This window comes from Malus domestica, chromosome 17, assembly GCF_042453785.1.
Source record: "Malus domestica chromosome 17, GDT2T_hap1".
NCBI classification, from domain to species: Eukaryota; Viridiplantae; Streptophyta; class Magnoliopsida; order Rosales; family Rosaceae; genus Malus; species Malus domestica.
The window spans coordinates 31,931,030-31,982,167 of NC_091677.1; the positions used below are offsets into that span (position 1 = coordinate 31,931,030).

Sequence of the window (51,138 nt, forward strand, 5' to 3'; positions counted from 1 at the left end):
GCCACCGGGTTTTCTTGGGTTTGAAAGCCTCACACAAGAAGTGAGAATCATTTTCTTAGGAAAAATTAGTTTTAATAATGTCAACCCGAACCTATTGGGTGGTCCTTTAATTAACTTCATCAATTTTCTGTTAAGTTTACAATGTAGAATGAATATATTTATCCAAAAATGAACAAAAAAAATAATAACATAATAAAAAAAATGAAACAATCAGAATTTTTTTTTAAATCTCTACCATTACAAATTAACTGAATTGTTTTTTTTTTAATTTCATATAAAAAATCTGATTATTTTTTTTTAAAACAAGAGTTTGGCTCCTTAAGGTTAATGAGGAGTTTCTCAAAACACTTCGGGTCTATTAATAGAATTGTGCTTATAATCATAACTATTTATATTTGCAAAAATCAATTAAAATTAAGATTGTTTAGTTAATGCTTATCGTTTGGTATGCAGACATAAGAGGACGGAACAGAATGAGACGGGAGGGGACATGACGCGACGGAATAGAGAAGGAGTAAAGATGCCCTCGGATGGAAACAAAGAGAAAGAAGAAGGAACTAGAGATGTTATAATTTTGTGTTCCACGGATATGGAATGAGTCGTTCTAGGGGGTAAGGCAGAATGAAAATTCATCCAAAATTCGTCCCGTGGAACAACGCGTTCCACCCGTTTTAGGTGCACCCAACGTGAGACGGAACATCTCGTCCCACTCAATTCCATCCCTTCCCACGTACCAAACGGTACTGAAGTTCTGATTATAAATATAAAGTTCTGTGAAAAAGTCATAAGGTACTCTAAAAAGGAATTCATCATCAATTCTTGAGATGCGAAGTCTTTCCTCTTTCAAAAATTCATTTTCTTATTCTTTGATGAAATTCCTATTTTGTTTCAACTTAAACAAAAAAACTTGGCAGAGTTAATAAAATAGACTATTAGTACAACGAATCACATAATTTGAGAACGAAAAAATTATTAGAGTTCAAAAACGAAAACTGAACTCGCAGTATAATCATGCATCTTCGCTACATTTTGGCTTATTTTTTGTTTTTTTGTTTTTTACTTTTCCATCGTTACCAAACGTAACTAAGAAATTTTATATTTTCCTTCCCCCAGTAAAAAGCCCCTCCGGACACGTTTGGACTCTGTGGTCTGTTTGGCACTTTCCATCGCAGATACAACTCAGACTCGCACCCACTTTGACTAAAAGAAACTCTTTCTCCAATCTTCACTAACCTCACTGCCATCCATTTCACAAACCCTAGATTATTTCCCTCCGCCCAAAAATCTCCATTTATCTCTCTATTACCTGATTCAGCGACGGAGTTCGAATGGCCGATCCTCTGGAGAGGCTGGGATCGGAGGCCGTAGGGTGCGAATCGAACATCAAGGACGAACTCTCCATGGAGATCGATTCTCCTTTCAAAGAAAACACCGCCACCGCCGACGACTGGAGAAAGGCGCTCAGCAAGGTCGTCCCCGCCGTCGTCGTTCTGCGGACAACCGCCTGTCGTGCTTTTGACACTGAGGCCGCTGGTGCTAGCTATGCCACCGGCTTCATCGTCGATAAGCGCCGCGGGATCATCCTCACCAATCGACATGTTGTCAAGCCTGGTACTTTTTGTTTCTTGAACTTTCTTCTTGTTATTTGGATACTGAGGAAATGTGAGAGAAAGAAAAGGGAAAATTTCGCTTTCAAAGTTTAAGCCTTTCGAGTTATAAAGTAAAGTTTTACTCTTTTAAGCTTCTAACCAACCAATGCATTGCTTGGTAATGATTGTCTAGTCGGTAATGATTGTCTAGTTGGTAACATTTAGTGCTCTTTTTTTTTTCAACTGAATTTGATTTAAGGATCTTGAACCTTCTTTGATATTTTCCCAATCTGTTTCTTTGGTACTGTAGGACCTGTAGTTGCAGAAGCTATGTTCGTGAACCGTGAAGAAATTCCAGTATATCCTATATACAGGGATCCAGTGAGTAAATTCTTTCTTACGTTTGATTTATGATCTGCTGTAATTGCACGGTGGTTTGTAAAATCTATATTATTTTTTGCTCCATTAAACAATCTCGTACATTTCCAGTGTGATATAGTTCCTTACGCTTTGTTTTCTTACTTAACATAGTAAATGAAAAGTTGTGACTGCAGAGCAAGCAGTTTATTTTCATTATTAAGTTTTGTTGAACTTTCCTTTAAGTTCTTCAAATTGTAAGACATGGTTGCGATTTTGGGAACGTGTAAATGAGATTATCTGTTTATATGTCCTCTTACATGTTTAACTAGATTATGCGAATGCGATTATGATTGACATGTGAAGTATTTAAATTTTTTTTGGTATTTAGGAAGTGATTTTGAAAATGAAAGAACCTTCAAAATGTTATTTATAAAGCAGTTTACAAGTAGTCTGCTAGCAACAACAAAATAGCAAGAAAAGAATAAATAAAACTATTTGACTGTCCAAATGAATCTATAATTGAATTGCATGTCATACACCCTACAATTCAAGTGCATTTGAAAATTTTAGTATGATATTAAAATATTTACATGTTTTCTTGTAAAATAAGAAACTCCTAATTATTACCTCACCCCTAGCTATAATTAAACATGGGATTTATGTAACAGGACAATTATAGATACCTTTGTAATCAATCTGTGCTTTTGACATCTTGTGTATATCTGAAACACTGATATATGTATATGTTTTTTCAGGTCCATGATTTTGGCTTCTTTTGTTATGATCCTAGTGCAGTACAATTTCTTAGTTATGAGGAGATTCCTCTGGCCCCTGAGGTTGCTTGTGTTGGACTAGAAATCAGGGTTGTTGGTAATGATAGTGGTGAGAAGGTATTCATTTGTCAAGTTTGTGCTTTTACTTAATAGGCTCGTAATTGTATGCCTTACATTTTAGTAATTTGTTATTTACTGGATTCACTTTAATTTTTAGGTCTCAATTTTGGCTGGTACTATTGCTCGTTTGGATAGAGATGCTCCACATTACAAAAAGTATGTATCAGCTTGATTTAACATTTGCCTTATTCCTTTGTTCTTATTTTCCCTGAAAACTAGTGAAATACATACGTTGTCCTATGGATTTATATCATGGTTACGAAAGCCTACAAGCTGTCTTTATCATGTGTGTGAGAGACGCCAACCGCATGATGCTCTCACACTGCCTTTTACTGATTTCCTTTTGTTGTGTAAAAGAACAAAATAAATAAATAAAAGTCAAAAGGAAGAGCTCTTCAAGGGGCCTAACATTCTTAAGGCTGGTTTGATATTGCTGTGCTTTGAAAAAAAGCTACTTCTGCTGTGCTGTGAGAATAAACAACTATGAAATAAAGCAGCTGAGTGTTTGGTAAACTTTTTTGTAAAAGTGCTTTTGAAAAAAAAAAAAAAACAGTGAGAGTAGTACTAGGATGGGTGACCTCCTGGGAAGTCCTCGTGTTGCATCCCCCCACCTGAAAAAGCGTATGATAGGGTCCCAAGAGACATTCTTTGGAGGATTTTAGAGAAGAAAGGAGTACGAGTAGCATATATCCAAGCTATACAGGATATGTATGAAGGAGCAAAGACTGCCGTAAGAACTCATGAAGGACAAACCGAAAGCTTTCCCATAACTGTAGGATTACATCAAGGCTCATCCTTAAGTCCTTACCTTTTTGCGTTGGTAATGGAAGAGTTAACATGACATATTCAAGATGATATTCCTTGGTGTATGCTTTTCGCAGACGATATAGTGTTGATAGATGAAACTCAAGAAGGGGTAAATGCAAAGCTTAACCTTTGGAGAGAAGTGTTGGAATCTAAAGGTCTTCGCCTAAGCCGATCAAAGACAGAATATATGGAGTGCAAGTTCAGTGCAAATGGAGGTCAAAACGAGTTAGGGGTGAGGATCGGAGATCAAGAAATAACAGAGCGACCGTTTTCGTTACCTAGGATCTATCTTGCAAAAGAACGGAGAATTAGATGGAGATCTCAACCATAGAATACAAGCTGGATGGATGAAGTGGAAGAGTGCATCCGGCGTGTTGTGTGACCGCCGTATGCCACTGAAGCTCAAGGGAAAATTTTATAGGATGGCAATAAGGCCGGCGATGCTGTATGGCACAGAATGTTGGGCGGTGAAGCATCAACACGTACACAAAATGGGTGTAGCGGAGATGAGGATGCTTCGTTGGATGTGTGGGCACACGAGAAAGGATAAGATTAGGAATGAGGATATCCGGGGTAAAGTAGGAGTAGCCAAAATTGAAGGAAAGATGAGAGAAAATCGGTTACGGTGGTTTGGACATGTGCAAAGAAGGCCTACTGACGCTCCGATTAGAAGATGCGACCATGGGACAGAGGTTCAGGGCCGAAGGGGTAAAGGAAGACCTAGGAAAACTTTGGAAGAGACCCTAAGAAAAGACTTGAGAGTACTTGGATCTAACGGAGGACATGACACAGGACAGAACACAATGGCGTTCTAAGATTCATATAGCCGATCCCACTCAGTGACTTGGATTTTCCAAGTCTCCAACCGAGAAGTTTTCCTCACTCGGGAAATTAAGGGAACACTACCTCAACCTACATGCTCCACTCACAAAGCTTCAACATACAAGCTTCAACAAAAGAAAATTCAAAGAACTTAGCGAAGAAGGCTTTGGTGTATTTAACACAATACATTGAAATGAAGGAAAGCTGATTTATTGATATCCCCGATCAGTTACAAATATGTACATATACTTGAGTCAAAATAAACAAACAAGAGGGAGCCTTCACAAAGGTTGCTTAGAAGAAGTCTCAGCAGTCGGTAGAGCCCCAGAAAGAGAAGGCACCGGAGGGGGATCATTCGGAGCCTCAGTACTGGACAGAACTCTAGAAGGAGGAGGCATCAGAGGTTGATCATTTGGAGCTTCATTACGCGGTTCAGCCCCAGAAGACGAAGGCAATATATGCCTTTGGAACAAACCCACAAATCTCTGATGATCAAGTAAAACCTGACCATCAGATTCCTTCATCTGGTCAAGCTTCCTCTTCATGTTTGTAGCATAGTCATGTGCGAGGCGGTGCAACTGTTTATTCTCATGCTTGAGCCCTCTAATCTCCTGTTTGAGACTCATCACTTCAGCCGCCAATGATTCAACTTGGCGGGTTCGAGCAAATAGGCGTTGGGCCATATTAGACACAGAACCTGCACACTGAACACTCAGAGCCAGAGAATCCTTAACAGCCAACTCATCAGACCGTTTGGAAAGTAGTCTGTTATCTTTGGGAGTGAGAAGGTTCCTGGCCACTACCGCAGCGGTCATATCATTCTTCATCACGGAATCCCCAACGGTAAGAGGACCAGTAGGGGAGACGAAGGATGGGCGCCATATGTTGTCTGGAGAAGGCGGAGCTACCTCTTCAACAAGGTTCAAGTCAAAACGACGGTCAGAGGGGCCAAACATTTTCAAAGGTGTTGAAGAGAGAAGAGGTCGGACAAATCAAGATCTTAGAAGTGCAAGAATGGAGCTTCTACTGGTGGATATTCAAGTGTGCTTTGGAACTTAATGTCAGCCCCTATAAAAATCTGCACTCGACGAAGCTTCAGAAATCGAAGAGGCGCCTGCTCAGAAATCGAAGAGGCGTTTGCTTTCTCAAAAGCTGGGCTGCTCAGAGACCACGAGGGTCGATCTCAGAAATCGAAGAGGCGTTGGCTTTCTCAAAAGCTGGGCTGCTCAAAGACCACGAAGGCCGATCTCAGAAATCGAAGAGGCTTGCTTTCTCAAAAGCTGGGCTGCTCAGAGACCACGAGGGCCGATCTCAGAAATCGAAGAGGCACCTACTTTTCCAGCCTCGTCAGCACCTGTCACACGCACACTCAGCTTTGCGGAAATTATGGGCAGTCTGTCGAAGATTTCTGGCGAAGTAGAAAGCACATGAATCGTACTGTTCAATCACCCACTTCCCACACGCAATAGTAGCTCATGGGTACCACAGATAACTTTGCCAAAGTTCTCTGACAAAGTTGAGACACGTGAAGCTTGCAGCTCCCATTACATCGCTCTGACCAAGAAGGGTAAAAGAATAGCAAAGAAACAACACTACCAAAGTTTAGACACATAAATTTTGAAGGTCTAGCTACCATATTATTACCCACAAGGGTAAAGGAACAGTACCACTGCTGGATAACTGGAAAGTCCCGGTGTGTCAACCTCTGTGCTTCGTGGCAAGGTAGACTAGCAAACATGCCCAACCTTTACTCACATTCGAGAAAACACTCCCAACAAGATTGCTTGCTCCAAAATCGAAGAGGCACCGCCCTCCGAATCTCGAGAGCCAGACTCTCAACATGATTATTTTCTCAAAAATCGAAGAGAGGGTAAAGGAACAGTACCACTGCTGGATAATTGGAAAGTCTCGGTGTGTCAACCTCTGTGCTTCGTGGCAAGGTAGACTAGCAAACATGCCCAACCTTTACTCACATTCGAGAAAACACTCCTAACAAGATTGCTTGCTCCAAAATCGAAGAGGCACCGCCCTCCGAATCTCGAGAGCCAGACTCTCAACATGATTACTTTCTCAAAAATCGAAGAGAGGGTAAAGGAACAGTACCACTGCTGGATAATTGGAAAGTCCCTGTGTGTCAACCTCTGTGCTTCGTGGCAAGGTAGACTAGCAAACATGCCCAACCTTTACTCACATTCGAGAAAACACTCCCAACAAGATTGCTTGCCCCAAAATCGAAGAGGCACCGTCCTCCGAATCTCGAGAGCCAGACTCCCAACATGATTACTTTCTCAAAAATCGAAGAGACACCGCTCTCCGAATCTCGAGAGCCAGACCCCCAGCATGATTGCTTTCTCAAAAATCGAAGAGGCATCGTTCTCCGAATCTAGAGAGCCAGATCCTCGACAGGATTGCTTGTTCAAAAACCGAAGAGGCACCACTTTCCCAACTTCAAGAGCTGGATCTCCTTGGATAAAGCTTGTCTGTAATCTTCACACGCAACATCAGCTTTCCAGATACCACAGACCACTTTTTCAAAGTGCTCTGACAGAGTTAAAACATGTGAAGCTGACAGCTCCCACTACCGTGCTATGACTAAGCAGGGTAAAGGAATAGCATTATTACTTGATGTTAGGGAGACTCCTATATATGTCGACCTCCATCCCCAACGGACAGGCAGACCTGCAAAAATGCTCAACCCTTCCTCTTATCTGAGAGGGCACTCCCAACGAAGCCTTTCGAAATTTTCAGCTTTCTTTCCCCCCGATAATACCTCTGTAAACAAGCTATACTAGAGCAAGAATATCTCATATCATCAGGGTTAAAAGCAAGAGTATCCCATATCATGCTTTTTCCCTGTCTTTTCCTTTGGCCTTGTTCTTACCTGCAAGACAAGGAGAAAGAGAGCAATCAGTTAGCACTTGGAATCAAGCTTCCAGCCAGGAACTGACTGCCTGGAATTACTTACCTGGCATTGCTCTCGAGTACTCATCTTCAACATCTTAGGCTTCCAGGGAAGATACCACATTTGCCTGAGGAACAGCTAGGGCAAGTGAGAAGGATACAAGGAAGCATGTGGAGACAAGCGTAACAGCACACGTGCCGATACATCCACTACTCTGTCAAAAGTAAAAGTATCCCATATCAGCAGGGTCGAACGTACTCTAGATTTGATGGACTTGTTTTGACCCTCAAATTCTTCAGTCGGCCTTATACTCTGGAGGAAACCAGAAAACCCTCCAGCCCAGTTCAAGAATAAGCCTGTGGAAAGTTACTTCTTCAAAAGCAAAAGTATCCCATATCATCTCTTCTCATTTTTCTTCTCTTTATCCTTCATGCTGCCTGCAAGATAGGGAGAATGTGAACAATCAGCCGGAGCTCTGATTGCTTACCTTGTCTGTCACCTTTTTCAGCAGATACCCTAGCTCGGCGACTTGAGGGACTCCTACTACATGGTTTGTATCGCGCTTGACCAAGCCTGAAACTACAAGTAAGCTTCAAGTGAAATTGATACATTACCTTGTGCATCTCCACCAGTTACAGATACCACCCCTGGATGGAGGAAGAGTACTTCCAGAGAAGATGCCACATCTACCTATGAGACAGATAAGGCAAGTCAAGACGATACCACACTCCGGTACTTAAGTTTCGTGGTTACGAGATCATTCTCCCACAATATTTCCTAATGTCATTTGTACTAAATCATTCACTTGTACTCACTAAAGGAGAGCTTGAACCTATGTACTTGTGTAAACCCTTCACAATTAATGAGAACTCCTCTATTCCGTGGACGTAGCCAATCTGGGTGAACCACGTACATCTTGTGTTTGCTTTCCTATCTCTATCCATTTATATACTTATCCACACTAATGACCGGAGCAATCTAGCGAAGATCACAAAAAGTGACCGTTTTCGCTACCTAGGATCTATCTTGCAAGAGAACGGAGAATTAGATGGAGATCTCAACAGAAGAATAAAAACTTGGATCTAACGGAGGACATGACACAAAACCGAGTGCAATGGCGTTCTAGGATTCATATAGCCGGCCCCACTTAGTGGGAAAAGGCTTTGTTGTTGTTGTTGTTGTATTATAGTGTTTAGTAAACTTTTTGTAAAACAGATGTGAAAAAAAGTCGGTTTTTCGTAGCTGGGTTTTGCAGCTTTGTGTTTTTGGCCTTTTTTTCACCCAAAACTGTGAAAAAAAGCTGAAGCTGAATGTTTACCAAACACAAAAAAGCTCCCAGCTTTTTTTGATACCCACTTTTTTCAGAATCACCTTAGTACCAAACCAGGCCTTAGTCAGCTACCTTTTTAAACAGAGCATCTATTTAACAATAGAACTAGGCGTTTTCTAGTATGTCATAAATGCACACACCATAGTGTGGACTGTGGATTGCCTGAGTCACAAAATAATGCGAAAGTAAATCATTGTGCTTAACGTATAAGAACAACTACGAAAACTTTATAAAAATATAGAAGAAGACCAACTAAAACAATCTTTGTTCTACTTCGTTAGTTTTACAGTGAACTCGTTAAAAAAAAAAGCAGTCAATAGAAACAATAAAAACCTTTTATGATACCCCCCAACCACCTCTCCAAATACTCAGTCCAATAAATTTTCAAGTGCTGATTCCTTACAAATTATAAGTACTTCTTGATATAAATCTTGATTTCACCTTATCTGCAACCTTGAATAAAATACATCTACAAGGTTACAATTGAGAAAATTGGAACTATCCCAAACTACATGGAGAAAATCATAATTGTCTCTTCTATTAATAAACTCCTCTTACAGAGGTGTGCTCGATATAAGACAACAGAGCCTAAGCTACTTTTGTTATGCTACTGACCTATGGTAGGCAGAACACTTAATGGTTTGAGCATTTGTTCTTCGGAGACTTTACAGCCAATTTTCTTTTTTTTTTTGGTTAATAATGATTGTGTTTTTGCGCAGGGATGGTTATAATGACTTCAATACATTCTACATGCAAGTAAGTAGCATATTTTCATTATTTTTGCTACCTAATAGTTTCATGCAAGCTTCCTCCACTGGAGTAGGTTTTGGGTTTAGAATTTTGTGACTATTTTCATTATTGTGCCTTAAGAGTACTTCTGTTGTAAAAAATGCTTCTGTGAGGGACATATGTTAAGCGCCTTCTGTGCTGTAAACATTGAACTGTTGGATATATTTCAATGCTTGATATACTGAAGTGTTTGTATTATATCCAACCTTAAAGTGGTTGGCACTTATAGACGCTTAAATGTGTCACTTATATGAGCATTTCTGTTTCTTTTGTAGGGTAGTTTTTGGGCTATACTTGGGCCGTATTGTACTGCTTAATTGGTTATTGGGTGAGGATGAAGGTATAAAATACAGAAAAGGGAAGGAGATTCCTTTAATGAAAATGTAATTAGAACAAATAATTTGATCAACAAGAGAAGCAGACTGACGTATAGAAGACAAAATTTCTTGCTTTAAAATACATTGATGTTTTATATATGGCTGGAGGCTGGTTCTGACTGCTGAGAGTTGTCCACATGGCATAAATATTTTTCTCTCCCACTTTTGGTACCTGAACTTTGACCCATTTATCAATTCAGTGCGTGAAGATTAATTTGTCCCATTTAGTGGTTATCTAACTTTTTGGTTTCTAACAAGTACCAGGTCAAACTTTAAATAGGAATGGTTAACATATCTCAGTGGTAATTTGTACTGTCCTCCTTATTATAATCAAGGGCACATTTGATGAAAAATAAGTACCAATGACCAAATTTCATTGTACGGAAGTTTGATTTGATACTTGTTGGATGCAAAAACTTAACTTTAGGATTATAACTTTTGTTCAAGACTCAGCCTTGAATTGAGGCCTATAGGTTATAGATTCTATTATAAAATAAAAGGAAATAGGGAACAAAATCTGAGTGGTGAGCATTTTGTCTTTATAATTGCCCTTTGCCCTCCTCACTCTTGTTGGCCGTGTTTGCACTAAGAAAATACATTCAATTTGTAAACAAGACTTTCATGAAAATAAGCCCCGAAGTATCTAAAGATGAGGGTTTAAATTTGTAAACAAGACTTTCATGAAAATACTCGTTCTTAGAAAAAATCATAGGTGCAAAGTTTGTTTACCTATTGTAATGGTCTTAATGATTTACACTGTGTTACTGATATATCTATATACATTCCATTCATGGCATACATGTACCTTTAGAATCTGGGAGAGTTGAGATGCGAATATGGCGTTGCTTTGGCATTGGATTTACGAATCAGTATTTAACTATTTTGCATATGGGATAATATATGTTTGCAGTCCCTTACGACATGACTGTCTTTGTTAATTATGTTATTGAATGACTTGGCATTGTTGGTTGATACTTGATAGCAGTGCTTCTTTTGCTGATATAGTAGCTTTAGCCTAAATTTTCACAGTTATATTTATTAGTTGTTTTTGTTATAGGCTGCATCTGGTACTAAAGGTGGTTCCAGTGGATCTCCTGTGATTGATTGGCTAGGCAGGGCGGTGGCCTTGAATGCTGGTAGCAAGTCATCAAGTGCTTCAGCTTTTTTCTTACCATTAGAACGAGTAAGTGCATTTTATGTATCTTCTGTATCTTTATTAATTATGAATGGGGATTTAATATTTAATATTCCACAATTATGATTTATGACATAGACTTATTCAAACGGCAGGTTGTGAGGGCATTGAACTATCTCCAGAAAGGCAGAGATTCATTTGTCAATAAATGGGAGGCAGTCTCTATACCTCGTGGTACGCTTCAGGTTTGTGTTTGAATTATCCTTAAAGGGAATCACTTCAATTAAACCATTTCCCAATTCTTTTAACTTCATGTTCAGAAGGGTACTGCTATTTTGGTGGGCAGTTGACCCAGTTTCCCCCAGTGTTATTTTACCGTTGAGGTTGAAATTGGTTGCAATTGCAATGGATCATGGTGTTTTTTACAACTTAAAATTTACGCATATATGTTTATTTGAAATATTGAATACATTTTTGGGTTGAGGGTAGGAGAAATAAAACCATAATATAAAAGAAATTCTTAATTTTTGGACCTGATTGATTTTATTCTTGGAAACAATACGAAGATTTCATGGTGTTCAGAGTTGTACGATGTTTGAGTAATTATTATTGTGACACAGCGTGTATAATTTATAATGCAGGTGACATTTGTCCATAAAGGGTTTGATGAGACACGCCGGCTTGGTCTTCAAAGTGAAACAGAGCAGGTCCTTTTTGTTTTGTTTTATTTTTCGTTTCTGTCTTATTTCCCCATACTTCATTATTTGCATGAAAAGTAGGGTGCCTCAAGTAACCTGTGCTTTTGATTTGTTCAGTTAGTTCGTCGTGCATCTCCCGAGGGTGAAACTGGGATGCTGGTTGTTGACTCTGTGGTGAGTATTCTTGCATACTTTGAAATTGTGTAAGTTTTTCTTTTTCTTGGTCATCTAATTCTTACTTCTAGGATTCTTATGAGGCTGGACTTGTTTCAGGTTCCAGGTGGTCCGGCGTACAAGTGTTTGGAGCCAGGTGATGTTCTTGTTTGCATGAATGGGAAAGTAAGTTATACTTTTCGTCTCATTTAATTTTGTTTTTATTGAAAAGACTTTGATGACATGCAAATTCATTGCTTTATTTGATATTGTTGTTTTATAAATATGACCACTATTTTGTTTGCAAATGTCTGGATCAAATTATAAGGTTTACTTCTCTCACTGGCCACCATCTATAAGGTCATCAACCGGATCAAATTATAAGCTTTATCCAATCTTATTGTTGAGTTTTGTGATGCCATTAACTTGATATTAACTATGTATTATGATTAACTTGATATTAAGTATGTATTATGCAGGGTAGCTACAGTAACTCATTATGAATGGTTTTCTACTTTCGCAAACGCATCTTCTAGATGGGATAAATAATCAATGATCATTTTTTATGGTACATATTGTTTATTTTAGATGACATATGTTAGAATTCAACTCTTTATCTATTATCTCTTATATATATAAAGGGAGAAAAAAAAAGCTGTGAAGCTTTCATAATCTCAAAATTGCCCTTCTTCCATTAGGATTTCAAAGAAAAAACAATTTCACAAAAAATAAAAAAACCACCCACATAAACTATAATAACTAAATTAAGTAAATTTGAAGGAAAAAAAAAAAACAGAAAGACAAAACAATAAAAAGGTCGTACCCAGTGCACAAGGCTCCTGCTTTACGCAAGGTCTGGGAGAGGTGAATGTCGGCTAGCCTTACCCCCATTTATGGAGAGGCTGCTCCCAAGTCTCGAACCCGAGACCTACCGCTCATGGGCGAAGGCACTTGCCATCGCACCAAGTGCGACCTCTTCAGAAAGACAAAACAATAAATAATATATTATCAGACAAAAATAAATAGTACACTTGTGGCAATAGGTAGTTTGTCTATAAATGCTATTCCAAAGTAATTACTTTTAGGCTTCATTTGATCGTGGGAAAGGAAACCTCAAATGTTTTTCATGCAAGCAAGACAGTAGCTACTCAATTGAATCTAACGTAGTGGATTGCTGTGCAGGTAATTACCCAATTCCTAAAATTGGAGACTTTACTTGATGACAGTGTCAATCAAAAGATTGAATTACAGATTGAAAGGGGTGGCACACAGTTAACTGTTAACTTGACGGTGAGAGTTTTTCTTGTTTGGTATTTATGTTTTGCTACGGAAAAGTCTCGTATGTATGTCTGGAAAATTTAGTGCAGTGGCAATCAACTGGTTCACAGGCACTGCAAGCTTTACTCTTATCTTTTTACTTTTATTTTTAACATTAGTTTTTATCCAATGTTGGCGCCCTTCTGGAAGATTAAGAAAAGTTCATGCAATATTATGAATCAAGAATGTTTGAACTTGTTGCTTGTAATTTATGTCTTTTCTTGACTGTATAATGCTCTACTTGTTTTTACATGGGATTATGAATTTGTTTTTGAATAATATTTTAAGAAAAGGAGAAAGAAAATGAGAGATGATCATCAAACCAGAAATTAAAGGAACTGCCACCACACACTTTCAAACAATGTTTTCACTGATTTTTCCTATTCTTTGTTTAGTTCTTGGAAGCACAAATTGTTTTCCTTATAAATGAGAAGATGAGACTTCATTTCTTAGGAGAAACCAAATGTTGCAGAAGATATGTGCACACACTAACATGTCATCTTTGTCTCTCTTTTTATGCATTGGCCAATTGAAGGCAGCTGGTAGAGATAATTTAAGTGCTTAGGTGGATCTGGCTTTACCTTATTTAATATTCTATTTAACGTCCGTGGTATGTTTAGAAGATGCATCAGTGAATGTAAATGTTTCAGTGCACATGATTTTAAGCTGCAGTGTTTTTCTATTTCACTTCGTGTTTCTGAGAATGCTTCAGTGTATATATGTGTCTGTGTACCTAAGGTTCCTCGTAATATGAATGGTATGTGTGTGCACTTGTGTTTTGTTTTGTTTTTTTTTTTTCAACAATTCCTGTCCATGATATTTGAACAGTTAGGACACCATTGGCAAATGGTATCTGTATGTGTGGGTAATTTAACTAGGAGTTGGGACTTATGGAACCTCAGTATCTTTAATGGACTGAAAACAGGGTAGAGAAAAGGATAGGGGAGGAAAAACAATAACAGTGAATTTATTGAAATGGTTGAACCATACATTTGAGGTTTAAGTAATCACCTGTTAGGGATGCTCTGATTGCCCTTTAGACATGGCTAGGTTAGAGGTGTTTTCTCTGATAATATTTTATGTCCCAAGTCAACTTTCACTGTGTTAGCCTTTGTCTGAAAATATTTATATAGTTACTTTGCTTGCATTAATATCAGCTTGGTAAATTGAATCTTTTGTTTTTCGTTCTGAAATTGTCCCTACCCATTCCTCATTATGCATCGTGATGAAAGAGAGACTACTGCCTTTATCACGATGAATAATTAAGATATTTCTTCACTGGGCTAGGTATGAACTTATTGAGGTCTTTACCCCATAATTTATTCAACTGTGTTATATACCTGGATGCAGTTTGGTGGTATTCCTTTAGTTATCCATGTTGTATACCTGGTTTCAGTTTGGTGGTATTCCTTTAGTTTGTAGCATTGTTTCATTAAGGTGCCATCGGTAAATTTGTTATCCTATTTATTTCAGGTGCAAGATTTACACTCAATAACCCCTAATTACTTCTTGGAAGTAAGTGGTGGAGTGATACAACCTCTCTCGTACCAACAGGTTGGTTGATTTTGCCGTTCGTACTTAGTATTCGAGAGTGATCTTACAAGTTGTTGCTGGGCTATTGTCCTCATATAGAAGTCTGCATTTGCTTGAACTGCATTTTTTATCCTAATTTTGGCATGCTTTTAACCAAGTCAAGTGCATTTCTTTTGCATATTGCATGTGTAGCTTGTCGTATACTTCTCTCTCTCTCTCTCTCTCTCTCTCTCTCTTTCTCTCTCTCTCTCTCTCTCTATATATATTCTATTTTGAGAGCTTTATGCACCCCTTTTTGGAATTATGTTGACCCCGCCTATTGAAATAATGTTTCCTTCTTGTCCATTTATCATGGCTTTGGCTTATTATCTTGATTTGTCTGATTTGCATTCTGTTTGAACCTTTCACTTTATGTTATGACATTGCTTTTCATACAGGCTAGAAATTTTCGTTTCCCTTGTGGCCTTGTATATGTAACAGAACCAGGGTACGTTCTCTTGATCTTGTGCAATATGTTTTGCTTCCTGTTATTACTCAAATAAAAGAACTATGGCCTACGGGATGATGGTGTCAGCTTTTTCTTTCTTTTCAATTTTTTTTTTGAGAAAAAAAGATAACAATTTATTAAAACAATAACATGAATTGCAAAATATGGAGAAGAAATCCACCATCTAGCAAAACTAGTTATAAGACCTTTCAAGTAGATCTATATGTTGTTGTTGTTGTTTTTTTTTTTTTTTTTTTTTTGAGAAAAAAAGATGACAATTTATTAAAACAATAACATGAATTACAAAATATGGATAAGAAATCCACCATTGCTCTTAGTTTTGATTTTAAGAGTGTTTTAATTCAGATATTTATTGAAGGGTGAATTTGAAAAGTATTATAGGTCATGGGTCTCTCTCTTTATAGGTCTCGTTTCGTTTTTGAACTACACCTATTGACAAAATTGATCTGCGTTTTTTTTGAGTAACAATTATTTAATTTGTTACAGATATATGCTCCTTAGAGCTGGAGTTCCTCGCCATGCTATCATTAAGAAGTTTGCTGGTGAGGAAATATCACAACTTGAGGATCTAATCTCAGTTCTATGCAAGCTATCTCGAGGTGCTCGAGTGCCATTAGAGTATATAAGCTACATGGATCGTCATCGAAGGAAGGTAATACTTTGATTTAGTTATACTGTATTCCACCAATTATTGGCATGAAAATAGTTGTATATGCTGGTTTGGTCAATTCATCTTTAAGATTGCACAAAGGAATAAGAAATAAACTTCTGATTTTGGAACCAAAGGGTCCCACCAGTTGGCTTTTCTAATGAAACCCAGCAAATGGTTGTAATGAACTGCCCCATTAGATACATTAGAGAAATTAGCTAAGTGAACTGTTTTTAACTTTTCTTAGTTGGTTCTCATCTGTTGATTGTTGTGGTGGCTGCAGTCAGTCCTGGTCACGGTTGATCGCCATGAATGGTATGCGCCTCCACAGATATACACTCGTGATGATTGTACTGGTCTTTGGACTGCTAAGCCTGTGTTTCAACATGATGGTAATCTACAATCATCTGGTGTCAATGAACTCGGAGGTACAGGAAGCCAAGCAGTTCCACTAAGTAGCGAAGTCACTTCCATGGTAGACATGCAGCATAATAGCCACGATCAATTGACCGATGGTGTCACCAGTATGGAAACCAGTTATGAGCATGTATCTGAAGGAGCACATTGTAGGGATGAACTGGATGTTGAAACAAAGAAAAGGCGAGTGAAGGAGGGTTTTCCTTCTGATGGAAATGTTGTTGCTGACTGTTCTTTTCCTGAAGCAAATGACAGTAAGCTGGATGATCCAAATACTATGGAGAATGCTGTTCTGAGAGACTTTGAAGGTGCAAATGTAGCAACTGCTAATGCTTCATTAGCTGAACGTGTTATAGAGCCGACTCTTGTTATGCTTGAGGTAACTATCTCAAAGACGTATTAAGTTCTGTATGTGTTTCTCGACAGTCTCTTTCCTAACACTAAAATCTTTGTTAGAAAGGAAACTGTCATTATTCTTTGAATTGGCAGTATGTTCTCTCTCTCTCTCTCTCTCACATGCACACACGTGCCCACATGCACACACGTGCCCACATGCACACACGTGCCCACATGCTTTCACACTCACACGAAATCTCACATGGTCACAATTTTTTTAAAGGAAAAACCCAACACTAGGTGGTTTGCAGCCTATGACTACAAATTCTTCTTGTGCCATTTTATTGTGATACTGTCAGGATAGGTATGCTGTTTTTGTTTGCTACCAGCTGGTTTTGTGGATTTCTTTTTTTATTTCTAGTGGATAGCTTGTTTACTGTGCTTGTACTTGGGGATTTTTGTTGTCTCAGTTAGTAGTGTCACTCTGTCAGTATATTTACAGTCATGGATGTTTTGTTAAGTATTTTATATTGATGGTTTAAATTTTATATCACCAAAAAATTCTTGCTACAGATTTGTATGACATTTTTGTGAATCTTAAGAAGATGCTCTCATATGATTACAGGTTCATGTGCCACCTTCATGTATGCTTGATGGTGTACATTCACAACATTTTTTCGGGACTGGTGTCATCATCTATCATTCTGATAACATGGGATTGGTTGCTGTTGACAAGAACACAGTTGCAATAGCTGCATCTGATGTGATGCTTTCATTTGCTGCTTTTCCAATTGAAATTCCTGGCGAGGTAGTTCTATAGAATGTAAACAGATGTAAATAATGATGACTTTGAAATTACCTAAACTGCCTATTTTAAATTTCAGGTGGTTTTTCTCCACCCTGTTCACAATTATGCTCTCATTTCATATGATCCCTTGGCCCTGGGAGCTGTTGGTTCCTCTGCTGTTCGTGCTGCTGAACTACTGCCTGGTAGGGCTGGCTTTTCACCTTATTTCTCTAATTTTACCTTTCAGTTTATGTGCATAGTGTGTATGTGTGTATTAGTACTATACAATGATATTATTGCTGTATTTTATTAAAATGATTTATTACTTGTTTATTTCTAATCCATTTTCCAGGATTAGGTTTGTAAATTTGATATTGCATGTACTTAAACAAAAGGTACTGATTAAGGATATTAGTGAAATGTTTTTTTTTTTAAAATTTTGGACACTTATAATTATATAAGTCAAACTTGAACTCAATTCTTTTAAAGCATTTGTTAAAGCACTTTGATTTGACTTTTTGTTTGTGTGTCTCAGCTTGTTTATTTGTTGTCAAGGTACTATCCTATTGTTAAGATATGATAGAAATAGTTGGCTTAAGTACTAACAGAATCAGTTTTTGAAAACAGTGGTCGAGCAACAAAAAACTTAGCATGTTATTATAAAGGGATGATAATGGTTGATGGAGTCTCAGTCAGTTGAAACCTTGGTAGTTTGAGTAATTTCTAGATATCTAGAATTTTGACTACATATAATGAAATATCTTTAATATTTGAAACTTTGATAGTTTGAGTAATTTCTTTTGTCGTAGAATTTTTGTGGTATGAAGAGGGGTGCAGTTTTGGGAAGATGTGCCATGATGGCAATTTTTTGGACATTATAGGTAGAGCGCAACAGGAGGGTTTTTTTTAGATGTCAGTGGAGGAGCTGGATCATTTATGCTGGATTAGGGTTTATTTTTGGGCTTCTTTGTAGGATCTACTGCTTCAAAGTTAGAGAATTGTTTTGTTTTTGTTTTTTTTTTCCTGTTATTTTCTCAGGTTGGAAAGTAGTAGTTTGGTCATTTTTAGGCTTCTCTGGTTTTGTTGTATTATACTTAATTTACAGCTAGCTCCTGTAAAATTTTCTATTCAGTTGCGGACTCCTCCACTATTGTGGTACTTTTGTTTCTTAATTACATTTCTTTTTCCTATGAAAAGAAAACAATTTTGTGGTTTGTCTCTTTTGCATCTCTTGTTGGGATCTACTCCATTGTCTTTGAACAAATTTACTGATAAAATTATTCTCTGAGACAGAGCCTGCATTGCGTAGGGGGGATTCTGTGTATCTTGTGGGGTTAAGTAGAAGCCTACAAGCAACATCTAGAAAGTCAATTGTAACTAACCCATGTGCTGCATTAAATATTGGATCTGCTGATTGTCCACGGTACAGGGCAACCAATATGGAGGTCATTGAGCTTGATACTGGTAACTGAAATTCTTATTGCTTAAACTAGAACTTGATTTTGCTGTGCTGATTTTGATTCACTTTTTGTTTTTAATGCTGCGCTCTGTTCAGATTTTGGCAGTACATTTTCTGGTGTACTAACCGATGAGTATGGAAGGGTTCAAGCCATCTGGGGTAGCTTTTCAACTCAGGTTTCCATCTTTTCCCTCAGCAAAAGGAAAAGAAAAAGCAAAATAAAAAAATTCAGGTATTTACTTTAACATTGGTTAATTTTATTTTCATTGGTGATTTGTATTTGCAGCTAAAATTTGGTGGCAGTAGCTCCGAAGATCATCAGTTTGTTAGAGGTCTCCCTATTTATTCAATCAGTCAAGTCCTAGAAAAAATTATTTCTGGTGCTCAAGGCCCTCCTCTTCTCATAAATCGTGTCAAAAGGCCAATGCCTCTTGTGAGAATTTTAGAGGTTGAACTATATCCTACATTGCTTTCAAAAGCCCGAAGCTTTGGACTGAGTGATGATTGGGTCCAAGTACGTCTTCTTCCTGATAGTAAATATTTCTTCCAACTATGTCTTGTATCTTTCTTTCATGTCAACCTTGAAAGAATTGGATGTTTTTGGTATGACGTTGCGTATAGATAATTAGTAATCCCTCATGGTCTATATAATTATAAAGAAACACTAAGGTTGAAGTTGGAGGAAAAACCCCAACTATAAATTTATAATGTTTGTATGACACAATTAGTGATGCGAAATCTGTTTGAAATTTTGTATCACAATAAAATCAAAGTAAGAAGCCTCTGTTTTAACCCTTATTTCTTAAGAGAGCATCATATAAATAATAAAATTCTGGAGATCACACTACCACTTAACAAAATCTTCTCTTGATGATGTCCCTACTTCTGCCAACATGAAGCCTAACTGGATAGTTGCGGCCAACCAAGCTGTTAGGCCTTTTATTGCAACCCAGGTTAGGGGAGTTTGAACTGAACTGAAACCCGACATTGATTTAATCATTGTCCTGTCTCTTGTCATCTTGGCCTAGTTGATTGTGAGAAAAACTGGATTGGTTTTATTAAGCTTTCCCACTGTTATTTGGTGTAATTGGATGGAGAGGAGAGTTCAGATCCTTTTCGGGTTGGAATGTTCAATGTTAAAAATCCACCCTTACCTCTTGTTCCTCTTTTAGGAGTTATGTTTTATGTTTCTGGGCTGTGCCTCAATGACACTTAATTTAGGGTGGTGCTATCTGCACATCCCCTTTTTACCTCCCGCACACCCCTGTTAGTTTTTGTCATTTAATCTTCTTCAATTCCTTTGATCTGACAGCCGGAAATTGAGAGGAGTGTGGGAAGGTAGAAAGAGATGTGCATAGTACCACCCTTAATTTATTTTGAATAAACTAGAGAAACTGCAAGGGCTAAATATAACTGTCCCTTATTCTCCACATGGGGTAGCAGTGTACCGGTTTTGACTATTATTCTGAACCTCTTTTTGACCTTTTGATATCCTTTACTCTCTTGGTTTTACTGTTAAACTCAGAAGCCTTGTTTCTGATCCTTGATCTCGATTGTGCATTTTTTTGGTTATTGATTTTGGAGTTGGATCCCCAAACTGATATATATGTGTGTGTGTGGAAAATTACCATGACATTGTGATTATTGTTCTTGTTTTAGGCTCTTGTTAAGAAAGATCCGATTAGACGACAAGTTTTACGTGTCAAAGGATGTTTAGCTGGATCTAAAGCCGAAAATCTGTTAGAACAAGGAGACATGGTTTTGGCGATCAATAAGGAGCCAGTTACATGTTTCTCCGATGTCGAAAATGTCTGCCAAGCACTAGATAAAAGTGAAAACAACAATGGCCAGCTTGACATGACCATTTTTCGCCAGGTAAAGAGAATTTGTGTTTGTTAGATTCCATTTCCAGTCATTGCAAAATCTTTAATCTTTGAGTTAGGAAAGTGATGGTATTTGTCTTGGTATGGCTGTTTCCTTGGATTATTACTGTAAGGACTTTTTAATTTTGTTTTAATGCTGGATTTAGGGGCAAGGTCTTTTAAATTACGCTCCTCTAAAGTCTCGTCTCTATTGTTTTCCAGGGGCGCGAAATCAATCTTCTTGTGGGAACGGATGTTAGGGATGGAAGTGGTTCTACTCGTGTAATAAATTGGTGTGGATGTATCGTTCAGGATCCTCATCCAGCAGTGCGTGCTCTTGGGTTTCTTCCAGATGAAGGTCATGGTGTATATGTCGCGAGGTACGAATTCCTCTTTGTGAAATTTGAATGCTTGATTTGGGTGAAAGGTGACTACATAGTTCACTCTATTTTGACAGCAAAAATATTTTTCTGAGTACAGTAGGGTTTTTAAGTTAGTATGTATCTATGAACCCCAGCAATTCTACAGGGGTCAAACTGGTGTACAATGCCTGGTGGACAGACACTCCTTTGATACTAATTTTACAGTTTCCACATGTCAAAAGAAAGTTCATTCGTCATCAAGCACTCACATGTGTCAGCATTTGTGTTGACTAGCGTCACGCATATTGCAAACTGGTGTGTGTGTGTGATTCACATTGCACATATTTTCATTCGGAGGAATGAATCTTATTGTAATGCAATAGATGCAGTGGGAGTGTGGGATTAGGAGAGTACATGCGATAAGAGACTCTTGTTGGCGGGTGGAATATATCATTTTTGAAAATTAGCCCATACTGGCATTTTGCTTAATATATGTACACAAATAAATAACTTAGTTGCTGTTTTTGTTTTCATAGTTGTGGAAAACAGTGCATAGTTTCCACTTTGTCTCTTAATAATTACTTGCACCTTTTGTTTTATAAACTTTTCAGTGATATGACCTTCCATGTCCATACTGTTCGATTCTCTTAATATGCTGACGACTTGCCAAATTTATCAGGTGGTGTCATGGTAGTCCAGTGCATAGATATGGTCTATATGCTCTTCAGTGGATTGTTGAAGTCAACGGAAAAAAGACTCCTGATTTAGATTCTTTCGTGAATGTAACAAAGGTACGTACACTTGACTTCATATTTTATACGTGTTCGTGCGATGCATTGCTGAGATTTGCGCGATATATAGCTCGTGATAGCTTTTTTGTTTCCCCTTTGGTGTTTTTCGTATTATATAAATTGAGCTGCTTATGATATCTTTGCTTTCGTATATTTTCTAATTTTTGTAATCTCGCTTTAAAATGTGATCAGGAATTGGAACACGGACAGTTTGTTCGTGTGAGGACAGTCCATCTAAATGGGAAGCCAAGAGTTCTAACATTGAAACAGGACTTGCACTACTGGCCCACATGGGAGTTGAGATTTGATCCTGATTCTGCCATCTGGCGTCGAAAGACGATAAAGGCGCTGGATTATACCAGTATATAAACGAGCGCGTTCATCTCGCAAGGCCTCCGAAGCAGGCGGTAAACGCTTTAGAAACACCGAAGCCCCTCGAGACAAGTTGGGGCTTCGACCCATCATACATGGGAGTAATATTCAGGTTGGCAGCTATCTGCATTGTGCATTGAATCATATTATCAGGGGTTCATTATATTATATATTATATTCTGGAACCATATTATCTGTAGATGCAATGGGAATTGTTATAGAAAAGTTTGAGGTATGGTCGTTTGGATTAAGTTGTATCCCTTCAATTAACAAAATGTGGAATTGTTAGATGAAGAAAATAAAAAAAAATAAACACAAAAAAGTTGATATTTTAATTTGTTGTAGGAAATGTGTTATGGTTATTTAGTTAATTTATGAATGTATTTTCAGCTTCTTTTATGATAGTAATGTCCTCTGGTGACCAACCACATATAAGACAACTATGATGTTTCAAATTAAAGTAGTAGCTTGTATTATTTCAACTTTGGAGTTCTTTTTCGACATGTATATGTTTTTTTGTTTGTTTGTTAAATGATAGATTTTGTTAGATTAAATGTTTGATTAGCTATTGAGGGGTTTGAACTCACACGTTGTCATGCAAGGGTTCACCTTTCAACCGCTGTGGTAAAAGGTCACTTAATCGACATGGATATGTATTGAGCATTTATGTTTTGGTGTCTAAACTCATTATTTTTAATTAAAAAAAATCAAATTTTCTTTAAACTCAAGTTTACAACCGAAATTAGTATCACAAATTCAATTAAATATGTAAATTTATCTTTAAACTGAATTAAAAATAAGAAACCAAAAACCAGCAACGTTGCTGACCACCACCTATACAACATATGCATATACTCCCAAATGCAAAAATGACAAATGGGTTTTCTTTCCTTCTTTCAGTTTGTTGTGTTAAATTCACGAAGGTGAAGAAATTGTAAAACTAAAACTAATAAAGATCATATCAGCAAGTATCTGACAAGATCATGCATTCCAAAATACACAAGACGATATTTTTTGTGCTTAAATTCTTGAACAGCAGGAAATTGCAAGACCACCTACGATCATAACGGACAACTCGTAACAGCTCGAGTCCATGATAAACCAAATATAAAAGGACAAGGATTGTCTGCCCTCCTAGTTGTGGTGCCCTTCCATACTCTCCTATTTTGTACGGTCACGATTAAGCCACGTCAACATTTTATATTAATTTTTTAATGAGATAATAAGACAAAAAACAATAAAAATATAAAATATTAACGTGGCTTAACCGTGGCCGCACAAAATAAGAGGGCATGGAAGGGCACCACAACTAGGAGGGCAGACAATCCTTCTCCAATATAAAAACCTGCAGCATACGTATAGCAACTTAGTGCTACAAAAAAGAAAAGAAAAAAAATATATAACAGAAGCTGATTGGCACTCAGCACTTGACAGCTGTGAAGCCCTTCTCCTACCCCGGTGTCATGTGTCCATCGTGAATCCGGTATAGGTATCCTTGTTCAATTGGATTTAGGTATGCTTTTATAAGCCCTTCTCCGCTTATATGAAACGGGTTTACTACTACGTGATGTTTCTTGGCCAATAATACATTATCACGTCACAATGTATTGTTGAATAGGAACACTGTGCGTTCTACTCCTCCCTTGGCGGCATAAATTGGGAGCCTAATTTAATAATCTCTTACACGTAACGACGTCTTCTTCTTCTTCCCCACTCACTCAGTGGTGTCGGTTTGCCGTCTCCCGCCGTTCTCTGCAATGTCTTCCCCAACTGCAGAGGCAGATACAATCAAGAAAATGAAGAAGGAAGCAAAGGTTGGTTCGCTGTTGCTTCTTTTAAATTCACTTTTGGCTGAGGATTTTTATCCGACAAACTATAAAATAATTTACATTAAGCAACGGGGTTTCGAACCCGGGACATCGGGTGTAACGAAGAATCTGAGTTGCAAACCACTTGCTTTCGCTGAGAATCTGGAGTTAATTATTTGTATTTACTGAGAAACAAACAAAGCAAGTGAATTTATTTTGTTTTTGGCATTTGGGCAGGCAAAAGAGAAAGAATTGAAAAAGCAAAAAGCTTTGCAGAAAGCTATCAAGCTGCAGGTACTGGTTTGCTATACTTGTCTTTGCCGCTCCTCAGAAAGTTGAAAATTTTGGACATTTAAGATAGCTATGTTCTTTGTTCATGCTCTCAAACTTCACATTTATAAATATTCGAATTTCCAAAACCCCCCAAAACCCCATTGATAATATATTATAATATTCGAATATCAATGCAGTCACTGATGAAAGGCTAAGGCTTTATTTATTCGTTCTGTTACATTTAAAATCATTTAGGAGCAACAAGCATGTGCTTCTACTTTGAAGACAATTAAAACGAAGAATGCAAGGCTTTTGGATGATGAAGATGACAATGCAAGGGACCCGGAGACTCCATTCGGCCAGAAGAAAAGGATGGCCAGTCAAATGGCCAAAATGTACCATCCGCGTGCTGTGGAGAAGTCGTGAGTATACTCTTCTTTTCACCTATTAATTCTACTGATACATTGTCCTTGTAGTTTCTTCATAGTTTCCTCTCCATTACTTGCTGATTTAGGTGGTATGAGTGGTGGGAGAAAATGGGGTTCTTCTCGGCAGATGCTAACAGCTCTAAACCTCCATTTGTGATTGTGAGTGTCATACTACTCCAAACTAACGTGTGTCTGGGGTTCACAACTTCACATTGATATGGATAAACAGATCAAGAGAAAGAAATAAAAAATAGCGAGAACGTTAACGGGGTTTTGCATGTATTGCAGGTTTTACCGCCGCCCAATGTGACCGGCACCCTTCACATAGGCCATGCTCTTACTGCTGCTATTGAGGTCACATCTTTGCATAGATTACTCAGTTTGTGCTCTTCATTGGTTAGGGCGCGTAAAGAAAATTGGATCTGATTTTTCTGTATGTAGGACACTATCATTCGTTGGCGGAGAATGTCCGGCTACAATGCCATGTGGGTGCCTGGAATGGATCATGCCGGGATAGCAACACAGGTTCTGTTCTTTGTCTCTTTAATCAGCGATTGGTTGAGTATTTGCTTTCTTTTTGTTTTTGTGATGGAAGTAAATGCTTAAACTTCTGAGTATTACATTACCATTATGAGCAAAAGCGTTACTTCCGTTGCCCTGACTCCAGCATTTTACAGATATTTAACTTAACCCATGTGCCAAAAGTGCTTTAATGATTTAATGTGTTGTATGTTTGGCCTTTTTTTTGCCTGTGGGGATGAGTCCTTTCCCCTTAAAGCAGTTCCTTTTTGTAGCCCATGATTGACAACTTATTAACCGCATCATATGTTGATCATATAATATGCATGGACTTTTGATTTTCATGGATCTGGATTTATCTTCATTACATCTGTATACATTCGCTAGACATGACGTCCATGTGCTTATTATAGGTGGTTGTTGAAAAGAAGCTTATGAGTGAAAAAAATTTAACCAGACATGATATTGGTCGTGAGCAATTTGTGGCTAAGGTAAGCTTGAACTGCAAATAGCTGGAAATAAATTTCTTAAATAAGTTTGATGTTTTAAAAGTTTCTGAATACATTCATACTATTCATTCTGTGGTTAACTTGGTTGTTAAAGGTTTGGGACTGGAAGAAAAAGCATGGGAGCACCATTTTACAGCAGCTCCGTCGCTTGGGTGCTTCTTTGGATTGGTCCCGTGGGGTAAGATTGAGGTTCGTGGAGCTTTGTATGACTTTGCTTTAGTTGTTTATTAGACCTAGTTATGAAGACCTCTCTCGCTCTGATCTTGATTGAACCTTTGCGTTTCCTTAATTTTTAGTGCTTCACGATGGATGAGAAAAGGTCAAATGCCGTGACAGAGGCTTTTGTAAGGCTGCATAAGCAGGGGCTTCTCTACAGGTATGCTCGGCATAGGGTAGGGGAACACTTGTTTCTTATTGTCTTGTTTCCCAGCTCAGACCTCTATGCTAATTGGAATATAACCATTCTTGATAAAGACATTATATAGAATAGCTGTTAGCAACTAACTGCTGGATGCTAGCTTTGTCTTTCTGGTTCTTGTTTGACCTTGTAGTTATGTTTTGTTCAGTTAGTTTGTAAGTTGGGAATGGGACAGGATCTTGGTACCAGTGCGTAGCAATCATCCACACCTGTAACTCATCCTTCTGTTCTTTTTCTTCAATTTGGTTAACCTATTTGGATTTTTTTTGGCATGTTACGTTTTGCAGGGCTAATCGCATAGTGAATTGGGATTGTGTGTTGCGTACAGCTATATCTGACATTGAGGTCAGCCTTCTCCTTGTCCCTGCGTATACTACTCCCTTTTTTTTCAGCATTTATGAAATTTTTTTGGTGTAATTAGGTGGATTACATCGATATAGAAGAAAGGACATTACTGAGGGTTCCTGGATACGATAGTCCTGTTGAATTTGGTGTGTTAACTTCATTTGCTTACCCTTTGGAGGAAGGTTTAGGTGAGATTGTGGTGGCCACCACTAGAGTGGAAACTATGCTCGGTGATACTGCCATTGCTGTACATCCTAATGATAAGAGGTATGAACATCTTCATGGAAAACATGCCATCCATCCTTTCAATGGACGAAGGATTTGTATAGTCCTTGATGAAATTGTTGTTGATCCAGAGTTCGGGACTGGTGCTGTGAAGGTAAAGTTTAACATATAAGTTGTGAGTGATTGCTTTAATTTTTTATTTATTTTTTTTCTGGTTTATATTTTATGGATAAAAAAATGTCTTGTTCTCTCTCTTTTCCTCCTGCAGATTACCCCAGCCCATGATCCGAATGATTTTAATGCGGGAAAGCGCCATAACCTGGACTTTATTAACATCTTTACGGATGACGGAAAAATAAACGAGGAGGGTGGAGAATTTGCAGGAATGCCACGTTTTGAAGCCCGAGAAGCAGTGACAGAAGCACTAAAGAAGAAGGTATCTATCTTACATTACTACACTCATTTGAAAGTTCTATGCTGACTATCAACATGCGGTATCATTTTATCTATGTGAATTCACGAAGTGATCGGTATACATTTATATTGGCGGGGGCCTACTCAGTTAGATTGTCTATGCTAGAAGTAACATCTGTAGCACTATGACTGACACTTTCCTTCCTAGTTCTTTATTACTCTCTTCCGTCTGATACTCTTTTGATTTCAACAGTTAATTTGAAATTGGAATTGTTTGCATTTCATCATCCTGGACACTCAAATGAAGTTTAAAATAATTTACTTTTTATTGCATCACTTATCAACATCACCAGTTGTTTCACAATATTCCTAGTTGGTTGATACCGTCTATTTACTTCATTTTCTCTATGGTGTTATGGAGGTTTTGGTGACAAGTTTCTCATGCCATTTAGGGTCTCTTTAAAGAAGCAAAGAACAACGAGATGCGACTTGGAATTTGCTCTAGAAGCCAAGATGTTGTGGAACCCATGATAAAGCCCCAATGGTATCTTAAATGCAGCGGTATGGGAAAGCAAGCCCTTGATGCTGTCGTAGATGATGAACACAGGAAGCTTGAGATCATCCCAAGAGAGTATACTGCTGAATGGAAGAGGTAATGTCTTGTTTCCGTTTAGATCCTGCCGCCCTAATGAAACAGCCAGTTTAAATTTTTATTTGTCATCAGATATCATCTTTATCATGACATTTTTTATGGAATTAATGTGGTTAGCACATGTATTATTGTTATGCTTAACATTTCCCAGAGTTTCATTCAAAAGTTCTGTAGTTTTTGGAAAATATGCATTATTTGATAGGTCATCAATATCTCAATAACCGTTGATCTTTTTATTTTTATTTTTTGTTTACGATATATTCGTTGAACTAATGTCAATCAATGGTAGCTGTTATTATGATCTTTTCTCAGCCCTTTTCTTATAGTTATTTGTTTGTGTGAATAGTTGGTTCACTTAGTCTGTATTTGTTCTCTCTCTATATTTGATTAGTTTCCTATGCAAGTGCTTACCTACTATTGGTCCACCTCTCGCAGATGGCTTGAGAACATTCGTGATTGGTGCATCTCGAGGCAACTTTGGTGGGGTCACCGTATTCCTGCATGGTATGTTGTTTATGAAGGCGATAAGCAGGAAGATTTTGGATTTATTGATGACCGATGGGTAATTGCTAGAAATGAGGAAGAGGCTCAAGCAAAGGCTAGTGATGCATATCAGGGGAATTTTCAATTAATTCAGGATCCTGATGTCCTTGACACATGGTTTTCTTCTGGTTTGTTTCCATTGTCCGTGTTGGGCTGGCCAGATAACACAGAAGATCTGAAGGCTTTTTATCCGACTGCAGTTCTTGAAACTGGACATGATATTCTCTTTTTCTGGGTAGCTCGTATGGTAATGCTAGGAATGACATTGGGTGGCAACATACCTTTTACAAAGGTAAGCATAAATTGTTTCAATATAGGATGTTTAACTGTGTGATAAACAGATTTATATATGTTGTATATTCCCTCGTTATAATTTACTAGTTGCCTGACTTTAAGATGTTATAGCATACACTAATTAGGGACAAAATGTTCTTCCACATGGTAAAGCCTAGGGCTAAAGAAGTTTTGTGGAAAAATAAGTACGCTGTTGTGATGAGATTCCAATGTTACATGACTATTTTTGTTAGCTTGTCAGTGTGTTCCAGTAGGTATTTTAGTTTTGTGTCGTAAACTTTAAGACTTTTGCTTGTTTTCTGAAGGTATATACGTTTTGATTTGTGGATATCTTCCTGCGATAATTTTCATCGTATGTTTTTATTACTGAAGTGACAGGTGGACTTTTGTTTGTCTGCAGGTATATTTGCACCCAATGATTCGTGATGCCCATGGACGTAAAATGTCAAAATCCTTGGGGAATGTCATTGATCCACTTGATGTAATAAATGGTATTGATCTTGAAGGTCTACGGAAGAAGCTTTTAGAGGGAAATTTGGATGCCAAGGAAGTAGCCGTCTCAGAAGAAGGGCTAAAGAAAGACTTTCCTGCAGGAATTTGGGAATGTGGTGCAGATGCTCTCCGTTTTGCTCTCGTGTCTTATACTGCTCAGGTTTTGACTTCTGCCTTACTATATTATTCACGTAATTGTTTACTCGCAAGTCTTATACTGGTCAGGTTTAGACTTGATCTAAATAATCTGTTTTATTGTTTTGTCCTTTCAGCATGATAAGATTAATTTGGACATCCAAAGGGTTGAGAGCTATAGTTGCTGGTGTAATAAATTGTGGAATGCAGTGCGATTTTCTCTGAGCATACTTGGGGATGACTATGTTCCACCCTCAAGTGTAAATCCGGATTTGCTTCCATTTAGTTGCCAGTGGATACTCTCGGTACTGAATACATCCATATCCAAAATTATTTCGTCACTGGAATCCTATGAGTTATCAGATGCGGCCACCGCAGTGCATGCTTGGTGGCAATACCAGTTGTGCGATGTTTTTCTTGAAACTATCAAGCCTTACTTTTTTGGTAACGATCCAAAGTTTGCATCTGAAAGGGGTTTCGCACGGGATACACTATGGTTATGTCTTGAACATGGGTTACGGTTGCTTCATCCTTTTATGCCATTTGTCACAGAAGAACTGTGGCAACGTCTTCCATCTTCCGGGGTTCACAAGAGGGCAATATCAATTATGATGTGCGAGTATCCATCCATTGTAGATGTAAGTTTAGTCATAATAAAAGCGTTTAGTTTAGAAATGGTGGTTTTTTTTTTTTGTTAATATCACCTTGTAACTTGGAAGAAGGTTGCTGATGCAATGTTTGCTGTTGATCTGAACTTGGTTTGTGCACTAACTGCCTTTTTATCATGTTATTCTTCCAGTGCTGGACAAATGAAAGGGTGGAGTCTGAGATGAACCTTGTAGAGACTGTTGTGAAATCTCTCCGTTCACTTGCAAAAGAAAGTCGTGAAAGGTAGATCTTGAAAGTGCAGTGCAACTTCTATCTTGTTTCTTAAAAATCTCTGAAATTTTGATATGTGATATCTTCAGTTGGACTTCTCATTCTTTTTCTATTTTCCTTTTAGGCGACCAGCTCATGTAATGTGTCGAAACAATTTGGATTGGAATATAATCTGCAGCCATCGACTGGAGATTGAAGCTCTTGCCCATTTGTCTTCTTTGACGGTAAATGATACAATTTTTCTTTAAGAAAACCTGCTCTATCATATACCTTTTGTTTTGGTCGAACCTATCAACTTTTTTCTATGATGACAATTCTTTTGTGCCACCAGTCAAGCATGTTCCTCGTATAGAGAACAACGAATCCCTAAGATAATACACAGAGCCTATGCCATGCGGGGAGGGGGGTTGGTTGGTTAGGCTATAATCAAACGATTTTAAAACTAAAACCTAAGCCTACAATCAACCTGTCTGCATATTAATTAAGCAATTGCAGGTTTATTCACAATTCAATTGACAGAGAGCTAGCACATTGACTTGAATTAGCTTGAAAGAATTTGATAGTTCAATGTACTTGATTCACCCACCAAGTTACCTGAGCAGAACCCATGGATTGGCTTGTTCAGATATCCGAATATGGAGATTGGTTTTCTGCTCAAAGAATATAATCTCAAACCATAGAGAAGGGAATCTTCAAAAAGTGGCACTTTAATCCTATATATTGCCTGGAACATGTCCACGAAACAAGTGTTTGATGATGATGCTTTGGTAGTAAAGTTGGTTGTCTGCAAGGTTATTAGGTGATTAGAAATGATAAATATTCTTGTCCCTGCAGATACTCAGCGAGAATGACAGTTTTCCCACCAGCACCGTCTCCAGTGGATATGAGATGTGTCTTGTAAATGAATATCTGTCGGTTTTTCTGAGGGTTCCAAGAGTAAAGGCAGACCCTGAAAAGATCCGCGAGAAGATGGAAAAATTCATACTGTAAGCCCATGAATAAATCGTTTTTACTAACACAACGTTGCCTGTGCCATTTATTTTGTGCCATATGTATATATATTTAGGCCGTGTTTGACAGGTTGCAAGACTAGACTAGACTCAACTCAACTAGCTAAAAGATTAGATTTCATGCGCAATAGACGAAGAATATAAATGCCTTATATCTTGAAGGTTAAGATGGACTCTGCAGAAAGAAGTTTAATCTCGTACAATATCAAATGTCGCCCGAAGAGTAAGCTGCTGACTACTAACGAACTTTATTATGCTTACAGGGAACGGGAAAAGCTGTATCTGATGATAAACTCTCCTGGTTACCAAGAAAAGACATCTGAAAAGATTCAAGAATCCAACGCTGACAAGCTAGAATGCTTGAAGCAGGAAATAAGTACTCTGGGAAGGTTATGGTGGATGAATTCTCCTGGTTACCGAAAAAAGGCGTCCGAGGAAGATCAAGCATGTAGTGCTGACAATCTAGAATTCTTAGAGAAGGAAATAATGGAAAGGCTGCGATGCTCCTTTGTTTAAAGGGGCGATTGTTTTGTTTCCCGATCGCCACCAGGCGTCAAGATTAGATATTTATGATGTAATTATGATTTTGTTAGTTTAAATTGCCTTTGGTACATTCACGTATCAGCAAAATTGCAGAAATACAGAGTTATCTCCTTTCATCACTCTTCTCACCCTTATTCCACTACCAACTATTCCACCTTGCAATTAACGTGGACCAAATTTGAAGTTGTATTTCTTCATTGAGTTACCTTCATAAGTTATGAGGTAGCTTGGGAGTCAAGAAACCTGATGGCAAAAAACTACGAAATGGTTGTGGAGATTTCCGTTACATCCAGAAGCCTTATGGCACTTGGTACTTGTTAGTGCATGCTAAATTTCGTGTGTTGGCATATTCCTAGCGCAAAACTAATGTTGTGGTCACTCGGGATAGATTGAGTCGAAGTTGGGAAGCTCGACGACACAAACTTGTCCCGAAACATCACTATTAGGAAAGACAAGTGATGCTTAGATTCACTTATGGTATGTTTGGGCAAGGAACTTCTAAATTCAAAGGCAATTAGGAAAATAGTTGGATGCGAGGGATTAGAAACAAACTTAGACACATTGAAAATTTTCTCAAACGAGTTTCATTTAACAATGAACAGAGGAACCTCATATGATAGGTAACCAATGGAGATATATGTAAAGCTTTCAGTAGATTATTATACTAAAGGATACAACAGTTCTTTACAAACCAACTAATAGAATATTTTCTCTCAAACTCTCATACATTTTTCAGTTTATTGACACTTACCAGTCACCCGACTTCACAGAGGCCTGGACTGGCATCATTTTACTATATCATCTTTGTTCTTTGTTCTAGTACAGCATCGAAATTTTACCTCACAGGACCCGTGTCAGAAACACGAAGCTAATTAAATGAAAAACTGTCATTTCAAAGATACTTCAGAGGTGCAAGTACTGATTGGCAGATCAGTCGATGTGCATACCAGAGCCCTTTGCTGTAAATGTCTCAAGCTTTGCTCCATGCTAACTTGAACCATATCGGCAAGAATTTTCTTCGCTTTACTGGACTGATCATCACTGTCAATTTGAGAGATGATGTTGCATACAATGTTCTCCAGAGTGTCTGCTTCAAGCTCTGATCTCGGGTATGGAGACTCCCTCAATAAGCGCAAAAGCGTATGCGCTTTTGTCTGAGACTTGGGCGTTCCTTGAACTGTGAGCTCGAGAAGTCCAGGGATTACCCCGTCTTTAAGAATCGCTTCTCTATATCTGCACCTGTCACTTTGACACATTGTTAGTAGAGCACTTACAGCATGCTCCCGACTTTGGAGCGATCCATTTTCAAGCACCTCAATCACTGCAAGCACTCCGCCTTCTTCAGATGTGAGGGCAGTTCTTCCCTCGTCGAATCCCACCAGAGATTCTATCAGAGCACAGCATCTCTCAGCTGTTTTTGAAGATTTCTTGCAGGGCTTTAACAAAGTAACTATGGACGGAATTGGGTTTGCTTCAAGAATGATGCTAAGATTAGAAGGGTGTGTTGAGAGATTGGAAAGCGCCATTACTGAGTCGACTTTAGCTTGTGGGCTGCCATGCCTAAGGATTTCGACGAGAAGAGGAATGGCACCGGAAGCACCTATAACTGGCTTGTTGACGGCAGAAGCTGATAGAGTGAGTAGAGCTGCAGTTGCATACTCCTGCAGGGTGGAACTTTGTGACCGAAGGAAAGTAATTATTGGCTCCAAAGCGCCAGCTTCCAATATCTTAATTTTGTTCCTGAGAGACCAAATATTGAGAAGAAAAATTAGCAGCAGAAAAGGAAAATTGTGCCCAAAACATTGAAATTCAAATTGCCCAACCATCTTTCCAATTTGAATGGAAATACACTTAACTAGTAATTTCATCCAAATTTTAACCGTCTTGATTCTCAAATTGCTTAGACAATGCGATATTCTATTCTAAGCTACTCTAATTTACAAGAGTGATTCAAACTCGTAACTGACAGATTGGCCTAATCCACATATGAACTTAGTTACACCTCCATTTAGGCGCTAAGAAACTACCACAAAAAAATACAAAAAGAAATGTTTGTGTTTTATTTTATTACAAAAGTGTGATCTATATTTAGACTAAAGAAAAGAAAAAAAAAATTAAGAACAAAAGAAAAAGAAAAAGAAAAAGAAGGCAACAAAAAAACATGCAAAAAGGTTAAAAAAGAGGACCACCAATGTGCTTCTCTTACTCTATGCTTAGAAGGTACACATTGTTATCTTCTTCCCCACTAAACAAAAACCTTTTTAATTAGAATACGATAACTTGAGCAGTAGGATTCATAAAAAAAGGAGATGGAGTAAGAAGCAAAGAAAAAGAGAGCAACAACTCTCCTTGGATCCCATTTGCTTCTCGAACCATGAAGCATCCAATTCCTTTCAATACAAGTCTATCATAACTCACAAAGCAATCTCTTTGGTTTTCTTAACATTTTGATTGGTTCTTATTTGCTTTTCAACCCCCTAATGCTCATTTTGGTTGCGACAAATATTAAGCATTTCTCTTTGATCACTGTGTATAAATTTTTTAGTATACTGGAAATACGGTTATTCACACCAAGTGTAATAATAAAATTGATTGAAAACTCTCAACAAATTATATTATTACACTTGATATATCGGACTATGTTCTCAGTACACTGAAAAATCTATCGATCACATGAAGAACTTCATATTAATACCAACATTTTCATTGGCCATGCAAACTACTTCAATTCCTAGAAAATATTGTATATCTATGTGTATATTTATATATTGTTCCTTTAATTTCAATATTATTCAAGAAATTAGACCAAAAGTACTATTTTCTAAGCAACCAAACGAGCATAGCTTCCAATTCCATAAGAAAATGGAGCATAACTTGATTGCATTCTTTTCTTCCTTTTGGTAACTTTATGAACCTAATTATAACCAACCAAAGAACCAACCCATTTAAATAAACATTCTTTTTTCTTCAAAACAAAACAAAAATTGAAGAAAAGTGGATTTGAGCTGACTAACATAACAGAACGGTGCAGTTATAATTAGGTATTTAAATTTACGATAATTAAATAAGAGACTTTATTTTTTAAACAGAAAATAGGAGACTTATTTACAAGTGTAAAAGTTATACTTTTTGAGCTAGTATCACCCTATTATTTATTTATCATAACTTGAACAAGCTTTATTTATTTATTGCTACCCAAATAAAATTATTTTGACAAAACCAAAAACATGATAATAAAAAATTAAAAAGGCAAACAAAACAGATATATCCATGAAGGAAAATCTGACCGACAACTTTGGGATATTCTTTTCCCACCATCTTCTCAGCAACCAATCAGATAAAAGAAAAAGTAAAGCAAAAAAAAAGAAAAAAAGAAAAAAAGAGAATCCCCGAATAGGATTCTGCGGGAGCTATTATTTTATATTAATATTTATATTTTTCACCAAATTAAGAATCACACGAAGAAATTTCCCAAAATTCAATACACAATTTCCAAGAAGTAATAGTCACTTAATTCCATGAAAAAAAAGGAAAATCTTTTTGTAAAATAAAATTAAAAGAAAATAGAAGGAGTTCGAAGGGGAATGTTTACACGTACGTCTCATCCTTGACGGCGAGGTTGAGGAGGGCGAGTAGGGCCGACTCGTGGGACTCGGGCGAGTCACGAAGGCGGAGCATGGACACAAGTGGGCCCACCGAGTCGGAGAGCTGGCGCCGACACCGCTGCGAGGTCTTGGTGAGGCGGCGGATTTCCTGGGCGCCCTGGAGCTTGGAATCCTGGTCGTCGGATTGGATGAGTTCGAGAGCGCGATGGACGGCTGAGTATGAGGAGAAGGTGGGAGAGAGTGAGTCCGGAGTCGAACTCAGACCGTCGGATGATGAGCGGGAATCCATTAAGAAGGGAGGTGAACGAAGTGAAGAGGTGGTGGTGGGTAAGTTTAGTTGGGTGGGTGGGTGATCGAGTAAGAAAAAACAGAGGGGAAGAAATATCTGAGTGGGGAAATTTAGAGGCTCAGAAGCGCTCCGAGGAGAGAGAGAGGGAGGAGAGAGGGAGGAGGGTTGGCGTTTAAGCAAACAGTACAGTTCGAAAGTTTTATTGGACAGCAACTTGGCTCCCGTCCGTTGGTTTGTCTTTGTTTTTTTTTTTTTTTGGGAGAACATGCGTTGGTTTCTTTTGGAGATTTGTCGATATACGAATAATTTAATCATTTTTATTTCCATATAACCATATGATCGTCCCGAGTTAGTCGTTTACGGAAAATTTAGGAACTATCATTTATAAAGTAAAAGATAAATTTTCCTTTTTGGAAGCAAAAAAGTTGGGTTCGTTTATATAATAAGCAGTCTCGTGCCCGTTGTTTTACAATAAGCTGTTTTAAAAATAGTTAAAAACGATTTTTGTGAAAATATTTTTAAAATAAATTTAAGTAGGTTTTGTAAGAAATACATAACTAGTGCTTCTTGTAGGAAACACCTAATTAGAGTTGCTTGTAAGAAGCACTTTAATTTTTAGTAAAAATGCAAGTAAATTTTAGAAAAACACTTGAAATGCTTATTGTAAGAAATACATAACTAGTGATTCTTACAGAAAGTACATAACTAGAATTTTTTTGCAAGAAGCATTTCAAGTGTTTTTGAACCCATATTTTTTCTAAAAAAAAAGAACTTTTAATTATTTTAAAAACAATTTCAAACGAGCTTTAATAATTGTCTAGTCATTTTAAAGAGCTTCAAGTGTTTTTTCAAGAAACACTTGCATTTTAAAAGTATTTTTACTAAAAATATTTCTGCACTGAATTTATTTATAAAAAAAATCAATTTCAAATAAGCCCTACTGAATTGCATACTGAGAGTAATACTACTTTAATTTAGGGTTCTTTAGATATAAACTCATACAACACTTATTTTCTTAACAAAAACCCATCTCGTTTTAAACATTCAAATAAAACCCAAATTTGAAATAAATTGCCATGTAAACAAATAAATACCTATTATTTTCAAAATATATACAATTGTGCCACAACACCCTAATTATGTTGATGAATTTAATTACCACCATAATTATAGCAAATAAGTGCTTTATTATTACAAAATTATCTACTTTATACTTGTCTTACCATCATCTGTTCCGTTTCTTTATTTGTTTGACAATCATTGTAGGTAAATTATTTTGCATGTATACGTTAGGCACATTTTGTTGTTATTATATCTGTGTGAAATAAATTACCTATATTTTTAAGTAGAATAAGGGTAATTAATTAACTTTGAATCAATTGGCTAAAAAAATTATTTTATTTTGTAGGTAAATAATTTTGCATGTATTATTACATATACTAGGCACATTTGTTATTATTATGTGTTGTTTGCAATCAATCAACATTCATTTATTTTGTAGGTAAATTATTTTGCATGTATTATTACATAAGTTAGGCACATTTTGATATTATTATATATATGTGTATGCAAATAGCTTAAATAACTTTTGAATCAAACATTATTTATTTATTTATTACGTAGGTAAATTATTTTGCATGTATTATTTTACCTGGAACTTATATTGTTATTTTATATATGTAATATATTGGTAATTTTGAATAAAATAACATTTTTATATTTGTAAAAAAATGCTAATTTACTTGTTACAATTATTTGAAAAGGAAAAAAATGCTCATTTTTACATAAATATGAACACAACTATATAAGGAAACAAAACTCTAATGTCATGTAATTTTTGTTATTAATATGCATTGAAATCATGACACTCAAAATTTTCTTTTCCAAATCTGCATAAACATTTCAAAACGTTTAATTGAATGAAATAATATAAAATAAATGTAGATAACAAGTAATAAACCCAAAGTCAATAATATTAGGGGTAATTTAGACATTCAAAAATACCAATTTTGCCAAGTGATACTTAATTATGGATATTGCTTAGTTGGAGCCTAGTCATTGGGTTTTTATCAGAAAATTTTACAATTGGGGGTTTTAATTAATGAAAATTGAATTCCAAAGGGTATACTCGTATTTTCAGTTTAATTTATACGGAGATAGTTTGAACTGGAAACAAAACAAATTGAAGAAAATCCTTATCAATGTAGCAATTCGCCACTTGTCAATCGTAACTTTATGAACTAAATAAAAAAGTTAGGAGCTGCAGGCGTGAGCATTGTGTCACCTTTGCAGTGGCTTAGCGATTGATCATCTGATTAATAACTTTAATATGCGGATGGTAATGTCTGTGGCCATTTATGAGAACACGTGGTTAAAGCATGATTAGAGACTGGATTAGTCTAGATAAAAAAAACTATTAAATCAATTAAAAACAGTTTATGCATCTAAATCACGGTCCAAATAGTTAAAACTAAGACTAACTATTTTTTAAAAATATAAAAGGGATGATTAAGTAGTAGAGTTTGAAATTTCGTCGTGGGTGGTCCATATGTTTAAGTATACTTTAACATTACAGATATCTTTCATTATCTTATACAGTTAAACAACAAAAGTAAATTTGGATTTGGGTAAATTCATGAATCTAACTAGATAAAAAATAAAAATAAAAAATAAAAAACTGGAGACAGTAAGCCGATCAAATTTTGAAACCCGTCCAGCTAGTTAACGGAAATTCTTGCATTGAAATATTATTTATCCAAGCAGTTCGATTGTAAATTTATGGATTTTGAATAGGTACATGTAAAAAATAATAGCTTCAAATAGAATATTAAAACATGTATGGTGTCCTTTTTGGGTTCAACTTTTTACCTTGAAATCAATGAGTACTACGTAATTATTTAGCTACGTTAAACTGGATCTATGAAGGATACCGAACAACCCATTTGATATTTTTTTTTTTTTGGTCAAATAGAATATTAGATTTGGAAAGTGATCAATTCAAGTTTTAGAATATAACCAATAAAAACAAAAAATAAAAATGGTAGAGCATTTGGGGCCTCTTAAAATCGGGGTCATTTTAATTAGTGTCCTCCCCTTAGAAATGATCAGTCCATGGATATATTTTAAGTCAAATTCTTGGACCATTGGCTAATCTAGCATGCACAAGAGGACTTCTTTCAAAATCTTGAGTAACCAAATATCGTTTCGTTAGATTACATATATAGATCTAACATATATCAGTATTTGACCATGTCTCTTTTCTAAAATATGGATCAAGAACAAAACAAATGGACTCTCCATGAATGACACTAATGCAGTTATATATATCAAGAAGCATAATTAATTAGATCACAACATTTCATAATTAAAGCAAAAATACAGGTTATAATTCTTAATTCATTGCCAACTTCCTTGTATGGCAACGCTTTTCCTTTGCCTACATATATAGTTGCTCTTGTTTTTATTTTTATATATTTTTCTAGCTTAATTATGCATCATTTTCAAGTACTAATCAACGATTACTTCGAGCTTGAACTTGTGTCTCTCTGAGAAGATGAGAGGATGGCATCAATGGCTTCCTTCACTTGAGAAATATCAGGAGCTTTCCCACCTTGAACCGGCCAAAATTCATCAGTTGCCAACACCTAAATCATCAGATCTCACACATATAAGACTCTCTAGTATTAATTTGAAGACATGCAATAGATAAATTAATTTACAAGGAAATTATTTGTTTGATGTTACACCTTGACTTGCAATTGAAGAAATTTAACATAACTGATCGCTTTCTCTAACATGGTCACCAAATCAACCTGCAAAAATGTACGTATAAGACAAATTTAAGAATTACAAAAAAAAAAAAAATTAATATAAACTTACAACACTTTATGTGGTGATCAAGAAATTATATAAGCTAATAAGAAATTAACTCACCTTGCAGCCATTAGGAACCAGTTCTTGCAGTATCTTAAGCCGCTCGCTAATCCGCTCTCGTCGATTCTGAAAGACAAATATTCTTTCATCATTATAAATTCCATTTGATATAGTTTGCTTAGGTTGCACTCAATTAATCAAAACTGAATGAATTGTGTCCAAACCTTGGCTGCAATACTTTGGGGGTCCTTTGAAGCACTTGTCGATGACTTGGGTTTGGGCTTCTTAGTTGCACTAGTGCATTGCTTCTTTGAAGGTTGCATGCTCTCTCCCTGTCAAAAAATTTCTGCTATATCAAGGCCATTATTCGTGGTGCACAAATGGAACTGTACAAGTTACATGACAATGTTGACTTCCAATTTAGCAAGAATCTACTCTCAATCTAGACATTGTAGCATGAATCAACTCAATATCTTATATAGTCGAGATTGACAGTTTTCCGACATATTTAATTAATTTTGTGAACAAAGAGAAGAATAAAAGGAGCTAATTACCGTAATGGGACGCTTGTGAAAGCCTGCTTCTTGCTCGTCTGATTGCTGGAAGTAATCAGTTGCCTCAGAGTATGTCCATCCATAAGCCTCATGATCTCCATGGTCTTCTTTTGATATGCTGTGGATGGAGCTGCTGTAATTGCTAGCCGTCTGAAACCAATTCAAATCCCCCAAAAGGCTATGATCGCCGATGCCAGTCGTCTGATTCCACTGGCTGTAACTACCATGATGCAAATCACTGTCGCAGTTATCTTTGCTGGCACTACTGTTCAAGTAAATGCTTTGAGAATTCTGCTTGTTTTTATCAAAACTAAGCAGAGATTCACCACTGTTGTAGTACCCACTTTTGAAGTTAATAAGCTGATCAGGTTGGTAACTAGATGGGGCTCTAAACACAAATCCATTCGAAAGATCTGAAACTTGAAGGGAATCATGAGTGCATGAGTCATGAGGAGTAGGCATTCTAATATCCTTGGCTAGTGCCATTTCTAGGGAGAGGGAGAGAGAGAGAGAGAGAGAGAGTGGAGAATGATGCTAAAGTAAACTACTAAACTTGATGATCAAGTAGTTAGCTAGCTAGGCATGCATATGCAGAATGACACAGAGTGGAAACCCTATTTGTAGGGGTTCAAACTAAAAGATTATTATATTATTGGTTATGGGTCTAATTGCAATATTATTAATTAAACCAGAATAAATAATTAAAATGTATGACACTGAAAGTAGCTAGCTAGCTAGCAAAGTCCGATTAATTATAGTGCTCATGGGAACAAGAAAAGTGTATAAGTTAACTAAGGGCTGGTTTGGTATTGCTGTGCTTTGAAAAAAAGCTTCTGTGAGAATAAGCGGATGTGCTGTGAGAATAAGCGGTTGTGAAATAAATCAGCAGAGTGTTTAGTAAACTTTTTTGTAAAAGTGCTTTTGAAAAAAAAAAATAGTCAAATAGTGGGTCTTTTCATTAAATGAGCACTGTAGCTCCGTGTGCTTTGAAAAAAAACCAATTTTCCAAAGTTGCAAATAGCTGCTTCAGCTTTTTCCTTTGATTTCAGCTTATTCTCACAGCAGCTTCCAAAATAAGCCATTTTTTTTAGTTTACCAAACACCTAAAACCCCCACAGCTTTTTTCCATAGGTGCTTTTTTTTAAACTCCTCACTCCCAAACCACCCCTAATACTGTTGGAGATTGAGAGGTCTATAATAGTATGGCATTCATCTTCTAAGTTTGAGCCTTGGAGGTCTCAAGTTCGATTCACATTATATTTGTATTGTATTCGATCGATACTTAGTCATTCTCTGATCTATTGTATAGCCTAGCCTAATCCTCCTCCCTTATTGCAGAATATCCTTCTTCTTTGAGAGTAATAACGTGGAGGAGGTATGATAGGCCGTTGGTTAGATCTAGTATGGAACGTACATGGACGGTAGTGGGAGAGTTGTCAACGTACATGGACGGTAGTGGAGTCGACGACTCTCCATTACGAACAGCTTGATGCACTATCTCCCTTCAATCCTTTGAGCGAAATGCCGCAAAAGGAAGAAAAATTCATGGAACGACCCCATCGTCTCCACCTGTAGGAACTACGAATCACCCAATGACGCCTTCGACATTCAAGTGTAGTTGATCTAATTACATTTTTCATACTACATTTGTATTATTTATCTAATACAGATGAGACCCAAACGTGTTATGAAAAATGTAGTAAGTGCTGCATTACTCGAAGAAGAAGAAAAAACTAATATTGTTGGAGATTATAAAATAATCATATTTTTGTATTGGGAATGTTAGCTGGCAGAAGTGAGGAATTAGATAGGGAGAAGATTATATCCTATATAGAAGAAGATGATAATTATACTGGAGGAAAAGCATGCATGCAGCAGAAGGGTCGCCGGATCTTTCGCCACCCCACGTCGCTGAGATTCCCAGAGAATTCATAGTCTCTCATCATCTTCCGGAACCTGGACCACTTTAACGTAGCTTCCCATCAGCTTTCCCTTCTATCTCATCGGCACGTGGGTTCCGGCTGTATTTTATTTATTTTAATACTATTTTTACATTCTATTTCTATTTTTATACATAATAATACATTCTTGTTATAGACATAGATATATATATATATATAGATATTCAATTATGAAGATCAATTTACAACTTGAAAGTTTGAAAACCTTCTAGACTCGTTAAGACAAATTGTCAAAAATATCATAGTTGATGGGAGACTAGAGCTTGTTAATTTGGTTCGCGGAATGAATAATTTGAAAAAGTAATGTAACTCTTATGTTTAAGTCTTATGTTCGGCTTTGATGCATGTGTAAGCTAAAGTCCCATTGTCATGGAATTTGGAGATAATTAATACAACACATGGTGGAATATTTAAAATCGTTATTTAAAATTGTTATTACAAACCACATGAAAACAGTATGGGAGTATAAAACTTTGCAGGCAGACCAAAATGTATGTGTACTAACAAGAATACACGACATTTCTTTTTATGCATGTATGTATTGTATGGTATATATATGATGAGAAATTTTTCTGTGTGCCTGAAATACAAAGCGGTACACCATAATGTTCTTAACAATTGGAGGGAAGTTTTTTTTCAAGTCCCTCTACATTGTATAATAACATATGGCATATCCGTCTGTTTTCCTGGTTCACTGAAAAATCTCTCCACCGTGGAATAATACTAAACCAATTACTTTTGTTTATGAACCTTGAGAAAGTTACGAAGTATAGAGGATCTTTAAATCACATATCAAAATTAAAACTAGGTGTAACTTTTTTAGAAAGATAACATAATCAAATACATACGTAATCATTTTTATAATCTAAAGTAGCAAAATCGTATCCTGGCATATTTATAAGAATGTCAAAATTGTATATCAAAACTTTTGTTGCGATAAACACCAAATATTTAATACAAAAGACTGGATTCGCCAAAAAAATTTCTAAACTTTTGCTGCAATATTTGAATTAAACGTCTTTATGTCTCGTTTAACAACAACGACATATTTTAGTTACAAACAGACAGATTAAGTGAGGGTGTAGTCTGTTTTCTACATCTCGATACAAGTTAGAGAGAAAATTAAATAAAGCATTTTCTGAAGTCAAATATGTAAAGAATATTTTCTGCTTCATTTAATTAAATATGCACTGAACCATTTGCTGCTTGTTAAACATATAAACTCATTGAAGGTCATCATCCACATGCATATGTTGTGTCATTGACAGAGACAATGGGGGACGAATAGGGAAACCCAAAGCTGGCATCGAAACAAGAGAAAATTCCTTGTCCCAAGGAGATTGTGTTGACCCTTTCCTTGCCTTGGAGAGATCTTTAAGTAGGACAAGGATTGTGTGCCCTCTCATTTTTGATGTCTTCCTGTTTTATGTGGTTACGGTTAAGTCATATAAACATTTTATATTACTATTTATTTTTATCTTATTATCTTTATAAAAAAACAATATAAAATTTTGACGTGGCTTAACCGTGACCACACAAACAGGAGGGCACGGAAGGGCACCGAAAGTGGGAGGGCAGACAATCCTATGCAGGATACCTGTCCAGTATTATCATATTTGGTGTAACAAGCCGTATTTTCGACACACTAAAAAATTTATCTTTACTGTAATTAAAAGAAAACTGTCAAGAACACCAAATTTCTTTTTGGTCCAAATCAACCTCTCTTTATTACACAACAGATCATAAACCCTCTAAGCAATTAATCATAAGACTTATTTTAATGCTGTTCCCCTTATGTCCTTGCTGGTTCATACTCACTTGAAATTATTAGTAAATCCGTCCTAATTCCGGAACGTCTAAGAAGACTATATACTGAATCCATCTGGCAGTTTAAGTTCCTAATTAATCATTCTTAATTATATGTTTAGCACAGAGCTGGTCCCAATTTTTGGCTAAAGAATAAATTAGTCCCGTCTATCTTATCTTTATTTCTATCAGGCCATCTCTAACCGAGGGCTGGCCAGAGGGCTCGTTTTAGCCCTCTGGCCCTCCAAGATTCCTCAAGATATTAATATTTTAATGAACAGTACAGGGCCATATTGGCATCCGTCTCCAACCAAGGGCCAAAGGGCCAGAGAGCTCGTTTTAGCCCTGTCACAAAAAACCGTCTCCAACCGAGGGCCAAAGGGCCATAAGGCCAAACATAATTTATTATTTAAAAACTACAATTTAAATTCAAATCTAACAGCTAAGTGATGTTAACATGATGTCAGCTAGCCGTTGGTAGCTGACATCATGCTGACGTCAGCTAGCCGTTGGATTTGAATTTTTGTTTGCTATAAATAGGGTGGATATTGGGCTATAATTCACACAACTTTAAATTCAATCTATTTCAATTCAATCTCTTGCAATTCAATCTCTTTCAATTCAAGTTTGCAATGAATTCCAACTTTGGATCTTCATCCAATTCCAATTGGGGGTCCTCATCCAATTCCAAATTGGAAGCAAAATGGGCGCAAATGAGACGAGAAGATGAGGAGTCTGATGAAGAAGTTCAAGTAAGGCGCAACAAACAAAACATGGCAGCAGCCATGGCTGCGGCCATGGTGTGTCAGCCAACTGAGGAACAACCTCAATGGGGTGGCTCTGTTGCTGGTCGCTCTTACAAACCACGAAACAGAGCGATGACGCATGCCAATCTGATGAACAACTACTTTAACCCCAACTCGGTGTACACAGAAGAGGATTTCAAATGTCGCTTCCGGATGAGGCGTCATGTCTTCGAGCGTTTACTTCGTGATGTCCAGCAGGTCAATCCATACTTTCGACAGAAGCGGGACAGAGCAGGCCGCCCTGGTTTCTCACCTCATCAGAAGGTTACTGTTGCACTCCGAATGATGGCATATGGCTCCTCAGCTGATTCGATGGATGAAACCCATGGTATGTCTGAGTCTACATGCCTTAATACTCTTGAAGAATTTTGTAACACAATTGTTCAAGTTTACAAAGACGAGTACCTCCGAGAGCCAAATCAAGAAGATCTGAATCGGCTCCTTCACAAAGCTGAAGACCGTGGGTTTCCGGGCATGATAGGGTCATTAGACTGCATGCATTGGGATTGGAAGAACTGTCCCACTGGATGGCAAGGAGGCTTTAGCGGAAGGTCGAGAAAGCCAACTGTTGTGTTAGAGGCAGTTGCCTCATATGACACATGGATCTGGCATGCTTTCTTTGGAGTCCCTGGATCCCAAAATGACATTACAGTTCTTGGGCGTTCACCCCTCTTCAATAACTTGACGGAAGGTAAAGCACCTCAACTTGACTACTACATCAACGACCGTGAATACAATATGGGGTATTACTTGGCAGATGGCATCTACCCAAAGTGGGCGACACTTGTCCAAGCAATTCCAAAACCTAGGAATGATGCAGAAAAGTTGTTTACCTTACACCAAGGGGCATACCGGAAAGATGTTGAGAGAGCTTTCGGTATTCTACAAGCACGGTGGAAGATTATCAGCGAACCGGCAAGAGGGTGGAGTCGAGAAAATTTGAACTCCATCATGATGTCTTGCATCATATTACACAATATGATAATGGAGGATGAGCGAGATGGGTATATTGATGGAGAGTCCGATGATGACCAAGAAGATCCAAATAGGTCAAGAAGGGCTCTAGCAAAAATATATGATGGGCCTAATTTGCCTTTCAATCCAAGAACTGGTAGTATCTCTATAAATGAGTATATGAGGCGCTATAGAATGATACGTTCTCGTGCCACAAATAAGTACCTACAACAGGATCTTGTTGCACATCTTTGGGCCAAAAGAAGCATGGAGTAGGCTTTTAAGTTTTATGTTGTTAAATGTTTTTAAAAATGTTGTTTAAGTTTCATGTTGTTAAATGTTTTTTTATGTTGTATAATTTGTATGTTGGTTAATGTTATTTAATGTTGTTTCATATTGTTTAATGTTGTTTCATGTTACTTAATTTAATTTAATGTTGTATAAATGGCCTAGGAAGTTATAGGAAAAAAAATAGAATTGAAAAAAAATATGAAACAAATTTTGTGAAATAGAAGTTATAGGAAAAAAAATGGAATTTAAAAAAATATGAAACAAATTTTGTAAAATAGAAGTTATATGAAAAAAAAATATGAACCAAATTTTGTAAAATAGAAGTTATAGGAAAAAAATAGAATTTAAAAAAAAATTGAAACAAATTTTGTGAAATAAAAGTTATAGGAAAAAAATGGAATTTAAAAAAAATATATGAAACAAATTTTGTAAAATAGAAGTTATAGGAAAAAAAATAGAATTTAAAAAAATATATGAAACAAATTTTGTAAAATAGAAGTTATAGGAAAAAAATAGAATTTAAAAAAAAATTGAAACAAATTTTGTAAAATAGAATTGAAACAAAATTTGATTCATATGAAAAGGAAAAAAAAAAGGGAAAAAAAAGAAGTTTAAATTCATAAAAAAAAAAAAAGTTAATACAACGGCTACTAGCCGTTATATTCAAAAAAATTCAAACTATTAATGTCGGTTATAACCGACACTAATAGTAATTAAAAATAAAAATTTTGCTTTTGAATAACTATTACTGTCGGTTATAACCGACAGTATTAAAAAATTCTTCTTTAATGTTGTCGGTTATAACCGACAGCAATAGGAAAACATTATAAAAAAAATAGCCAGCCCTCTCTGATCCCGTGGGACCCTTCTAGATTTCAGAGCCATCTGGCCTAGCCCTTGGTTGGAGACGGTTTTAGGGCTATTTTCGGCCCTCTGGCCCTCTGGACCCTTCGGTTAGAGATGGCCTCATATTGGTTGATAGGAAATAATATTCATAACATATATTTGAACAATTCGGTAACAATAAAAGTAATAATCTCAAAAGGTACAATTTAAGGCGGAGCAAATCACATAATTCAAACAACTCGTATTACTAAATTTAAGCACAATTCTAAACCGAACTCATGCAATTCAAAATAACTAAAATCCTGAATTAACTAGTAAGTTTAAAACTTGACTGCCACTGTAAATCAAAGTCATGGGACAATAGAACTCACCAAATCTTTCAATGAAGAATTTGTAGAACAATTGCCGTATTTATATACTCAAACTTGGTATCCACTCAATAGTGCATAATAGCGAACATAAGTCCTAATCTAACTAGTAGGCCAAAATCATATGATACATGATAAAAATTATGTAGCGAAGAACCATGTCTCAGACCCACTCCATAAAGTGTAGGATACCTGAAACAGAATAAAGTGCATCACATGTGAGACAAAAAAACATAGAAGTAATAAGGTGAAACATAACATAGTATAGTGTAGGGAATAAAATATAATTTGTTTTTTGGTGCAACAGGTAGGTAAAAGTAAATTTTGTGGTTTATTAAGGGTAAAAGAATGTTTTTTCTTCCCCTTGAAGCACTTATTAGAATATTATACTCACTTTGTCTCATACATTTACTAGTGTTACTCCTTACACAGATTTTTCGTGGTAACTCTTAAGTCCTTCTCGATTCACATTTCCACGCCCATATTTCATGCTTTATGAGTAACGACCAAGACAGTGCCAAACAACTCCCTCTAATTTTACTTCGAATTTTCGACAATGTCATGTTTTTAGAATTCAATCCTAATAAGGAATGAATTAATCCCACACTCATTTCATTTGAGAAAATCTCAAAGGCGCCCCTATATAATCCCCTTCTTTGTATCTCCTCAATCCCACCACTAATCTCACCACAAACCATTTTTTTCGTGAATCGTTCCCATCGCCATCAGAAATGATATGTGTGCTGCAACAATATTAGAAAATAAGAATATAAATTCTGATAAGAATAACCATAAAAATCACAAACCGAATATACCACAGCAATAAATGTGTATAAAATCAATGTAGACAACAGAGAAAGTAAGAAGTATATCAATGTAGACAATAGAGAAAGTAAGAAGTATGTTGACAAACTTGGACGTTGAGTTTTGCATAAATGCAGTATCCTAAATACAGAATTTTGCCCACGTTCGTCTACCATGATTCAACAATCTATAATTCGAAGTCGAACCACTTTAATCTTCAGACTTTGACGAACTCAATATATTCTATACTCTCAAGACACAACTCAGAATTTGAACAAAGAATAAAAGGCGATGGAGAAACTCCACTATTTTTTTATTTAGACGAGTGGGATGGTTGAGTTTATATAGAACTCTAACCACCCCCTTTTGAAACATTATGACTATTGAATTAAGTTCCAACGAATAGATGCAACTCATGCAATTGAATTTGAATTCAACCAAAATACTTGACTATTATTTTCATTCACACAGAAATTAAATATTATAATATTAGAAAATTAATAATATAACATATAATTTCCAACAATGTACGTCTAGGGAAGAAAAGAAGATTAAAGCCCCTTTCCTGCCACCGAAGAAAGTTCCGTTATTTTTTAATGGGTAAATTACACTTTACCATCTCAGGTTTGAGGTCTATTGCAACCTCATACAACATCTTCAAAACATTTCACTTTCATACCTCAAGTATTATTTTATTTTAATATAATATATTTGTTACATTTGCCATCAATTGATTCGTTAAAAGCTGATGTGGTTGCCAAATTTGTGCCACATGGCAAAAAAATAATTTTTTATTACCCTATTGAAAAAAAAAATGAAAACCCAAAATCTCATTCCTTGACCACATCCCTCTCCTCCACTTTCTTCACCTCCCCTCCCATCCAAAACTCACCCCATCCCACCCCACCCTATAATCTTCATCCCATGCCTCCCTCCCTCCCTGCACCTTTCATCCCTCCCTCTCCGCGCACCTTCCTCCCTCCTTGCACCCTTCATCCCTTTCTCGCCATGGACCAAACATTGCAAATCCCTACAATTCCACGTACCATGGCTTGAAACAAAACCCAGCAAATCCAAATCCAAATCTAAATCCCTTTCTACAAAAATCTCCTCAAACCAACCCAAAACCCATCATCTTTTTATCGCCAAATCCAAATCTCTCTAAGCAATGATGTGGTTCATCCTGCGAGTCTACACTTTTTCGAGATCTCCGACCGCCGACGAAACTGAGTTTTTGTTGGGTGACAAAGGGTCTGATGTATGTCATCTTTGCCGCCTTGATGACATTTCTGACTGTCAGCGCCCTCAGCTTGTATGGACGATATGTGATGGCAATAGTGTGCGCCGTTCCGAACCACCACAAATTGGTGAGGCTAACGATGCTTGAAATATGGCGGTTGTGGTAGAAACAGGAGTCGTGGACACGACTGTCGAAAATGCCAACATCTCCATCCCTCCGACATTCTCTGCCTCCTTATGTTGCATCGTATTGAGTCTCCCTCTACCTTCGCTCGCATTCCTTCCATTTTCTTCTGTTGTCGGCGACTTGGTCTCGCCGGACAATGGCGACCTTTAGTATGAGCTCTTCCACGGCTTCTCGCAGCAACGTTGCCAGAGAGGATCACCCGTGTTCGTCACACTGCCTGTGGATTCCATGGTTTCAAGGGCGCGCAGTCCGGAGGCCCAAGGCCATGGGAAAGTGGGGGTGGGGTGGGATGGGATGGGTTTTTGGATAGGAGGGAAGGTGAAGAGAGTGGGGGAGATGGGGGTGGTTGGGGGAATGGGTTTCTGGGTTTTCAAATTTTTTTTTAATAGGGTAATAAAAAAATTGACACGTGGCATAAATTTGGCAACCACGTGGCACAAATGTGGCAGCCACATCAACTTTTAATAGATCAATAGATGGAAAATGTAACGTTATATTGAAATAAAATAGTACTTGAGGTATGAAAGTGAAATGTTTTGAAGATGTTGTATGAGGTTGCAATAGACCTCAAACCTGAGGTGGTAAAGTGTAATTTACCCTTTTTTAATTCATTAACAACATTGTTGTGTGACCATGATTTTTGCAAGTTGCTCGAATTTATGCCTCCATCTTCCTCGGTGATGTGTAAATTTGATTGCAACAATTCTTTGTGTGCTTTGTTGGTATCCATTTCCACAAATGACGATATCCGCACATTTTTGGTGTTCTATTTCATTTTTCACTTTATTTTCGAAGTTGTGGAACATGAACATTTTAAGAACTTTATACATAGGTAACTACATTTATAGTTGTACTATCTTTCATAATTTCCTTTGTATACAGATTCAAAAACCAGACATTAGCTAATGTGATGAAGTTTCGAAGGGTTAAAAGGTGTGTATACCCTCATATAGCAACAAAATTTCTCACCAAATTGAAGGCAACAAACTTATAGTCTAACCTCTTTTACCGATACCACCAAGTCCCAACAATTATGACAAGCGTCATTGCCAATCCAAATGTTCGTTGTCTTAGCCGTCATTCTCTATCATTTCTGTGGTGGTGGCCCAATGTTGTGAGGAAGATGAAAGCACAAGGAAGAGAGAGACGGGTGAGAAGTCCTAACACTACCGAATTAGAGAGATTGTATGATAGCAGGTGAAGAAAGATGAAGAAACTAGAGAGAATCGCAGAGAGGGAGAGAAATGAACAGAGGATTTCACATTAATTGACCAACAAAAATGTATACAACTGTTTATTGCATGTAAGTTGTAACAAACTATTCTAACAACCTAGCATATGTGGCAACTCATCCAGATAGAGAAGAAAGAAGGTAATGTTATGACGTTGTCGCGTAATGGATATCTACTTCGAGCTAGTTAATGTATGAACTAGGGTTGAATAGAGATTGTTTAATTTAGTTTGGTTGATCTTTATCCAACAAAGATGCCAAATATGAAATATGCATGCAAGAGGCTTATATATATATATATATATATATGAATTATGCATCCATTCTTCGTGACTATGGTCAGATTAGCATGACTACTAGAGTCATTCAATCAAGGGGGAGAAAAGACCTATACCTTACCAAGTTGATTTTTTAAGGGGTTGCGTAATTAGTGCCCACTATTAAGAAATTGTATGGTACGTGAATGGAATTTTCTACCGACTTCTTTCATTCCACTTTCAGTTTCTAGTTAATTGGAGCACGACTTCTACCTTTTCCAAAAGCAACAAAAAATCTTCATAGTATATGAACTTTTTCTAGTGTTTTATTA

At 36.9% G+C, this 51,138-nt stretch overlaps 4 protein-coding genes across 4 annotated transcripts; 2 read left to right on the forward strand and 2 right to left on the reverse strand.

The window, feature by feature from the left end:
• The first annotated feature begins 1,127 nt into the window (after window positions 1-1,127).
• Window positions 1,128-22,586, forward strand: LOC103405815 (protease Do-like 7). Its single transcript, XM_029097623.2, has 24 exons — window positions 1,128-1,611; window positions 1,900-1,970; window positions 2,705-2,839; window positions 2,940-2,998; window positions 9,423-9,459; window positions 10,927-11,052; window positions 11,160-11,249; window positions 11,646-11,711; window positions 11,820-11,876; window positions 11,976-12,041; window positions 13,038-13,145; window positions 14,646-14,726; window positions 15,143-15,192; window positions 15,700-15,865; window positions 16,146-16,658; window positions 17,241-17,423; window positions 17,500-17,605; window positions 18,696-18,866; window positions 18,958-19,037; window positions 19,148-19,375; window positions 20,521-20,736; window positions 20,946-21,103; window positions 21,765-21,876; window positions 22,069-22,586. Exons 1-24 carry the CDS (start codon window positions 1,329-1,331, stop codon window positions 22,243-22,245), a joined length of 3,339 nt encoding a protein of 1,112 aa, XP_028953456.1. The 5' UTR covers window positions 1,128-1,328; the 3' UTR covers window positions 22,246-22,586.
• Window positions 22,587-23,616: 1,030 nt separating this feature from the next.
• Window positions 23,617-31,851, forward strand: LOC103405984 (valine--tRNA ligase, mitochondrial 1-like). Its single transcript, XM_008345016.4, has 20 exons — window positions 23,617-24,062; window positions 24,294-24,350; window positions 24,585-24,751; window positions 24,844-24,916; window positions 25,046-25,111; window positions 25,199-25,282; window positions 25,690-25,767; window positions 25,880-25,963; window positions 26,082-26,161; window positions 26,491-26,548; window positions 26,625-26,927; window positions 27,042-27,209; window positions 27,640-27,839; window positions 28,275-28,674; window positions 29,077-29,328; window positions 29,441-29,941; window positions 30,103-30,194; window positions 30,307-30,406; window positions 31,017-31,168; window positions 31,456-31,851. Exons 1-20 carry the CDS (start codon window positions 24,006-24,008, stop codon window positions 31,706-31,708), a joined length of 3,225 nt encoding a protein of 1,074 aa, XP_008343238.2. The 5' UTR covers window positions 23,617-24,005; the 3' UTR covers window positions 31,709-31,851.
• Window positions 31,852-32,371: 520 nt separating this feature from the next.
• On the reverse strand, window positions 32,372-35,905 carry LOC103405814 (U-box domain-containing protein 4-like). The gene is made up of 2 exons (XM_008344824.4): window positions 35,334-35,905; window positions 32,372-33,475 (listed from the first exon to the last, which is right to left on the reverse strand). Exons 1-2 carry the CDS (start codon window positions 35,894-35,896, stop codon window positions 32,623-32,625), a joined length of 1,416 nt encoding a protein of 471 aa, XP_008343046.3. The 5' UTR covers window positions 35,897-35,905; the 3' UTR covers window positions 32,372-32,622.
• Window positions 35,906-38,941: 3,036 nt separating this feature from the next.
• Window positions 38,942-40,613, reverse strand: LOC103428236 (putative transcription factor bHLH086). Its single transcript, XM_008366334.4, has 5 exons — window positions 40,057-40,613; window positions 39,727-39,834; window positions 39,563-39,628; window positions 39,376-39,441; window positions 38,942-39,273 (listed from the first exon to the last, which is right to left on the reverse strand). Exons 1-5 carry the CDS (start codon window positions 40,540-40,542, stop codon window positions 39,148-39,150), a joined length of 852 nt encoding a protein of 283 aa, XP_008364556.3. The 5' UTR covers window positions 40,543-40,613; the 3' UTR covers window positions 38,942-39,147.
• Window positions 40,614-51,138: the final 10,525 nt, after the last annotated feature.

Excerpts from the sequence above, each read along its gene's own strand:
- LOC103405815 (XM_029097623.2), top strand. The coding sequence starts at position 1,329 with ATGGCCGATCCTCTGGAGAGGCTGGGATCGGAGGCCGTAGGGTGCGAA. Across the intron at positions 2,840-2,939 it reads GTAATGATAGTGGTGAGAAG|GTCTCAATTTTGGCTGGTAC; the intron begins GTATTCATTTGT and ends TTTAATTTTTAG. Across the intron at positions 11,250-11,645 it reads TACCTCGTGGTACGCTTCAG|GTGACATTTGTCCATAAAGG; the intron begins GTTTGTGTTTGA and ends TTTATAATGCAG.
- LOC103405984 (XM_008345016.4), top strand. The coding sequence starts at position 24,006 with ATGTCTTCCCCAACTGCAGAGGCAGATACAATCAAGAAAATGAAGAAG. Across the intron at positions 24,752-24,843 it reads CCGCGTGCTGTGGAGAAGTC|GTGGTATGAGTGGTGGGAGA; the intron begins GTGAGTATACTC and ends TTGCTGATTTAG. Across the intron at positions 30,407-31,016 it reads CCCATTTGTCTTCTTTGACG|ATACTCAGCGAGAATGACAG; the intron begins GTAAATGATACA and ends TTGTCCCTGCAG.
- LOC103405814 (XM_008344824.4), bottom strand. The coding sequence starts at position 35,896 with ATGTTCTCCCAAAAAAAAAAAAAAACAAAGACAAACCAACGGACGGGA. Across the intron at positions 33,476-35,333 it reads CTCGCCGTCAAGGATGAGAC|GAACAAAATTAAGATATTGG; the intron begins GTACGTGTAAAC and ends TTGGTCTCTCAG.
- LOC103428236 (XM_008366334.4), bottom strand. The coding sequence starts at position 40,542 with ATGGCACTAGCCAAGGATATTAGAATGCCTACTCCTCATGACTCATGC. Across the intron at positions 39,835-40,056 it reads TTCACAAGCGTCCCATTACG|GGAGAGAGCATGCAACCTTC; the intron begins GTAATTAGCTCC and ends ATTTTTTGACAG. Across the intron at positions 39,442-39,562 it reads TGGTTCCTAATGGCTGCAAG|GTTGATTTGGTGACCATGTT; the intron begins GTGAGTTAATTT and ends ACATTTTTGCAG.